Source organism: Bos mutus, chromosome X, assembly GCF_027580195.1.
Source record: "Bos mutus isolate GX-2022 chromosome X, NWIPB_WYAK_1.1, whole genome shotgun sequence".
NCBI classification, from domain to species: domain Eukaryota; kingdom Metazoa; phylum Chordata; class Mammalia; order Artiodactyla; family Bovidae; genus Bos; species Bos mutus.
The window spans coordinates 90,812,055-90,884,143 of record NC_091646.1 but is presented as its reverse complement, the minus strand read 5'-3'; the positions used below and the strand labels follow the sequence as shown (position 1 = coordinate 90,884,143).

Here is a 72,089-nt window from a genome sequence, read left to right as displayed (position 1 = left end):
GTGTGGTTGATTTACAACATTGTTAGTGTCAGGTATACAGCAAAGTGATTCAGATATATTTTTTTCAGGGATAGGTTATTACAAAATATTGAGTATACTACTTTCCTGTGCTATACAATAGGTCCTTGTGGTTTATCTATTTTATATATAGTCATGTGTATAAAGTTTGTCCCTTCCCTGCTTTCCCCTTTGGTAACCATAAATTTGTTTTCTATGTGTGTGCATCTATTTGTTTTATATATAAGTTCATTTGTTAGAACATTCTCTAGCACTATACACAAAAATAAACTCAAAATGGATTAAAGGCACAAGTGTAAGCCTGGATACTATATTCTTGCCAATAAAATCAAACCTGAATTTGATCAAGCCTCTAAACCTAATTGCCAAATTATAGGAAATACAGGGTTTAAAAGAACATATTAAATGACATTGGAGGCATGGATACAATCAGCCAAATACTGACTGTGGGGAATTTGCCAGTGCAGATGTGTCCATTTTTTTCTGCAAACTGATAGCAAGAATATAAGAGGGTAAGTGTGTGGCACGGCCAAGGGAACAAAGGGTAACCTATCAAAAAGACTTAAGATGGGCCTACCAGGCTCCTCTGTCTTTAGGATTTCCCAGGCAAGAATACTGGAGTGGGTTGCCATTTCCTTCTGCAGGGGATCTTCCCAACCCAGGAACTGAACCCAGGTCTCCTGCATTGTAGGCAGATTCTTTAACGACTGAGCTACAAGGGAATCCCAAGAAGTATGTTAACCACATGCAAGGAGGGACTTTGTCTGGTTCCTCGTTTGAAGAAACTATTAAAATAAATAACTATGAGATAATGTGGAAGATTTTTGACTGGATACAAATGATATTTTTAAATTGTTAATATTTTTTAGTTATGATAAGGGTTATGTTTGGGAATAACAAATTTTTATCTTTTAGAGATACATACTTCAATATTTACAGATGAGAAGACATAATGTCTGGGACTTGCTTTAAGATAATCTCATGGTGGGGTGAGAAAAGTAGTTGGGAATGTAGATGAAAGAAGACTGGTCATCTGTTCATAATCATTGAAACCGCGTGACAGGTACATGATGGTGCAAACACTGTCTGACTGGTAGATATGCTTGGAAATGTTCCAGAGTAAAAAGTGTCGTTGTTGTTGTTGTTAGTGTTCTTTAGAACATTGAGTTGAAGCTTGAGCATGTTTTTCCACATAAATCTGTATGTTTTTTGCCTAGTAAAGTTTATGGGAATTCCTTTTTGCCTAATCTGACTAAATCAGACCATGAGGAGGGCAGAGAGGCACACTTTGAAATCAGGTCTGGGTTTTTTGTTTTTTTTTAATTGAAGTACAGTTGATTTGCAATGTTGTGTTAGTTTCTGGTGTACAGCAAAGTGATTCAGATGTACAGATTCATGCTCTTTTCCTTTATGGTTTATGACAGGCCTGGGTTTGAGTGCTGGTGCCACTATTCACTAACTTTGTCAGATACTTAACCTTTCTGAAGCTCAATTCCTTCACTGGTCAAGCAGGCATCATAATAAGAGCTTCTATCTCCTGGGGTGGTTTGGGGGAATTAAACAAGATAGAGAATACAAAGCACTCGGCACAGTGCCTGGCAGTGCTCCATAAATATTAGGGGGCAGCTAATTCTTAATTGCTTCAATTGTCTATTGCGGGTTCACTTGGCTGGGCTGGGAGCTTCTACTCTGTCTGCTGTCATCTGGGACTACAGTCATCTGGTGGTTGAACTGAGCTGGAACAACCAAGACGGTTCACACAGATGGCAGGCAGTCGATGCCAACCGTTGGCTGAGAGCTCAGCTAGGGCTGTTGTGCATAGCATGTATGCGTGGCCTCTCCGTGACACTCGGGCTTCCCACTTCATGGTGGCTGGGTTCGGAGAGGAAGTGCCCAAGAACAAAGTGGAAGCTGCCAGTTCTCAGGACCTACAACTGGCCCAGGGTCACTTCTGCCACATTCTGTTGGTTAAAGAGTGACAAGCCCTGTTCAGACACAATGGGAGGGGAAATGGACTCTACCTCGTAATTTGGACGGGGTCAAAGAACTTGTAGCCCTCTCTAATCCACCACCAACAGCGTGCCTGTTTCCTCAGTACTTCGTCCATAGATAAAAATCTAGATTCCAAGAATCACATCAAAAAACATTCAGTCTATGTCTCTAGAAGGTAATAAGACCACACTGGCTGATGTTTTTCCTGCTGCTCAGTCGACTAAGACAGGGCCTGGGGAATTGGAGGGGTTAGGCCACTGCCCCTCACCCCTGAGAGGAGAAACTAGGCCAGGACCAAGTCTTCGCTGCAGAAACACCTTGGTATGAGTCAGTGGTTCTCAAAAATAATTCATGAGACCAAATTAGGTCATCTATTTTTAATTTTTGTGGTTATTAATTTGACAAATTGTAATTCAATACTGTTCTCACAGGCAATAATTCTTAAGACTTGAGAAACTATTAGTATTCCCTTCCGAGGTATTCTTTCCTTAATTCTTTAGTGCCAAGGCATAACAAGCTTTCCATATGTTTCTTCTCTTACCCTTTGACCAGCAATTGCTGGCTCTCACGTATTCTCTGATATTAATGAAAACACTGTCCAGGAGAGGTGTTTGTTTGATTTACTGTACATTATACAAACACAAAGTTTGGGTAAGAAATATTTCCTAGAGCTAAAAAATGCAAAGTTAGTGGCAAGTCTGGGCAATGTGAGTTTTACATAAAGACAGACCTTTGCTTCTAACTGGAACATTTACAGTAAATAAATGATTGATAAAGACACCCGGTTGCCTCTATAAACAAGGAAGTGGGGAATCCAGCCATGCTGAACACTGTGTTTATTTTCCATGGAAAGAGGATGTCAACTGCTAATCACGGGCATGCCACAGTTTAATTTCTACACAAGACCCCTTCCTGGCTTTCTATAAAGCAAAAAAAAAAAAAAGAAGAAGAAGAAGAAGAAATGATGGCTAACTAAATTTCTTTGTGCAGAATTAAGTGCTATTAATTTTAACATAGCTTGTCAAAAAAAACAACCAAACTAAAGCCCTGAGGTGCTTCTAAGCTTGGATTCATTTTGCTGTTGAAAAGATCCCAGCTGACAGCTGTGATATAAATGCATGGAGAAGGAAATAAACACTGGCTCTTTGACCATGATCTGGAAGTTATGTCAGAAGAGTCTGGCATTTTATCAATTGGCCATAAAGCAAATATGGGAGGGAGGGGATGGAGAGGAGGGAATGGCCACGTATTACTGGCCCATTCTGAAGTTCTGAGCACATCAGAGCACACAGCTAGAGGCTCAGAATCATGATGATGCACAAGGGGGTAAAGGCATTTCCTTAGAAATGTCCTCGTCTAAGCTAAGACCCTTGCTAACATATTTGAGGAGATTTCTGCCTTGTTGGGACTCTTTCTGACTTATTTAAGCCCTTCCTGACTTGTTTTGGCATTCCCTGGTGTCTCAGAGGGTAAAGAATCTGCCTGCAATGCAGGAGATCCAGGTTCAATCACTGGGTCAAGGAGATCCCCCAGAGAAGGGAATGGCAATCCACTCCAGTATTCTTGCCTGGAGAATTCCATGGACAGAGGAGCCTAGCAGGCTACAGTCCTTGGGATACAACTGAGCAACTACCACTGACTTGTTTTAGACTCAGTCTGATGGATTAGATACCCTTCCTGGTTTGTAGGGGACCCTTCCTAGCTCATTTGAGACTCTTCCTGACATGTTTGAGACCATCCTAACTTGTTTCAGACCTATCTTTTCATGTGAGGCAAGCTTCCTGACACATTTGAGCTAGTTCAGACTAGATTGAGATACTTCCTAATGGACTTGAGACCAGTCCTGAGGACTTTGCCATACTTCCTGACATGTTTGAGACAGTCCCCAACATATTTAAGACTCATCCTGCCTGAGGTTCTCTCTGACATATTTAAAACTCTGACAACTTGGAGATTCATTCTGATTTGTTTGAGACTCTTCCAAACTTGGGCTTCCCTGGTGGCTCAGACAGTATAGAATCTGCCTGCCAATGCAGGAGACACAGTTCGATGCCTGGGTCAGGAAGATCCCCTGAAGCAGGGAATGGCAACCCACTCCAATATTCTTGCCTGGAGAATTCCATTGACAGAGGTGGCATACACCCCATGGGTTCACAAAGAGTAGGGCATGACTGAGTGACTTAGCACGCATGCACTTCCAGACTTGTTCGAGAACTTTCCTGGTGTGTTTAAGACCATTCCTGATCTACTGAGACTATTCCTCTCTGTTTGAGCCTCACGTACATATTTAAAACTCTTCTGAACTATTGCAGATGCCTCCTAACTTGTTTGAGATGATGCCTGCCATGTTGGAGACCCCACTTGACATATTTCAGACGCTCCTGACATGTTTGAGACTCTTTGTGACTTGTTTGACAGCCTCTGGCACTATGTGAGAAACTCTGACATGATCGAGGCTCTTCCTCAGTTGTCTGAGACCCTTCCTGATCTATTTGAGAAACTTCCTCATGTATTTAAGCCTCTTCCAGACATGTTCCAGACACTTCGCTACTTGTTGGAGACTTCCTGACATTTTAGAGAACTAGGTTGATTATTTGAAACCCTCTCTTTCTGTCTGTGATCCTTCCAAAAATATTTGAGACCCTTCTTGACTTGTTGAGACTCTTCCTGACTGAGACCCTTCCTGAGGTAATGAAAGCATTTCCTGAGATCTTTCTGCCACGTTTGAGACAGTTCCTGGTTTGTTTGAGAACATTCATGACATGTTTGAGACACTTGCACATATCTGATCCTTTCCTGGCCTGCTTCAGGCCGTTCCTGATATATTTGAGACTCGTGCTGACACATTTTGAAACTTTTCTGACTTGTTTGAGAGTGTACCTGAAGTATTTGAGACCCTTCCTGACTTGTTTTGACCATCTTTGTGGCTCTGTGATACCATTCCCAAGTTGGTTTAGTTTCTTTCTGATAGAGTCTTGTCTGTTTGATACCTTTCCTGACTTATTGTCGATGCGTATTGAATATGAGATACTTCCTGATGTATTTGAGACTCTCTTTGACTTCTTTGAGACCATCTCTAGCTGACTTAATGAGACCATCCTAATAGATTCAAGAACTTTCCTATTTGAAACTCTTCCTGTCAATTTGAGATGCTTCCAGACTTATTTGGGATTATTCCTGAAATGTTTCCAACTTCTCTTGATGTGTTTGAGATTCTTCCTGGCTACTTTAAGACTGTTTCTGACTTGTTTTAAGCTACTTCCTAATGTATTTGAGCCCTTCCTAACGTATTTAAAGCTCTTCTTCACTGAGCCACTTCCTGTCATGCTTGAGACACTTGCTGATGTATTTGAACAACTTTGGCATGGTTGAGACCTTTTATGAAATACTTGAGATTTCCAGCTTCCACGTTTGAGACACTTGCTAACCTACTTGAGACTTTTCCTGATGCCTTGAAAGAGTCCTTGATTTATTCAAAGTCCTTCCTGATATATTTGAGACTCATCCTAACTTGTTTTGACATTCCTTTTGAGGTTTTTGAAACTCTTTCTATTGGAGACCCTTCTAGATGTATTTTGTGTTTTTGTCATTGTTGTTTTTTGCCCCACCTCAAGGCATGTAGGATCTTGGTCCCCAGACCAGGGGTTGAACCCACGCCCTGCAGTAGAAGCGTAGAGCCTTCAATACTGGACCACCAGAGAAACCCTCCTTCTGGATGTATTTTAAATTCTTCCTGAGGAATCTGAGACTCTGACAAGTTTGAGACCCTTCCCTATTGTTTGAGACCCTTCCCTATTGTTTGAGACTCTTTCTAATGTATTTGAAAACCTGACTTGTTTGATACGCTTCCTGAGCTGTTACAGACCATTCCCAAAGTATCTGAGACTCTTCCTGGTTCTGAGATAGTAACTGATGTACTTAAAACTCTTCCTGATTACATTCAAATACTAAATTTTGGGGAGACACTTCCTGATATATTTGAGAATCTGCTTGCCTGTTTTAGAAACTCCAAGTCTGAGGCCCTACTTGACATTTTTGAGATCCTGGGAAAGATTTAAGGCAGGAGGAGAAGGGGACAACAGAGGATGAGATAGTTGGCTGGCATCACCGACTCGATGGACATGAGTTTGAGCAAGCTCTGGGAATTGGTAATGGACAGGGAAGCCTGGCATGCTGCAGTCCATGGGGTCACAAAGATTCAGACACGAATGAGCGACTGAACTGACTTTGGACGTTGGAGACTCTTTCTGATGATTTTGGCATCCTTCTTCATTTGTTTCATGGCCTTTTTGACCCTTGGAAAGCCTCCCAGACATGTTTGAGACCCTTCCTGATGAGTTACAATCCTTGCTGAGGTATATGAGAATTTTCTGACATAGTGAAGACTATTACTCACTTGTTTGAGACTTCTCCTGACATATTTGAGATTTCTCAGTTTGAGATGCTTTCTGACTATTTGACACTGTCCTGACATTTTTTTTTTCTTTCTTTTTCTTGCCTGTGCCGTGCTGCTTGTGAGATCTTAGCTTCCCAACCAGAGATTGAACCTGGGCCCTGTCAGTGAGAGCACGGAGTCCTAACTACTGGACCACCAGGGGAATGCCCTTGCCTGACTATTTTTTAATTCTTAATTGTTTGAGACACTCCCCGATGTATTTGAAACCCATTTTGACAAGCTTGAGACTCTTCCCCTCTATTTACCACATTTCCTCATACGTTTGACACCGTTCCTGAAGTATCTGAGATTCTTCCTGTCTCTGAGACCCTTCCTGGTGAATGTAAAACTTCTTGACAACCCTCAGATAGACTCTTATCTGTTGAAGACACTCTTGCACAAGTTTGAGACTCCACCTTTCTACTGTGTGAGCCTTCTTAACCAGATGAGACCTTTCTTGACTTGTTTCACAACATTTCCAACTGATGGAGATACTTCTGACATATTTGAGATGTTCCTGAGAAAATTCTTCACATATTTAAGACTTTTCCAGATAATATGATCCTTTGTGACTTACTTGAGATGTTACCTGCCATGTTTGAGACCCTTCCTCACCTGTGTGAGACTCTTCCTGAGGTGTTAAGAGATTCTCCTTGTATTTGAGAGTCTGCTTCTCAGGGTGAGGCACTTCCTAATATATCCAAGACCCTTCCTGAGTTGAATCCGAGCTTCCTGATGTATTCTTCTCTGTTTGAGACCATTCCTGAAACATTTAAGGAACTTCCTGGCCTTAAAACTTTTGCTGAAATGTTTGAAACAATTTATGACTTACTTGCGAAATATACAGATATGTTTGAGACCCTTTATGGTTGTTTTTAAAACCCTTTATCTCTGTTGGAACCCTCCTTGATGTCTTTAAACCTCTTCCTAATGACTTTGAAATGCTTCCAGAATTGTTTAAGAGGATTCCTGATAAATCTGAGACCCTTTTTCCTGTTTGTGAGGCTTCCTGACATCTCTGAGTCCCTTCATAATGCTTTCTTCACCTCTGATATAGTTGGGATTCTTCCTGATGTATTTGAGGCCCTTCTTGACTTTTGAGACTGTACTTAACATGGTGACACTCTCTTGTATCTGAGACACTTCTTTTCTGTTTGAGATCTTTACTGGCTTATTAATAAGTCTCCTTAACTACTTTGAGAAACTTCTTGACTTGAGATATTTTGTCATGTATTTTCTCTCTGTTTCAAATACTTCCTGACAAGTTTAAGACTCCTCTGTATGCGTTTGAGACCATTCTTGCTGTATTTAAGGACCTTCCTTGTGTCGGACTTCCCTGGTGCTCCAGTAATCAAGAATCTGCCTGCCAATGCAGGAGGCATGGGTTCGATCTCTGATCCAGGAAGATTCCACGTGCTGCGGAGCAACTAAGCCCATGCACAACTACTGAGCCCGTGCTCTAGAACCTGGGAGCCACAACTGCTGAAGCCTGAGTGCCCTAGAGCCCACGCTCCACAAGAGAAGCCACCACAAAGAGAAGTCCACACACCACAACTGGAGAGGAGCTTCAACTCGCCGCAACTAGAGGAAATCTGCACGCAGCAATGAAGACCCAGCACAGCCAAAAATAAATAAATAAATAAATAAATATATATATATATTTAACTGTTAAAAATAAAGAACCTTCCTTGTGTATTGAAGACTCCTCCTGGAAAGTTGAGCATAACCATGGCTTCAGATTCTACATAACATATTTGAGACCTTCTCTGACATGCCTGAGACACTTCTTTTGAGACTCTTATTGAAATCTTTGCACCCCTTCTGGATGTGCTGGAGACCCTTCCTTTATGTCTGAGACCCTTCCTGACAAAATTAAAACTCTTCCTGACTATTTTGAATCTTGATGGTCCACTTTGAGAGAATTGATGATTTCAGACTTTTTCTCTTTCTTGGTAACAATTCCTGTCTTGAGACACATCCTAACATCCTTCAGACTCTTCCTGATGTATTTGATATCTCTACTGTATTTAGTTTTTCAGGGCTGCTGTTAAAAAAAAAATTTTTTAAAGTTCCACAAACTGGGTGTCTTAAAACAACAGAAAGTATCAATAATTCCCTCACAGTTCAGGAGCCCAGAAGTCTGAAATCAAGCTATCAGCAGGACTGATTCCTTCTGGAGGTTCTGAGGGGTATCTGTTCTATGTCTCTCCCAGCTTCTTTTGGTTGCTGGCACTTCTTGGCATTCCTTGACTTGTGGACATATCACTCCAATCTCTGCCTCCACCTTCAGAGGGCATTCACCTCCCTATGTGTCTTCACAAGGCCTTCCTATAAGGACAGCAATCATTGAATGTAGGGTCCACCTTAATCCAGTATGGCCTCATCTTTACTAATTACATCCACAAATGCTCTATTTCCAAATAAGGTCACATCCTGAGGTTCCAGGTGTATATGAATTTGGGTGGGAGGGAGGTATTATTCAACCCAGGTGCATGTACTAACATTTGAGATCCTTCCTAACTGTTTGGAAGATCCCTTAGAGAAGGAAATGGCAACCCACTCCAGTATTCTTGTCCAGGAAATCCCATGGACAGAAGCACCTGGTGAGTTACAATCCATGGGGTTGCAAAGAGTCAGACACAACTGAGCACATGTGCGGATGCTAAATGCTTGCGACCCTTCAAGACACATTGCTAATGGTCGGATGAATTTGAGACCCTTTCTTACTTGAGATGCTTCCTGATTTTTTTGAATATTTCCCTAATGTATTTGAAGCCCTATCTAACTTGCTTGTGACTCTTCCTGTTCGAGTCTTCCTGACATGTCTGAGATTGTTCCTGCTATATCTACTACTCTTGTTGACGTATTTGTGAATCTTCCCAATGTATTTGAGCTACTTGCTGAATGAGACTGTTCCTGGTATATTTGAGACTTCTGTCTCTTTTACAGCATTCCTGATAGATTTGAGCAGCTTCCTACCCATTTAACACTCTTTCTGACATGTTTGAGAAGACCTCATGAATTTTTTGAGACTCTTCCAGATGTATAAGAGAACTTTTCTGATGTTCTTGAATCCCTCCTCAACTTGGCTGAGATCTTTCCTGACAAGTTCAAAACATCTGAGATGTATTTGAGACACTTCCTGCTCTTTGAAACACCTTACTGACTTATTTCCAGCTTGTCCTTACTATTTTGAAAACTTCTGAATTATTTGAGATGATTCCTGATGTATGTGAGACACTTTCTTCTCTGTTCTGGCTTATTCCTGACAAGTTTGAGAGTCTTCCCGGAGACAGTTCTTGCTATATTCGAGAACCTACCTCATGTATTTAAGATTTCCTGACATACTTAAGAGCCTTCAAGACTTGTTCAAGATTCTCCATGACATATTAAACACCTTGTCAAACTTGCCTAAGACCCTTCTTAACTTATTTGAAACTTTACCTGACACGTTTGAGACCCTTCTGGAGGTGTTTGGGTCTCTTTCTCTCAGTTTGAGATGCTTACTGACTTATTTTACAAGTTCTTCTTGACTACTTTGAGAACCTTCCAGACTTCAGATGAATCCTGAGACTCTTTTCCTCTGTTTGCAACACTTACTGATATGATTGCTACTCTACCTGGTGTATTAGGTTCCTCCCAATATACCTGAAGCTTTTTACCCTCTCAGTTGTATCGAGACACTTCCTTTCTGTTTGAGACTCCTTATACCTTTGAGACATTTCTGACTTGCTTCCCAACTCAAAATGACTTAGTGAAATGTTTAAGACCCTTACAGAAGTATTCAAGACACTTACTGAACCTCATTGACAAATGTTCTTCACAACTACTTTGAGATCCTTCCAGTCTGATTGAGAGGATTCACGATGTATTTCAGATCCTTCCTCTCTCTTGACACTTCCTGTCATGTTCGAGACACATCTTGTCATGTCTGAGACTCTTCCTGATGATAATGAGCCCCTCCCTCTCCCATGTATTTGAAACACTCTGTGACATGCATGACCCTTCTTGATGTATTTGAGACCCTTCCTTCTGGACAGGTATGTGAAGTATTTGGGGCTACTCCTGAGACATGTCTGTGCTTGTTGGAGATGCTTCATGATATGTCTGCAACTTCCTGACTTGTGTGAGACACTTCCTCATGTGCTGGAGACTGTTCCCTACACACTTGCTATTCTTTCTGATAGTTTTGAAAATCTTCTGCTGTCTTTAAGACACTTCCTAACTGTTTGAGACCATTCATGACATGTTTGAGACTCTTCCTGTCTCTCTGTAATCATTCCTGACAGATTTGAGAACGTTCCTTTCCTATTTGTGATTCTTCCTGACGTATTTGAGAGTCTTCATAACATCTTTGAAACTCTTCCTGACATCGTGAAATCTTTTCTAACTTGCTTGAGACTCTTCCCAACTTGTTTGAGAATCTTCCTGACATGGTTAAGACTCACAAATGAACTTGAGCCACTTCCTTCAGTTCAGTAAACCTGACTGATTTATTTATGGTCCATCCTTACTACCTTGAGAACATTCCTCACTTATTTGAGATGCTTCCTTATGTATTTGAGACTTTCCGTCTCTGTTCTAGACTGTTCTGGAGAAGTTTAAGACGCTTCCAGTCATGTGTGAGATTTTTCCTCACATATCTGAGAACCTTCCTGACGTATTTAAATCCCTTCCTGACACGTTTTAGAGCATCCATGACTTCTTTGAGACTCTTCCTGATATACTAGGAACATTTATTTCTACTTGCTTGAAATCTTTCCTCCTTAACTTACTTGAAACCTTTCTTGACAAGTTTGAGACTCTTCTGGAGGTATTTAGATGTCTTTATCTCTCTCTGAGACCTTTATGTACTTGTTTGACTTGTTTGAGAATATTCCTGATGCATGCGAGACCCTTCCTCTCTACTTGTGACATTCCTAATAGGTTTGAGAAACTCCTTGACCTGTGTGCAACTCTTCCTGATATATTTGAAAGCCTTCCTAATTCATTTGAGTCCCTCCCTTCCTGAGATGTTGATTCTCTGGGTTGTATCAGAGACACTCCATTTTCTTTTGAGACTCTTACTGACTTATTCATAACTCTTCCTTATTACTTTGAGAAGCTTCCAGTCTGGTTTGAGAGGATATGTGATATATTTCAGATCCTTCTTCTCTCTTTGTGACACTTCTTGTCATGTTTGAAGCACATCTTGACATGATGAGTCTCTTCCTGTCCACTTGAGATGTACCTGCTATGTTTGAAGCACTTACAAAGTTGAGGCTCTTCCTGACTGACTTTCTCTGACTTGCCCAAGACCCTTCATGACATGTTTGAGACCAGTATTTATTTCTTTATTTGACACTCTTCCTGACGAGTTTGAGACTCCTTGACATATCGTGACCTTTCTCAACTATTGGAGACTGTTGCTCTCAGTCTGAGGCATTTACCTATTTGAAACACTTCCTAACTACTTTGAAAGTGTTCCTGGTTTGTTTGAGATGATTTGTGATGGTTGAGACACTTTCTCTAATTGTGACCCTTTGTGTTTGAAAGGGTGAAACACTTTTGAAACACATTTCAAAACACGTTTGAAAGGGTGAAACGTGTTTGAAACACTTTCTGACAGTTTGAGACCCTTCTTAATAGAAGACACTTTTCCTAAATTGCTGGACTGTTTAGGACCATTAGAATGGGCTTCTCTGGTGGCTCAGACAGTAAGAATCTGCCTGCTATGTGGGAGACCTGGGTTCAATTCCTGGGTCAGGAAAATCCCCTGGAGAAGGGAAGGCCAGTCCACTCTAGTATTCTTGCCTGGAAAATCCTATGGACAGAGGAGGCTGGCGGGCTACAGTCCATGGAGTCACAAAGAGTTGGACGCAACTAAGCAACTAACACTTTTACTTTCACTTTAGGACCATTAGAGACATATTTTACACTCTGCCTGACAAATTTGAGATACTTCCTTACCAGTGTCAGACTCTTCCTGGCTTGTTTGAGTTGACTCAGTTCAGTTCAATTCAGTCGCTCAGTCGTGTCTGACTCTTTGCAACCCCATGAACCGCAGTACGCCAGGCCTCCCTGTCCATCACCAACTCCCGGAGTCCACCCAAACCCATGTCCATTGAGTCGGTGATGCCATCCAACCATCTCATCCTCTGTCATCCCCTTATCCTCCTGCCTTCAATCTTTCCCAGCATCAGGGTCTTTTCAAATGAGTCAGCTCTTTGCATCAGGTAGCCAAAGTATTGGAGTTTCAGCTTCAACATCATCAGTCCTTCCAATGAACACCCATGACTTTAGGGTGTTCAGCCTTTAGGATGGACTGGTGGGATCTCCTTGCAGTCCAAGGGACTCTCAAGAGTCTTCTCCAATACCACAGTTCAAAAGCATCAATTCTTCAGCGCTCAGCTTTCTTTATAATCCAACTCTCACATCCATACATGACTACTGGAAAAACCAAAGCCTTGACTAGATGGACCTTTGTTGACAAAGTAATGTCTCTGCTTTTTAATATGCTGTCTAGGTTGGTCATAACTTTCCTTCCAAGGAGTAAGCATCTTTTAATTTCATGGCTGCAATCACCATCTGCGGTGATTTTGGAGCCCAGAAAAATAAAGTCAGCCACTGTTTCCACTGTTAAGTTGACTACTCTATTAGATATTCCTCTTGACTCTTTTAGTCTCTTCCTGCTGGTAACATGACTCCTGGTATATTTGAGATCCTCCCTAATGTATTGCCATCTTTCCTAACTATTTGACCCTTTCTCATAAAATTCTAAGATCTTTACTTTTTGAGATCCTTCTTAGAGATTTGATACTTTCTTGATTACATGACACCTTTCCTTTGAATTTGAGACCTTTTGTGATGTATTTAAGATGTTCATTTCAGTTTGGAGCCCTTACTAACACATTATGAAATCTTCCTGACTATGTTGAGATGATTTCTGTTGTATTTGAGACACCCCCTTTCTCTTTGAGAGCATTTGTGATACATTGTGACACTTCCTGATCTATTTAAACCTTTCCTATATGACTGAGACCCTTCTTGCTTTATCTATGACCCTTCCTGAGATAATTGAAACTCTTCCTTACTATATGGCTTCCCCAATAGTTCAGCTGGTAAAGAACGTGCCTGCCAATGCAGGATAAGAGACACAAGTTCAATCCCTGGATCGGTAAGATCCCCTGGAGAAGGAAATGGCAGCCCATTCCAGTATTCTTGTCTGGAAAATTCCATGGACAGTGGAGCCTGGTGGGCTACAGTCCATGGGGTCACAAAGAGTCAGACATGACTGAGTGTATTCACACACACATACACACACACTTTACCATATGGCTCAGCAATTTCACTTCTAGGTATATACTCCCTGAGAAATAAAAACTGATGTTCACACAAAACTTGTACTCAAATGTTCATAGTAGCATATATTATATTGTTTCTACTTTTTGGCTATTATTAATTTCTATTATTAATATAAAAATAGAAACAACCGAAATGTCTATCAACTGATGAATAAAAAAAATGTGATATATCCATACAATGGAATATTATTTAGCCATAAAAAGAAATGAAGTAACTCATATATACTACAGCATAGATGGATCTAGAAAATATTACACTAAGGGAAAGAAACCAGGGAAGAAAAGGTCACATATATGATTCCATTTATATGAAATGTCAAAATAGGCAAATTCATAGAGACAGAAAGTAGATTAGTCATTGTCACTAGCTTTGGGTAGAGAGGAATGGTGAGTGACTGCTAAAGGGCATGGGGTTTATTCTTAGAGTGATGAAAATATTCTGCAATTAGATAGTGGTGATGGTTGCAAGACCTTGTATACACACTAAAAGCCACTAAATTATATACTTTAAAGTGGTGAATTTTACTGGATGTGAATTATGTCAACAAGAAACTCTATTACAAAAACAACAAACTCTTCCTGATGACTTTCAATTTTGAGAGACTTCTTGATATACTTAAGATCTGTTCTGACTTTAAGACCTTTAAGAACATGTTTGAGACATGAAAACATACTCCTCCCGATGTGTTTTTATTTTAAGGTTACGCATGGCTTTATTTTTCTCCAGCTTTATTGAGATGTACTTGACATTTAACATTGTGTAAATTTAAGGTATACAATGTGATCATCTGATACACATGTATATTGTGAAATGATTACCACAATAAGGTTAGTTAACACCTCCATTACCTAATATAATTACCTTTTCTATGTGTGTGGTGAGAACATTAGGCAATGGCACCCCACTCCAGTACTGTTGCCTGGAAAATTCCATGGGCGGAGGAGCCTGGTAGGCTGCAGTCCATGGAGTCGCAGAGTCGGACACAACTGAGCGACTTCACTTTCACTTTCCACTTTCATGCATTGGAGAAGGAAATGGCAACCCACTCCAGTGTTCTTGCCTGGAGAATCCCATGGACAGAGAAGCCTGGTAGGCTGCAGTCCATGGGGTCGTACAGAGTCAGACACGACTGAAGCAACTTAGCAGCAGCAGCAGCTCAGCAACTTTCAAGTATATAATAAACTATTGTTAAATAGTTATATTATACTCACCATACTATACATTAGATCTCCAGAACCTGTTCACCTTATAAGTTTATACTCTGTGACCAACATATCCCGTTTCTCCCAACACCACCACCCCACACCAGCTGCTGGCAACTGCCATTATATTTTGTTTCTATGAGTTCAGCCTTGTTAGAGTCTATATATAAGTGAGATCATTCAGGATTTGTCTTTATCTGACTTATTTCATTTAACATAATGCCCTCAAGGTCCATCCAGGTTTTCACAAATGGATTTCTTGCCATTTTATGGCTGAATAATATTCCTGCATGTATATGTATATATCATATTTTCTTCATCCATTCATCAACTAATGGGCCTTTAGCTTATTTCCTGGTATTGACTGTTGTTAATAATACCACACTGAACATAGGAGTGCAGATATCTATTTCAGATCCTGATTTCATTTCCTTTGAATATATACCCAGAAATGGGATTGCTAAATCATATGGTAATTCTATTTTCAAGTTTTTAAGGAACCTCTATACTGTTTTCCAAATGGCTGTACTAATTTACATTCCCACCAACATCAGCAAATGTTTTTTTCTGCATCCTTGCCAACACTTGTTATCTCTTATCTTTTTGATGATGACCATTCTGACAAGTATGACGTGATAGCTCACTGTGATTTTGATCTGCACCTCCATGATGATTGATGATATTGAGCACCTTTTCATGACTTGTTGGTCATTTGTATGTATTGTTTGGGAAAATTTCTTTTCAGTTAAATTTTTTAATTTTTTTTTTTTTGCTATTGAGTTGTATGAGTGCCTTATCTATTCTGGATTTTAGCCTATCATCAGATACAAGGTCTGCAAATATTTTCTCCCATTCCATAGGTTGTCTTTTCATTTTGTTTATTTCTTCTTTCAGTGTGCAGAAGCTTTTTAGGTTGCTGTAGTCCCACTCATTTATTTTTGTTTTCATTGCTTGTGCTTTTGGGGTCATATAAAAAAATCACTGCCAAAAATCATTAATTAAGGAATTTTTCCCTTATGTTTTTTTCTGGGAGTTTTATGGGTTCAGGTCTTATATCTAAGTCTTTAATCAATTTTGAGTTAATTTTTGTGAGTGATGTAACATAGGGATCCATTTCATTATTCTACATGTGAATATCCAGTTTTCCCAATACCATTTATTGAAAACGCTATCCTTTCCCCAGAGTATTCTTGGCTCCCTTGTCAAATGTTGTTGACAGTATGTGCATAGTTTTGTTTCTGGGTTGTCAGTTCTGTTCCATTTGTCTACGTGTCTATTTTGATGCCAGTAGTATACTGTTTTTATAACTATAGCTTTGTAATATACTTTGAAATCAGGAAGTACAATGCCTCCAGCTTTGTTCTTCTTTCTCAAAAGTTCTTTGGCTATTTACAGTCTTTTGTACTTCCACATGAATTTTAGGATGGTTTTCCTATTTCTGTGGAAAATGTCATTGGAGGACTTTCCTGGTGATCTAGTGGTTAAGAATCTGCCTGTCAATGCAGGGGACATGGGTTTGATCCCTGGTTGGGGAGGACTCCACATGCTGCAGGGCAGCTGGGCCCATGCACCACAGCTACTGAAGCCCACTTGCCTAGGGCCCACGCTCCACAACAGGAGAGCCCACCGCAGAGAGAAGCCCATGTACCAGCACTAGAGTGTGGCTCCTGCTCACCACAACTAGAGGAAGCCCACAATGTGCAGCAATGAAGACCCAGCACAGTCAGAAAGAAAGAAAGAAAACCTTTTAAATGCCACTGGAATTTTGAGAGAGATGCACTGAGTATATTAATGGCTTTGGAAAGTATGGGCATTTTAATAATATTAATTCTTCTAATCCATGAAGACAGGCTATCTTCTCCTTTTTTTCTGTCTTCTCAACTTCTTTCATCAAAGTGTTATAATTTTCAATGTACACATCTTTTACCTACTTGGTTAAAATTTTCCCTAACTATTGTATTGTTTTTCATGCTATTATTAATGAGATTTTTTTCTTTTTTCATACATTTCATTGTTACATATAGAAATGCAACTGATTTTGTATCCTGCAACTTTTCTGAATCTACTGATTAGCTCTAGCAGTTTTTTTGTGAAGTCTTTAGGATTTTCTACATATGAGATTTTATTATCTGCAAACAAAAACAATTTTATTTTTTATTTATATATAAGTCACAGGTATAGAACATTATAATTTGACAGCCATACACACTATAATGTGATCCTCCCAAAGTCTAGTTACTATCCATCCCCATATAATTGACTCCCTTCATCCCTTTCACCCACCCCCAACCCCTTTCCTCTCTGGTAATCAAGCTGTTCTCTGTATCTATGAGTTTGCTTTTGTTTTGTTTTATTTAGATTCCACATATAATTGAAATCATACAGTATTGGTCTTTTTCCTTCTGACTTATTTCACTTAGCATAATACCCTCAAGGCCCATCCATGTTATCACAAATGACAACATTCTTTTTGGCTGAGTAGTATTCCATTGTATGTATATACCTCATCACCTTTATCCATCCCTCTGTCAATGGACACTTATGTTGTTTCCATCTCTTGGCTATTGTACATAATGCTGCAATGAATATCAGTTCAGTTCAGTCGCTCAGTCGTGTCCAACTCTTTGCAACCCCATGAATCGAAGGGGTGCCTATACTTTTTCAAATTAGTATTTTCATATTCTTGAGATAAATACCCAGAAGTAGAATAGTTGGGTCATATGGTAGTTCCCTTATAGCTCAGCTGGTAAAGAATACACCTGCAATGTGGGAGACCTGGGTTCAATCCCTAGGTTGGGAAGATTCCCTGGAGAAGGGAAAGGCTACCCACTCTAGTATTCTGGCCTTGAGAATTCCATGAACTGTATAGTCCATGGGGTCACAAAGAGTTGGATATGACTGAACAACTTTCACTATCCACTATGGTAGTTCTATGGCTTCCCTGGTGGCTCAGATGGTAAAGAATCTGCCTGCAATGCAGGAGGCCCAGGCTCAATCCCTTGGTGGGGAAGATGCCCTGGAGAAGGGAATGGCGACCCTCTCTAGTATTCTTGCTTGTAGAATTCCATGGACAGAGGAGCATGGAGAGCTACAGTCCATGGGGTCACAAAGAATCATACACAACTAAGTAACTAACACTTTCACTGTCACTTTTCATGGTAGCTGTATTCCTAATTTTTTTAGAAATCTGCATACAGTGGCTGCACCAATTTACAATCCCTCCCCACAGTGTACAAGGATTCCCTTTTCTCCATATCCTCTCCAATATTTGTTATTTCTTATCTTTTTGATAATAGCCACTCTAATAGGTGTGGGTAGGATGATATCTTACTTTGGTTTTGATGTGCATTTCCCTAATAATTAGTGATGTTGAACATCTTTTCATGTGCCTTTTCACCTTTTCATGTTGGTCATCTATATATCTTATATAGAAAAATGTCTATTCATATATCTGCCCATTTTTAATTAGACTATTTTTGTTGTTGTTGAGCTGTATGAGTTCTTTATATATTGATAGTAACACCTTATTGGATTTGCAAATATCTTCTCCCATTCAGTAGTTTGCTTTTTTGTTTTGATAATGGTTTTCTTAACTGTGCAAAAGCTTTGTAGTTTGATGTAGTCTCTTTTGTTTATTTTTACATTTGTTTCCTTTGCCTTTGGAGTCAAATCTACAAAAACATCACTAAGACCAATGTCAAGGAGGTTACTGCCTATGTTTTCTTCTGGGGATTTTATAGTTTCAGGTCTGGGGATTTTATAGTTTCAGGTCCTACATGCACATCTTTAATCCACTTTGAGTTCCTATTTGTTTGTGGCATAGGATAATGGTCTAGATTCATTCTTTGACATACGGCTGTTCAATTTTACCAGCACCATTTACTGAACAGACTTCCCTTTCTTCACTATATGTTCTTTCTCTTTTGTCATAAACTAATTGTCCATACATGTGTGGGTTTATTTCTGGGCTCTCATTTCTGTTTCATTGATCTGTGTGTCTGCTTTTGTGCTGGTACCATACTGTTTTGATTAAATAGCTTTGTAGTATAGTTTGAAATCAGGGACCATGATACCTCCAGCTTCATTCTCCTTTCTCAAGTCACTCTTTGTGATTTCATGGACTAGTCTGCCAGGCTCCTCTGTCCCTGGGATCCTCCAGGCAAGAATCCTGGAGCAGGTTGCCATTCCATTTTTTCCATTACTTCTAGGTCATACAATTTTTTACTGTATAATTCATAATAGTCCTTATTATCCTTTATATTTTCCACATAGCCCCCACTCCGTGGGTGGAAGATCTACTTCAGGTGCAGTACACTGAGAATACTGGGGCATCAATCACTCTTATCCCAACTTGTTCGTGAGGCAGAGGTTTCATGAAGGAAGAGGAAAACTGAAAAGACTAGAGGCTACCAAACCCTGCTCATTGCCCAGCTCCTAAAGCAGAAAGAAGCATGTGACTTTTCCTCTCCCCAGCTATGGAGCCATGGCTTAGAAATTTTGCCCAAAGGGAGAGGCAGACCATAAAACAGAGCCCTGGACTCTTTCCAAAGGAACTAACTCAAGTCTAAGGATATACTATCAAAAACAATGCAGGACCAGTGGAAAGTGATTAGGAGGAGACTGATAGTTTCATTAGAGGCACAAACTAAATCACAGGCCAGCTAGTTTACAGGGAGAACCAGTGAGAGTGACAGCTAGAATACCCCTTCTAGGGTCAGAAGAACCCTCAAAGATTGACCTCAAACACTATCCCTCTAAACTAATCTGGATTTAAAGGGTTCCTTCTGTGGGGTAATTTATGCCCCAGGGCATTGTTGAAAGCAATAGAGCAATCAGCCAGCAATTAGTGGGTTTAACAGCTGGGTGTGATCAGGGAAAGAGAGCCTCAAAAAGAGTCCTGCTAAAACTGTCATCCCAGACTGATTGCTCATGCCCAAGACTTTGCCCTCTGAGGAGCAATATCAGAGGTTTCACACTGAAGGGGAAATCAACTTCACTAAAATAATCCAGCCAGTCACTAAGCAAGTAAACAAACAACGATGACTAGCCTCAGGGGCAAGAGAATCAGTGTCCAGAGTTGCTATAATACTTTTTATAAAATGTCCATTTTTCAACAAAAAATTACAAGACATGAAATAAAATAGGAATGTATGATTCATACACAGGGGAAAAATCAGGTAACAGAACCCGTCTATGAGAGCAGTAAGATTTAATAGACCAAGACTTCAAAGTAGCCATTATAAATATATTCAAAGAACTAAAGGAAATCATGCTTAAAGGAGAGAAAGGTATGAACACTATGACTGACTGAATGTCTGTGTTCCCCTCAAAACTCACATGCTGAAGTCTAATCCCTAATGTTATGGTATTTGGAGGCAGTTCCTTTGGGAGATAATTAGATCATGAGGGTAGAGCCCTTAAGAATGGGATTACTGTCCTTATAAAGAGACCCCAGAGAGATCCCTTGCCCCTTTTGCCTTGTTAAGATACAATGAAAACTCAACCGTCTATGAACCAGGAAGCAGATCTTTACCAAATATGCCACCACGTTGATCTCGGACTTCCCAGCCTTCAGAACTGTGAGAAATGAATGTTTCTTGTTAAAGCTACTCGGTCTGTGGTATTTTGTTATAGCAGCCCTAACCAACTAAGAGAATAACTATGTCTTATCAAGTAGGAATAGCAATAAAGAGATTGTTGTTGTTCAGTCAGTATTCTCTGGAGATAAAACAAAGCGAGGTTATTAAAAAAAAAAAGAACAAAATGCAAATTCTGGAGTTGGAAATACAATAACTGAGACTTTCAGTATCTGATTCGGCATGTAAGAAGCTTTGGAAGTTGCCACTCAAAACCCAGTGAAAAGTTGAACAGACTGAAAAAGTAACAGCTCTTCTTGGATTTGTAAGAGGGGAGAACACAGGGCAAATTACTACCCCAAGATGGAAGAGATAGACAAGTAAACACAGGAAGTCACAGCTTACTTGAACAGAGAGACTCACCAGTAGAAATGACCATAGGAACCACTGCAAGGGTAGAAAAATCTGAACTGTAAGTGATGAATTGCTAGAGGCTCAGTATGCAACTCTGAAAGCTAAAAACTCCAGAGGGACTCAATTAAGGGGGTTTCCATAATATTGTGAGATTTACCTCCAGGATTCAACCAATTTCCTACAGTTAATATTGGAGTAAAATCCCCTCATAGAGATGGGGAGAGGAAAGGAAGTATTTTGACATACACTATCACACTCTATTCTTAACAATATCTGCCTTCATGGGAAATTAATTAAACAGAGTCTAACCTGTTGAGGTATTATCAAAACCTAACTGACCTAGGGAGAAGGGAAATACCCAACTACAGCCCATTATAGACATCCTGCCCCAACTATAGGAGAAGAAGAGACTAGAAACTCTTGTGAAGTTCACAGTCCAGAGGCATAGTGTCACTAAAAGACAGATCTAATCACAGGAATGTATAATCCTCTCCGTCCCCCAGCACTTCACCACCACATTACTAAGGCCTGTTTACAGCAGTTCCTTTTACGCAGTACATCATGTCTGGCTGTTAAGAAAAAGTTACAAGATACCACAAGGCAAAAAACACACTTTGAAGTGAGAGTAAGCCTCAGAAGCAGACATGGGAGGAATGTTGGAATTATCAGATCAGGAATTTAAAACAACTATGATTAAACTACTAAGGGCCCTAATAGATAAAGTATGCAGCATGTAAAAACAGATGGGCAATGTAAGCAGAGAGATAAGAATCCTAAGAAAGAGCCACAAAGAAATTTTAGAGATTAAAAACACTGTAACAGAAATGAAGAATGCCTTTGATGGGCTTATTAGTATACTGGACATGGCTGAGGAAAGAATCTCTGAGTTAGAGGATACTTCAATAAAATCCTCAAAAACTGAAAGCAAAGAGAACACAGTCTGAAAAAAAGAAAAACAGATAAAAATATCCAAGGTCTATGGAACAACTTAAAAAAAGTATAACATCAGCATAATGAGAACATCATAGGAGAAGAAGAAGGAACAGAAGAAATATTTGAAACAATAATGACTGAGAATTTCCCCCACATCAACCTCAAACACCAAACCACAGATGCAGGAAGCTCAGGGAATGCAAAGCAGGATAAATGACAATAAAACTACATCTCTGCATATGATTTTCAAACTACAGAAAATCAAAGATAAAGAAAAAGCCTAAAAGAAGTCAATGGTTTAAAAAACAAACAAAACAGCAAGATCTATAACAAAACCCCACAACATCTTACCTATAGAGGAACAAAGATAAGTACAAAGATAAGAACTACTCCTCAGAAGCCACACAAACAAGAGGATGAAGTGAAACATTTAAAATGTTGAGAGGAAAAAAAAAACCAACAACCTAGAATTCTTTACCCTGCAAAATTAACCTTCAAAGGTGAAGGAGAAATAAAGACTTTCTCAGCCAAACAGAAGTTGAGAGAATTTGTTGCCAGTAGACCTGTCATGCAAGAAGTGTTAAAAGGTGTTTTTTTAAGAGAAGGAAAATAATATAGGTCAGAAACTCAATCTGTATAAAGTAAGGAAAATATCAAAGAAGGAGTAAGTAAAGGTAAAATTAAAACTTTTCTCTTTCTTATTCTTGATTGATCTAACAGACAACAGTTTGTTCAAAATAACAATACCAACAATGTATTTGATTATGTATGCTTAATGTATATATCACATATATAGATATATACTTACGTATGCTTAGATACGGGCTTCCCTTGGGGCTCAGTGGTAAAGAATCCGCCTGCCAATGCAGGAGATGGGGGTTCAATCCCTGGGTCAGGAAGATCTCCTGGAAAAGGAAATGGCAACCCACTCTAGTATTCTTGCTTGGGAAATCCCATGGACAGAGGAGCCTGGAGGGCTACAGTCCATGGGGTCACAAAAGAGTCAGACATGACTTAGCCACTAAATAACAATAGCAATCAAAATTAAGTCAAAATCACTATATTAATTTTAGACAGAACAAACTTCAAAGCAAGGAACATTATCGAAGATAAAGAAGGGCATTACACAATGATAAAGGGGTCAGTTCCGCAAAAAGACATAACAATCATTAATGTGTATGTGCCTAACAACAGAGGGTTAAACTATGTGAGTCCAAAATTAATAAAATTGCAAAGAGATATAGATGAGTCCACTATCATAGTTGGAGACTTCAACTCTATCAGAAATGGAGAGTGCACAGAAACATTCTCCAAGACCATATGTTAGGCCATAATACAAATGTCAATCAATTTAGAAGGACTGAAATAATAGGAAGTATGTTCTCTAATCACAGCAGAATATTAGAAATTAATAAGTGAAAGAAATTTAGAAAACTCACAAATAAGAGGAAATTAAACAACGCTCCACTCTTGCTTGAGACCTTTTCTGAGGTGTTTGAGGTTCCTCCTTACTACTTAAGTCTTCCTATCAGACTGAGACACTTTTTGACATGTTTGAGATCCTTCTTTATCACAAATAAAACTTTTTATTTGTCACCATTAAAAGTCTGAATTTTTTTAACTGATTCTTGGACTGGACTCATATCCATCAGCCTATTCAACTTTAGTACCTGTCTCATCCTTGATAGCTTTCCAGAACTACTACCGTCACCTCATGAAGCCCCATGAGTTTTCCCAATTCAAACTTGGGATTCTTTAGTACCCTTACTTCTCTAACAATGACATCATGGAGTGGATAAGTACTTTGGCAAATCTCATCTGTGTGTTTTCCAGTATTGTCTGGAATCAATTTATTGACCACTTCTTTCAAGTTATTTGTCTATAACTCTAGGGTCATGATTTTCATCATCATCTTCTGGATTTGGCAGACCTGTTGCTGCTGAGTGTAAGAGATCTTCCAAATATGATTGTTGCATTTTTTAAATAAAATAGACAAACCAATTAACTTTCAGTAGTCTTGACACTGACATGAGCTTCAATCACAGGGTGCCATTTTTTGAACCATGGAGCACATTTTGTCATAGGTAAACTCCATGCCATAAAGTTAGGTAGCTTTGCCCCGAATAGCCTCAGTAATTAGCTTGAGTATTCTAAATGCAACTTCATCATCCTACAGATCAACAAGGCTCATTTCAAAAACATGATATAATTTGAATTCTTGAGTTCTCATGACTAGTGTTTTTCCAATATTTCTTGTATTGAACATAACTGTGCTTTCACATCATAACAGTCTTTCTAAGGAACTGGATCAACCACTTTCTTCTTGCTTTCCTTTTTGCCACCTTTCATTAGGTACCTGTTCCTGCCAACCGTCAAGGCACTGCTGCTCAGAGCACTTCATTCATTTTGAGACTCTGACTTCCCTATCCTGACATGTTTTTGATTTTCCCCTATCTATTTGAGATTCTCCCTGATTTGTTCTACCCTCTTCCTGATGTATTTGAGACCCATCCTTTTATATATATATATATATAGGAAAATATAGGGGAAAATTAATAGCCTACTCACAGCCTCTTGTTTTAAAACTTAGAAATTTTTAATTTGGCTTTAAAATTTTCCCCTCTCTGACAAGACAAAAAAAGTGGAATTTTCCTCCCTTTTCCTTAATTTGGTAGCTCCCACAGAATAGTTTTTAATTCTAAGCAGTGAAAACCAAGGGTGGAAAGGGTTGCTGAAAACTGGAGTATTTATTTATAATCAACAATTACTTGGATGATCACATGGGCTCCCCTGGTGGCTCAGTGGTAAAGAATTCACCTGCCAATCCAGGAGACATGGGTTTGACCCCTGGGTTGGGAAAGATCCCCTGGAGAGGGAAATAACAACCTACTCCAGTATTCTTGCCTGGGAAATTCCATGGACAGAGGAGCCTGGCGGGCTACAGTCCACAGGATTGCAAGAGAATCAGACATGACTTAGTGACTAAGCAGCAACACCACACCGGCACTGAAAGACCCACCTGAATTTTGTAATTGAGTGTCTGTGCATGCAGCAAAAGCCCAGAACATTTTGAGATGCAGAGTAGTATCAGATCACCATCTGGATCACAAATAATTTATACATTTTAAATACTTTGGAATCATATGGGTCAGGCAATAAATAATATACTAAATCTCAGTGAGAAAAAAATTCTCCAAATGTTGTATCTGTGAATCCAATTTAAATCCTAATAACAGTTCTGAGAACTTGATCAGAATGCAGGAAAGGCCCCTAGTGCTTATGTAAAACTAAATGAACATTATTCTTGATTTTTTTTTAATATACCAAAGAACAGCTGATCAAATTAAGGTTAAATCTCCACTGTCTAGTCATGGGAGCCAACTGGAATTGAATTCCACATCCAATACCCTGTCTTTGGATAAGACTTTGATGTAAGACTCCCTTATCAGATCCTGACCAAATGGTGACTTTACATGCTGGGTCCTGAGTTTGAGAAATACGGTCAATGCTTTAGGGATTTTTGAGAGAAGTTGCTGAGGTATCTGATTATTTTCCTTTTTTAGTTGCACTGGGGCTTTGTTGCTACATGCGGTCTTTCTCTAGTTGTGGCAGGCAGGGGCTACTCTAGCTGCAGTGTGCAGGCTTCTCGTTGCAGAGCACAGGCTCTAGGCACACAGGCTTCAGTAGCTTAGGTGCTTAGGTGCTTAGGCTTAGGTGCTCCAGAGCATGTGGAATCCTCCAAGACCAGGGATGGAACCTGTGTCCCCTGCATTGGCAGGCAGATTCTTATCCACTGTACCACCAGCAAAGTCCCTGAGGTATCTGATTCTTGAAGAAAGACAGAAAGAGAGTCGGGGGGCTGATCTTAGTTGGTGGTAAGATGGTAAGACAGAGCACTGGGCTGCCTCAGACTTTGGGAGTGGGGCACTGGCAGGGGGTAAGGTCAAGCTGGATGTTGTCATGAGGTCACAACAGAAGCTCTTCCAGGGTGGAAGCAGGGGCCTGAAGCCTAGAAACAAACTAGGTTAGGAGCTGGCAAGGTAACTTGACCACTGACCTTCACCAAGCACTTGTCAGTGACTTTGGTCAGTCTTTACAGGCCCAGCCATCCACCTGCTAGAACAAAAGCCCCACATCCGTTGACTGGGGAATATAAAGACCTGGCCCACTTGCCCCAATTCAGGGCATCACCACAGGTTAATTCCTGCTCCAGACCTCCCCATGGGATCCACTGAGACCTTTGTTACAACTGCTTCCAAACCCAACTTCTCCCTTTGCCCAATCAGACTTCACTCACTCCCCAAAAGTATTGATTTCTTGAGAACTTCCCAGTAAGTTTCCTGAATATGCTAAGCTAAGCTAAGTGAATCAGTCTCAAAAGTCTGTTTTCTAGAGTATCTTAACTGTGACTCTGAACTCACGGAAACAGAGAACAAGGCAGGATCAGGTACAGGGGAAGAGTCACGAGTCCAGATTTGGACACGTTATCTTTGAAGCAACTTTACCATATCTAAGAAATGTCAAGCAGGCAGTTGCATGTATGAGAAAAAGAACAGATTTTTTGCCCCTCAAGCTGCTCATGATATAATCAATAAGATAAGATGTGCTCTGCAAAAAAAACCCATAATATGTGGTGGTGGTTGTTGTTCAGTCGCTCAGTCACGTCCTACTCTTTGTGACCCCATGGACTGCAACACACAGGTAATATGAGCTAGTGTATTACACAAGATTATAGATGATGTGCTAGAGAGGTTCAGAGATGGTCAGGAAAGATCTCATGGCAAAGGTGACATTTTTTAATGTCATCAGTGAAGATGGGAGCAGAGGTGGAGCAATGTGAGCTAGGCCTGAAGATAAAACACCCAGAGCAACACACCGGGCAGGGGGCAGTTCAATTTAAATGGAGGGTCAAGTACGCAAAGGGGCTTAGTGGGACACAAGGTTAGTAAGTGTATTAACCATTAACCAGAGTTCTCCAGAGACAACCAATAGGATATGTGTATGTATTGAAAGAGATTTATTATCAGGAGTTGGCTCATATGATTATGGGTGAGTGCTCAGTTGCTAAGTCATGTCTGACTCTTTGTGATCCCAGGGACTGTAGCCCACCAGGCTCCTCTGTCCATGGGATTCTCCAGATAAGAATACTGGAGTGGGTTGCCATTCCCTTCTCCTAGAGATCTTCTCAACCCAGGGATCGAACACACCTCTCCTGTGTATCCTGCATTGGCAGGTGGATTCTTTACCACTGAGCCACCTGGGAAGCCCCACATGATTATGGAGGCTGGCAAGTCCAAAATCTACAGGATGGGCTGGAAAGTTGGAGACCCAGGAGAACTGATGCTACAGTTCAAGTCCAAAGGCGTGTAGGCTAGAGACTCGGGAGAGCTGGTAGTGCAGTTCTAGTCTGAAGACCAGCTACTGTAGAGCCAGGAAGACCAACGTTGCAGGTGAGGTCTGAAGGCAATCTACTAGATAATTCTCTCTTGCTTGGGGGAGGCTGGTCTTTTTGCTCTAGTCACACCTCCTAATGATTAGACGAGGCCCATCTACATTAGGGAGGGCAATCTGCTTTACTCAAAGTCCACCAATTTAAATGTTAACCTTATCCAAAAACACCCTTACAGAAACACTCAGAATAGTTTGACCAAATATCTTGGCACCCCTTGAGCCAGCCAAGTTGACATGTCCAGTAAACCATCACCAGAAGGTATGGGTCAACTGAGGAAAGACCTTGAATGCTAGCATTCGGGCTATGGGAACTTATAAAAGTTTAGAGGCCAGAGGATTGGAATGAGAGATCCTGGAGGCAGAGAGAGAACTTAGGAGACTACTGTAATCATCTCGGCAAGAAGCAAAACAGGATAATGACAGTGAGACTGGAGGTCAGTAAGACTTTGAATGCTAGAGATTAGGTTGTTTAGAGGCCAGAGGATTGGAATGAGAGCCTAGAGGCAGAGAGAGACCTTAGGAGACTACTGTGATAATCTAGGCAAGAGAGAAAGCAGGATAATGACAGGGAGCCTGAAGGGAGGAAACAGAGGCAAGCAATGTGAAACAGACAAGACTTGGCAAGTGACCAGTCCTGGGGGATGAGGGAAAATACGCAGAGAATGACTTTGTAGTTTCAAACCTAGGCAACTAAGAGAATGGTGAAGCCACTGAGAGCAATGGAGGCATCGGTGGAGAGAAGATGCCTGTCTCCCTGAGGGCTCCTCTTGTTGCAGAGTTTGGGGCATGTTCAGGGTATCAACTGATATGGGACTTCCCTGGTACTCCAGTGGTTAAGAATCCCTGGTGCTCCAGTGGTTAAGAATCCACCTGCCAATGCAGGGGACACAGGTTAGATCCCTGGTCTGGGCAAATCCCACATGCTGTAGGGCAACTAAACCCGTGTGCCACAACTACTGAGCCCACACACTCTAGAGCCCGTGCTTCGCGACAAGAGAAGCCACTACAAAGAGAAACCTGAGCACCTCAGCTAGAGAGTAGTCCCTGCTTGCCGCAACCGGAGAAAGCCTCCTCGCAGCAACAAAGACCCAGCACAGCCAAAAATAAATAAACAAAAATAGATATTTTAAAAATTATTGCATAACAAATCACCCAAAAATGGTGACCTAAAACCAATAAAACATTTTACTCACAAATCTGAGGGTGTCTGGGCTCACATAGCTGTTCTCACCCATTGTAATGATGAATTGTATTAATTTTGTGTTGGTAACAGGAAATTAATTCTTCACATAGGTATTATTAAATGGCTGATACAAGTAAACATTTCTGTGTATTACCTACTGAACTTTTTTTAAAATTGAACACCGCTTTTATCTACTGACACTGATTAATTCTAGATCTACTTCACTGCCCTAAAAGAAAATTATCTGCTGTGCTACCTCTTCTATGCCAAGAAAGCGTTCTGAGTTAGAGTATGAAATGTCTAACGTGCTTTAGAAGTAAAGATTGGTTGAATGAGGTATCTTAAATTAATTTTAGATCTCCCTTTAATTGTAGTTTTATTGCACTTAAATGTTAATCACCCAGTCGTGTCCGACTCTCTGTGATCCCATGGACCGTAGGCATACTTGATCTTAGCCAAAAGGCTGAGAAGCAATGATTGTAGTTTTCTAGGATTTTATTAAATACTCTAGATACAGTTGAAAATTTTAAAACAACTTTATTGTGGCATAACTTACTACCATAAAATTCACCCTATTTTTAAAAGTGCAATCCAATGATTTATAGCCATCTGATCAAGCTGTGCAGCCATCACCACAATACAGCTTTAGAACATTTGTATCATCCCAACCCCAGGCAACAACTGTCTCTACAAATTTCCCTCTTCTGGACTTTTCATATAAATGGAATTGTACAATATATGTTCTTTTGAGTCTGACTTCTTTCATTTACCATGATGTTGGCAAGGTTCATGCGTGTTATAGCATGCATCAATACTTCATTCTTTTTTATAGCAAAATAATATTATACACCACATTTTGTGAATATCTACATACAAGTCTTTGTATGAACATAAGCATTCATTTCTCTTGTTTAGATCCCTAAGAGTGGATTGGCTGAGTCATATGATAAATTTATATTAAACTTTTTAAGAAACTAACAAACTGTTCTCCAAAGTTATGGTCCCATTGTTTCTTACCTACCACCAGTAGGGTTCCTATTTATTCACATTGTTTCCAGCATTTGTTACTGTCTGCCATTTTTCTTATAGCCATCCTAGTGAGCATGAAATGGTACTCATTGTGGTTTTGATTCACATTTCCCTCAGAACAATGATATTAAGCATCTTTTCATGTGCTTATTAGCCATTTGTACATTGTCTTTGGCAAAAAGTCTATTAAGATCCTTCGCTCATTTTTAATTGAGTTTTTTGTCTTTTTAAGGCTGAGTTGTAAGAGTTCTGGAATAACAGGTTGAAATTGAGTATAATCAATACCATCTTTCTGGAGTACATATGGTATTATGATTCAAATGCCCTAGAACTGTATTTATTTTTGTTTATCCCTCTAAGTAGGCATTGTGGTGGATACTACAATGTACTACCCAGCTCTTCCTTCTTGATGTCCAACTTCAAGTGTATGGTCAGCAGACAGCTCTTAGATGTCAGTCCTCCAGGGTCTGCCTCAACTGCAGAGAACCACCAGGCAGCCCACATCCAATGATCCGTGCAGGTGTATAAAGTTCTGGTCATTTCCACCCACCTCTGGACAACTCTGCAGGACTACTCTAACTCCAGCTCCCCATAGGGTCAGCCAACTCTGTCGGCAGGCTTGCAGCCAAGCTTAACTTCTCCGTCTGCTCAGTCCTGCTTTCTTCCCCTCTATTCTACAGGTGTTGATTTCAAGAGCACTTTGTCCCCCATCTTTATTGAGATATAGCTGACAAATAACATTGTGTAATTTAAGGTGTACACTGTGTTTATTTTATATATTTGAAATTTTGCAAAATGATTACTACCATATAATCATTTCTTTATTGTGGTGAAAACATTTAAGATCTATTCTCTTAGCAACATTCAAATATATGATACAGTATTATTAGCTATTATTTCCCATTAGATCCCCAGAACTTGTTATTCTTATAACTGGACGTTTATACCCTTTGACTAGCATCTTCCCATTTCTCCAATCCCCAGCCCCTGGTAACTCTGTTTCTCTTAGTTCAGCTTTCTTAGATTCCACAGGTTAGTGACACCAGGTAGTCCTTGTTTTTCTCTGACTTGTTTCACATAGCATAATGCCCTCAAGGTTAAAACAAGTTTCACAAAGGACAAGATTTCCTTTTTTTTCTCATGACTGAATAACATGTATGTGTGTGTGTGTGTGTGTGTGTGTGTGTGTGTGTATCTCACATCTTTATGTTCATCCTTTAATGGATACTTCAGTTGTTTCCATATCTTGGCTACTGTGAATAAGGCTGCAACGAACAGAAGAGAGTAAATATCTTTTTGAGATATGGAAGTGGGACTGCTGGGAAGTTCTATTTTTAGTTTTGTGAAGACCCACTATAGTGTTTTTCAAAATGGCTGTACCAATTTACATTCCGATCAACAGTACATGAGGGTTCCTTTTGCTCCAATCCTCCAACTCTTATCTCTTGTTTTCTTGATAATAGCCATTCTAATGGGTGTGAGGTGATATCTCATTGTGATTTGTATTTACATTTCCCTGATAACTAATGATGTCAGGCACCTTTTCATATGTCTGGTGGGCATTTTTATACCTTCTTCCAAAAAAGTATCTATTCAGGTCCTTTGCCCATTTTTCAATTGGACTTTTTTTTTTTTTGCTACTGAGTTGTGAGTTCTTTATATATTTTAGATATTAACCCCTAACAGACCTATGATTTGCAAGTATTTTATTCCATTCTATAGGTTGCCTTTTCATTTTATGGTTCATTTCTTTGGCTGCACCAAAGATTTTTAGGTAGCTGTAGTCTCACCTGTTTGTTTTTACTTTGTTGCCTGTGCTTTTGGTATCATATCCAAGAAACTGCTGCCAAGACCAGTGTCAAGGATCTTTTCTCCCTGTGCTTTTCACCAGGAGTTTTATCATTTTCAGTTCAGTTCTGTTCAGTTGCTCAGTCGTGTCCATCTCTTTGCAACCCCATGGACTGCAGCACGCCAGGCTTCCCTGTCCATCACCAATTCCTGGAGCTTGCTCAAACTCTCTGTTCGTTTCCAAGGCAAACCATTCAATATACAGTAATCTAAGTCTATGCCCCAACCATTAATGCCAAAGAAGCTGAAGTTGACTGGTTCTACAAAGATCTACAACACCTTCTAGAACTAACACACACACACACACACACACAGATGTCTTTTTCATCATAGCGGATTGGAATGCAAAAGTAGGAAGTCAAGAGATAACCAGGCAAGTTTGGCCTTGGAGTACAAAATAAAGCAGGGCAAGAGCTAACATTGTTTTGTCAAGAGAACAAGTTGGTCACAGCAAACACCCTCTTCCAACAACACAAGAGATGACTCTACACATGGATATTACTAGATGGTCAATACTAAAATCAGATTGATTATATTCTTTGTAGCAAAAGATGGAGAAGCTCTATACAGTCAGCAAAAACATTACCTAGAGCTGACTGTGGCTCAGATCATGAACTCCTTATTGCAAAATTCAGACTTAAATTGAAGAAAGTAGGGAAAAACACCAGGCCATTCAGGTATGACCTAAATCAAATCCCTTACGATTATGCAGGGGAAGTGACAAACAGAGTCAAGGGATTAGATCTGATAGACAGAGTGCCCAAAGAACTGTGGACAGAGGTTTGTGACATTGTACAGGAGGAAGTGATCAGACCATCCCCAAGAAAAAGAAATGCAAAAAGGCAAAATGGTTGTCTGAGGAGGCCTTACAAATAGCTGAGAAAGGAAGAGAAGGTAAAGGCAAAGAAGAAAAGGAAAGATATACTCATTTGAATGCAGAGTTCCAAAAAATAGCAAGGAGAGATAAGAAAGCCTTCCTCAGTGATCAATGCAAGGAAGTAGGGGAAAACAATGAATGGGAAAGACTAGAGATCTCTTCAAGAAAGTTAGAGATATCAAGGGACTATTTCCTGTAAGAATGGGCACAATAAAGGACAGAAACGGAAAGACCTAACAGAAGCAGGAAAGATTAAGAAGAGGTGGAAAGAATACACAGAGAACTGCACAAAAAAGGTCTTAATGACCCAGATAACCACAATGGTGTGATCAGTCACCCAGAGCCAGACGTCCTGGAGTGTGAAGTCAAGTGGGCATTAGAAAACATCACTACTGGACTTCCTGGTGGTCCAGTGGCTAAGACTCCACATTCGCAATGCAGAGGATACAGGTTTGATCCCTGGTAGGGGAACTAGATCTTACATGCTGCAACCAAGACTCTACATTCAGCAGTGAAGAGCCAGTACAGCAAATAAATAAATTTTTAAAAAGAAGAAAAGAAAATATCACTATGAACAAAGCAAGTGGAGGCTATGGAATTCCAGCTGAGCTATTTAAAATCCTAAAAGATGATCCTAAAAGATCCTAAAAGTGCAGCACTCAATATGCCAGCAAATTTGGAAAACTCAGCAGTGGCCACAGGACTGAAAAAGGTCAGTTTTCATTCCAATCCCAAAGAAAGGCAATGCCAAAGAATGTTCAAACTACCATACAATTGCACTCATTTCACATGCTAGCAAGATTATGCTCAAAATCCTTCAAGCTAGGCTTCAGCAGTACATGAACCGAGAACTTCCAGATGTTCAGGCTGGGTTTAGAAAAGGCAGAGGAGCCAGAGATCGAATTGCCAATATTCACTGGATCCTGGAGAAAGCAAGGGAATTCCATAAAAACATGTACTTCCGCTTCATTGATTATGCTAAAGCCTTTGACTGTATGGATCACAAAAAACAAACTGTGGAAAATTCTTAAAGAGATGGGAGTACCAGACCATCTTACCTGCCTCCTGAGAAACCTGTATGCAGGTCAAGAAGCAACAGAACCAGACCTGGTACAAAATTGGGAAAGGAGTACATCGAAGCTGTATACTGTCATCCTGCTTTTCTATATATAAGATCATATCATCTACACAGAAAGACAATTTTACTTCTTTCTTTTCATTTTGGATACCGTTTTATTTCTTTTGCTTGCCTAATTGCCAAGAGCACTTCTTAATTATTCTACACATTAAACTCCATCTCAGAATCAGCTTCCTGGAAAACCCAACCTCCAACAGGCAGCTTTATTTTAATTCCTCAGAGACTGGCACATGGACACACACACATGCACACATACTATCACTTGACTGGCCCAGCAGTGGGCACCCAACCCAAGATGAATGGATCACAGCCTTTCCCTGGGAGTCGTGAACTTGGGAATCTGAGAGACTAAGTAGCTGCCCTTCTCTGGTGCAAACCTGGAAAATAGGAGGGTAGCAAAGAGTAATACCGCATGTTTGATTGCTCACTTACTCCAAGCAGGTCTCCAAGGGAACCTAGAGCCATGATCAACCGTTGCTCAGCACCTGGGAAAATAGCCCTGGGAAGGCTTTTTATGTTAATGATTGATGATTTTGTTGTGCACACCTGGAGCAATGAACCATGCTGTACCAGCTTGCCAGGATTGCTTTGCACAAACATCAAGATTGATGCTGCACACCTAAAGGGAACTAGATGTCTAGCTGGGCTCTGCAAGGAGATGAAGGGAGCAGGCACGTCCATCTCTGAAGCATGCTATCTAGCATCAGGATAACCACACAACTGCCTTCTCCACACTCCATAGTGAAGCCAGAAAGTCTCCTGCAGTCTTTTGGTCTTAGATCCAAACCAGAAAATAGTAAGCAGTAACCTGGAGACTAATCTCTCTGCCTTGGCAATCATTTTTTCTCCTAGAACAGATCTACCACAAGAGCTCAGAACATATCCAACTGTCTCCAGAGTCGTTTCAGTTACACACGCCTGTGTTATCCACTGGTGAATTTTGAACCTGGAAACTCTCTGAATCTCTTTGCAATTAACTAATACATAATCAAGAAGGGTAGAGACAGTGCTCATGAATAGCCAAGTCATACATCAGTGATTCTTCTTTAAACACTGGCTGCTTTCTCTAATCATAAAAGTGATATTCTCTGTAAAAAAAATTTTTTTTAGAAAATGCAGACAAGTACAAAGGAGAAAAAAAAAAGTCACCCATAATTCCACCACTCAGGTACCACCATTTCAAATACATTGGTTGTACCGTGTACTGTACTGTGCTTAGTCTCAGTCATGTCTGACTCTTTTGTAATCCCATAGACTTAGCCTCAGAGAAGGCAATGGCACCCCACTCCAGTACTCTTGCCTGGAAAATCCCATGGATGGAGGAGCCTGGTAGGCTTCAGTCCATGAGGTCACTAAGAGTCAGACACGACTGAGAGACTTCCCTTTCACTTTCCACTTTCATGCATTGGAGAAGGAAATAGCAACCCACTCCAGTGTTCTTGCCTGGAGAATCCCAGGGACGGGGGAGTCTGGTGGGCTTTCATCTACGGGGTCGCACAGAGTCGGACACGACTGAAGTGACTTAGCAGCAGCAGCAGCAGCAGCAGCAGCAGACTTAGCCTGCTAGGTTCCTCTGTCCATGGGATTCTGCAGGCAAGAATACTAGAGTGGGTTGCCATTTCCTCCTCCAAGGGTATTCCCTACCCAGGGATTGAACCCACATTACCTGCATCTCCTGCGTTGCAGGCAGATTCTTTACTGCTAAGCCACCAGGAAGCCATAAATACATTAGTTAATATGGTTTTAATGTTTCTCCTTGTACACATATAGATATGCACATATTACCTACATAAGGAAGATCCCATTAAGCATGCTGTTTTGAAACCTGCTTCTCTCATTCAACAAATATGTGCCCTTGTCATCATTTCTAATGTCTCCATTAAAAAGAAGCATTATTAACCTACTTAATCACTCTCTCGCTGTTAGACATCCAAGCTGTCTCCTAATCTTTATTAGTATTAAAAAAAAAATGCTTCTAAGGACCTGCCCATACATATGTCCTTACACACTTTTCAGTTTATATTTGCTACCCAGGTGACCCCAGGTCCTCCAGCATGCACAGTTCATCTTTCCCTTTAATATCTAAATAAAATGCGAATGACTCCATCCCACAAACCAAGAGAAGTCCAGTGGCTCTTCCAAGATCTCCAAAGGGCCTCAGAGGGTTCTGTTTCTCCTGGTCACCTCTCACGCTGTTTTTCCTGTTTATCCCATGTATTTCACCTTCTTGGGCAGCTGCAGCCTCTCAACATGACCGTCGCTCTTCCTACATCTGGTCAAAATGCCGCTACTGCATGCCACCCAAAGATAGCGGAGTTATGTGGAGGTTTGGAGTAAATGAAAGTCTATCACAACACAGCAGGAAATAACTTCAAATTCATACCAGGTATTACTGTCCCTAGGAAGTCACTGGCCATTCTCCACCACATGGGGACTTCTCATTGATGACATGCCTTTATGGACCGTGATGTCTTGCCACGTTCTTGAGACCTTCAGCTGTCTCCATTGACTTCATGTCTTCTCTTTCTCTGTACCTAAACTCCCCACCTCCTCACCCCAGTAAGCCCTGAAATTTCAAATGCTTCTTACTTTTTTATTTACCTCCTCCCACACCGCAAGCAACTACTTCCTCCTCATGATATTTCCTTCATTTGGCTTCCAGGACACGATATTCTCCTGGTCTTCTTCTTTCTTCACTGGCCACTCCTTCTCGGCCCCTTAACTGGTTCATTGACCTCTCCCTGACTTGTAAACTTTGACGTGTCCCAGGATCCAGACTTTAGACCTCTTTTTAAAATATCTGTTTATTTCACTGCATCAGGTCTTAGCTGTGGCACTTGGGCTCTTCACTGTCTCATACGAGACAGTGTCTCATTGTCTCATATGAGTCTGTTGTGGTCCACGAATTCTCTAGTCGTGGCACATGGACTTCAGCTGCTCCACAGCATGTAGGATCTTAGCTCCCCTACCAGGGATCGAATCTACATCCCCATCCCCTGCATTGCAAGGCAGATTCTTAACCACTGAACCACAAGGGAAGTCCCTAGACCTCTCCTCTATTTTTATTCACTCCTGGGTGATCTCATCCAGTCTAACGGCTTTAAATATCATCTCTACACTAATGACTCTTGAATTTACATCTTCTGCCCCGACCTCCAGACTCATATGTCCAATTGTCTACTTCACATCCTCACTTGGATGGTTAATATGCATCTCAAACTTAATCACTGACAAACTAAATTCTGCATTCCTCCCAAACTCGTTCCTTGCCTGGTAGTCCCCATCTCAGGAAGTGGCAGCTCCATGTATCCACTTGCTCAGGCCAAAACTTTGAAGTCATCCTTGACCCTTGTCTTTCTATCAGCACCTCACATTTGGCCTGGTAGCAAATCCTATCAGCTCTTTCTTCAGAGTATATACTGGCTCTGACTACCTCTCACCAACTCTACCACTAACCTCCCCTGGTCCCAGCCTCCTGATAGCCTCCTTCTTTTATGGACCACTGCAAGAGATCCTACAAGGCCTGTTTCCTTTTTTGCCCTTCTGTGATTTATTCTCCATGAATAGCCCTTTAATATTTAAGCCAGCAAATGTGACACTCCAGTTCAAAGCTTTCTAACTGCTTCCCATCTGACTTGTCTCAAATCAAAAGTGAATGTGGTCCATTACCTGTCTCCTTCTCCAACCTCACATACACCACTTTCCCCTCTTGCTCACTGCAGTACAGCCACACTGGTGTCCCTACTGTCCCTTGACTAAAGAAGCTCTTTCTCATTTGGGGGGCCTGTGCACGTGTTTGTCCCCCTCCTGAAATGTTCTGCTCCCAGAGATATCAGCATAGTTGCCTCCCTCCATTCAATCATGTCGCTGAGCCAATAGCACCACCTCAAAGAGGCCTTCCTTGGACTTCCCTGGGGTCCAGTGGTTGAGAATTCATCTGCCAATTCAGGGGACATGGTTCGATCCCTAGTCTGGGAAGATCCCACATGCCACAGAGCAACTAAGCCCAAGCACCACAACTTCTGAGCCTGTGCACTCTAGAGTCCAGGCCCTGCAACAAGAGAAGCCACTGAAATGAGAAGCCCACGCACTGCAACTGCAGAGTAGCCCCTGCTCACCGCAACTAGAGAAAGCTTGTGTGCAGCAATGGAGACACAATGCAGCCAAAAAATAAAAATAAATAAAAGAAGCCTTCCTTGACCACCATATCTAAAAATGGCACCCATATCATTCTGTAATCCTTGACGCTACAATGATCTCTGTTCATTTCCAAGGCAAACCATTCAATATCACAGTAATCCAAGTCTATGCCCCAACCAGTAACGCTGAAGAAGCTGAAGTTGAACGGTTCTATGAAGACCTACAAGACCTTTTAGAACTAACACCCAAAAAAGATGTCCTTTTCATTATAGGGGACTGGAATGCAAAAGTAGGAAGTCAAGAAACACCTGGAGTAACAGGCAAATTTGGCCTTGGAATACGGAATGAAGCAGGGCAAAGGCTAATAGAGTTTTGCCAAGAGAACGCACTGGTCATAGCAAACACCCTCTTCCAACAACACAAGAGAAGACTCTACACATGGACATCACCAGATGGTCAACACCAAAATCAGATTGATTATATTCTTTGCAGCCAAAGATGGAGAAGCTCTATACAGTCAGCAAAAACAAGACCAGGAGCTGACTGTGGCTCAGATCATGAGCCCCTTATTGCCAAATTCAGACTGAAATTGAAGAAAGTAGGGAAAACCACTAGATCATTCAGGTATGACCTAAATCAAATCCCTTATGATTATACAGTGAAAGTGAGAAATAGATTTAAGGGACTAGATCTGATAGATAGAGTGCCTGATGAACTATGGACTGAGGTTCATGACATTGTACAGGAGACAGGGATCAAGACCATCCCCATGGAAAAGAAATGCAAATATCTACACAAGACTAAAATTCAAAAAGAAACATGCACCCTTAGGTTCATAACATAACTATTCATAATACTTGAGACATGGAAGCAACCTAAATATCTGTCGACAGATGAATGGATAAGGAAGATATGGTATGTACAATGGAATACTACTCAGCCATAAAAAAGAAGGAAATAACGCCATTTGGAGCAACATGGATGCAACTAGAGATTATCATATTAATACTAAGTGAAGTAAATCATAAATAGACACTTATCACATAAATGATATCATTTATATGTGGAATCTAAGAGGATACAAATGAAACTATCCATGAAACCAAAATAGAATCACAGACTTTGAGAACAGAGTGGTGGTTGCCAAGGGGGAGGGGGTTGGAGGAGGGATGGAGTGAGAGATTGGGGTTAGCCGATGTAAGCTTTTATACATAGAATGGATGAACAACAAGGTCCTATTGCATATCACTTTCAATATCCTATAATAAGCCATAATGGAAAAGAACATTTTAGAAAGAGTATATATATAATACAAACATGTATAACTGAACCACTGCTGTACAGCAGAAATTAACACAGCAATGTACATCAACTATACTTCAAATTATTTTTAATCTATTGAGTTTTTTTAAGTGGCTTTTGTTTCGATGTCATTTCAGTTATCATGATAGTGGGGGCTGGGCTGAATTGTGCTATAGCAGCTTGATTAAGAGAAGAAGGCAATGGCACCCCACTCCAGGACTCCTGCCTGGAAAATCCCATGGGTGGAGGATCCAGGAAGGCTGCAGTCCATGGGGTCGCTAAGGGTCGGACACGACTGAGCAACTTCCCTTTCACTTTTCACTTTCATGCATTGGAGACGGAAATGGAAACCCACTCCAGTGTTCTTGCCTGGAGAATCCCAGGGATGGGGCATCCTGGTGGGCTGCCGTCTATGGGGTCGCACAGAGTCGGACACGACTGAAGTGACTCAGCAGCAGCAGCAGCTTGGTTAAGAGAGGAGACTCCATAGTTTCCTAGAGGCTCATTCTCTTGTATGATTCCGGGTTAGAGTTTGCCAAAAGTGGAACTTGTGTGAGAACTAACTGTAGGCAGAAGGCAAGAAGGAGTCACTACCATTGGCAGCCCCCACCCCAGCAGATGTAGAGATGGACAGAAACAGAGGTGCCCTGCAGAGGCTAGCTTATCCGACTCTCCCCTGTTCCACCTCAAGCTCGCGTTTCCTACCACTGGCCCCGCTAGCTAACGGCTGACTCAGGCCCTCCATCAGGGGCTTGTCTGTGGCCCCACACAGGCAGGAGTTACACAGAGGCCTCAGCCTCCCATAAACCTCTCCACCAACTCTCCCTTCACCGCCGCACTTGGACAGCTGGATGCGCTTGGCTTCTTGAACTTTCCCGAAACCTCTGATGTGTCCAGTTCTGCAAATGCTTCTGGTAGTGGCTAGTGACTCTCTGATCTTTTGACTCCTCGCTTCTAGACATTCACTCCCCCCGTGCCTCCCACATCAGCAAAAGGATTCATTCTTAGAATATCCACAGTGGCTCTGCTTCCCCGTCTAAATCTTGACAACACAATATGGATTTTGCCTTACTTTAAACAAAAACTAACATAAGAAAAGAAATATTCCAGATTATAAGGCAGAATTCCACCTCCTTCTATTTAGAATCTCTATGGCCCATAGGTATAGGGGGTAAAGGGACATTATTAAATGACTTGTGGAGTCACATAATATATAATGTAATATATATGATATATAATATAACATCTGACATATAATATATATGGGCTAACACGGAGGTACAGTGATAAAGAATCCATTTGCCAAAGCAGGAGACACAAGAGATGAGGGTTTGATCCCTGGGTCAGGAAGATCCCTTTGAGTAGGAAATGGCAACTCATTCCAGGAGTCTTGCTTGGAAAATCCCTTGGACAGAGGAGCCTGGTGGGCTACAGTCCATGGGGTCACAAAGAGTCGGACACGACTGAGCATGCATACACACACAAATAATAATAAGTGTCCCTTAAATACAGACTGAGGTGAGAAACATGATAAAAAGGAACAACTGAGAAAACACAACTTTATCTTGCTTTTATGAGATGAAACAGATGGAAGAGTGGGAGGGATTGGCAGAGAAGTTGTTTCTGTAGTCCAGAAATTTTCAGTCCAGTTTTACCATAATTCTTTAGGATATAGGGGGTTCAGGATGGGGAACACGTGTATACCCGTGGCAGATTCATGTTGATGTATGGCAAAACCAATACAATATTGTAATTAGCCTCCAACTAAAATAAATTAATTTATATTAAAAAAAAAAAGAAAAGAATCAGTCCAGTCTCCATTCTCTAAGTAACTATCATCTGTGAATTGAAAGAGAAGGGAGTGATTCTTACCTAGGAAACCCAGGTCTTTAAACACAAAGTATGAAATTACATGTGAATAAAAGCAAAGACAATACCCAAGGATTTTAAACATTGTAAAACCCAACAGCCTCCTGGTACTGCTAAGGCGTATAGTCAAGGCTTTAAATGTTAAATAGCTAAGTGTGTCAAAGATCCTCTCCTTTCTCCTCTCAATTCTACCTCCCTCTCTGCAACAATCAGAGAAAGGAAGTTTTAAAAGTTTTCAATAAGAATTTTGAAATTCAACATCCTTGTCTTAGGAGCACTGCATGTATGATGAATAAACACTTGGCTGCTTTGTTCTTTCAAAATCAAACTCTCTCCCTCCCTCCTTCCGTCTTCACAAGTGAACATTTATCACCCAGTGTCTTTAAAACATGTCCACTTCAGGTGGCTGGTCACTTGATCAAATAAAAGATGACAGACTTTGCCAATTTCCTCTCCCTACTCTGAATTAATAAACCAAGCTCACAGAGCAGTAAAATTTTATTTCCACGAAGCAAATATAGATTGCTTTCTCTTTGAGTGCTGTTTTAAAGTCTTCACACTCTTACTTGTGACCCAAGCACCTACCTATATTCTTGCAGCGTTAATGCTGACAGGTCAAAAAATACACAATGCTGTGAGCCAGCTAGCCCGTGAATGCCTCATTTGCTGTCGGCCACATGAGTGCACACGGAGGCCAATATACAAGCCAGGTGACCCTCAGCTCATCCTCACAGACACGAAGGGGATCTGGGGATCTTCTCCACTCCTGGGATTCCCAAGGATCCAAACTCTTGACCCTGTGTGTAGTTTTTTCTCCAACTTGTTGGGTTTACCACTGGAGGCCTGAATTAGTTTCCTGGGACTTCTGTAACGTATTACCACAAATTTGGTGGCTTCAAACAACAGAAATTTATGCTCTCACAGCCTGGAGGCCAGAAGGTCAAAATCAAAGTGTCCACAGGCAGGGCCAAACACTTTCAAGCCTCTGGTGGTTGCTGGCCTTCCTTGGCTTGTGGCCACGTCATTCCAATCTCTCCCTCCACTACTACACCTTCAACTCTGTGTCTGTCTTCTTTTCTTCTGTCTGTCTCAAATCTCTCTCTGCCTTTCTTTTCTAGGGACACATGTTATTGGAATTTAACTCCCCCCTCACCAGAAAATCCAGGGAGATCTCTGCATCTTAAGATTCTTAATTTCATGTGCAAAGGCCTTTTGCCAAATAAAGTCACATTCACAGATTCCAGGGATTAGAAAATGAACATATCTTTTGGGGACCACCATTCAAACCACTATAAGGCCTTGTCTCCCTGGATTCAGAAGTCTTTCTTTTAAGAGATTTCCAACCAATTAACACAACATTGTAAATTAACTATACTTCAGTTTAAAAAACAAAACAAAACACCATGTATACAATAAACAACAAAGATGTACTGTATAACACAGGGAATAATATTCACTATCTTGTAATAACCTATAATGGACAAAAACCTGAAAAAGAATATATATATGTAACTGACTCACTTTGCTGTACACACTATTGTAAACCAATTATAGCTCAATGAAAAAAAAGAAGTTAAAAAAAGCCTTCGAACCAGTTTCCATAGTGCTGTACTCATTAATGTTACCTATTGTATTCAGAGGGCTTCCTTGGTGGCTCGGTGGTAAAGAATCCACCTGCCAGTGCAGGAGATGTTAAGAGTCAGGGTTTGATCCCTGGGTCAGGAAAATCCCTTGAAGAAGGGCATGGCAACCCACTCCAGTATTCTTGCCTGGAGAATCCCAGGGACAGAGGAGCCTAGAGGGCTACAGTCTGTGAAGTCACAGAGTTGGACACGACTGAAGCGACTGAGCACCCACGCACGCTTTGTATTCAGAAACGCTCCCTAAACACCACAAAGGGCTGCATTTCTGTCGAGAAACCCTTTAAAGTGGTTCATCCCAGGTTTCTTTTCTCAGCATTGTCATCTCTATCTTTTTCTCCATCCTCGTCTACCTTCAATCAACTTTGCTGGCTCACATCTTCCAATTCCCATGGCTAGAAATCCTCCGCACTCAGAGTACTATAGCCTAGGCCACTTGCTCCAAATTTTTGCCTACATATCCATCACCTTTCTCAAATAAAGAATCCTACAGTCACCAGAATCCACTTTTTCTGGTGGTGAAGAAAATGTGTTCAGCAAATTTAGTCCCTCTGAGGATTTTTTAATATTTGCTTTATTGAGGTGAAATTCACATAAAAGAAAGTGAGGGACTTCCTTGGTGGTCCAGTGGCTAAGACTCTGCACTCTCAATACAAGGGGCCCAAGTTCAATCCCTGGTCAGGGAACTAGATCCCACATGCCACAACTAAAGATCCCATGTGCTGCAAAGAAGATTGAAGATCCTGTGTGCCACTAAGACTTGGCACAAATAAATATTTTTTAAAAAGAAAGAAAAAAATAAACTATCTTTAAGTATACAATTCGATAGCACTGAGTACACTCACAGTGTTATGCAGCCATCACCGTTATCTAGTTCCAAAACATTTTCATCACGTCCAGAGAAAACCCTTACCCACTAAACAGCCATTCCAATTTCCCCCTCCTCCAGTCCTAGGCAACCACTAATCTACTTCCTGTCTCTATAGACTTGCCTGTTTCGGACACTGCATATAAATGGAATCATACAGTACATGGGTTCTTCGTGTTTAGCTTCTTTCACTCAGCATCCTTGTTTCTAAGGTTTATCCATATTGTAGCAGGTATCCTTCATTCCTTTTTATGGCTGAATAATATTTCATTTTATGGTTAGACTACATTTTCTTTGTCCATTCATCTGCTGAAGGTTAGACTTATTTTTTAAGCATTTCTAGTCCATCATGTTCGGAGAAGGCGATGGCACCCCACTCCAGTACTCTTGCCTGGAAAATCCCATGGATGGAGAAGCCTGGTGGGCTGCAGTCCATGGGGTCGCTGAGGGTCGGACACGACTGAGTGACTTCACTTTCACTTTTCACTTTCCTGCATTGGAGAAGGAAATGGCAACCCACTCCAGTGTTCTTGCCTGGAGAATCCCAGGGACGGGGGAGCCTGGTGGGCTGCCGTCTATGGGGTCGCACTGAGTCGGACACGACTGAAGCGACTTAGCAGCAGCAGCATACCTCCTAGACACGTAGAACACTTCAGAATTCTAGCCAAAATTCTGTGGCCACAGACACAAGGTAACTTTACTTTCTCACAATGTGATGAAGGACTCTTCATTCACTGCATGAATTATTACTGATTTAAATCACCTCTTTAAAGTGCTCCTCATTAGAGAAGATGCCCATACCCTTTCTCCTTAGGTGGGCATTTCTGCCTTGCTTCTGTCTTAAATAAACTATTTCTCTGTGTGCTCTCCCACGTGTTATGCTGCTACTGCTGCTAAGTCGATTCAGTCGTGTCTGACTCTCAGCGACTCCACGTACGGCAGCCCACCAGGCTCCTCCATCCATGGGGTTTTCCAGGCAAGAGTACTGGAGTGGGGTGCCATTGCCTTCTCTGCCCACGTGTTATACTGAGTCTCTAATAATAAACTTTGTATACTTGTTTTTCCAGTTTTCACCTCCTTGAAACATTCTTGCTTTCAAAGGAGGGGAAAGAGTCAGGGCCATTTTGCTTCTTGCCTCGAGCCCCTGGTGGTCTAGCAGCTAGGATTCCTGTTTTTCATCCAGGCTACCCAGATTCAATCCCTGGGCAGGGAACTAAGCTCTCTCTCTTCAGGATGGCTCACTGCTGTATCTCTCATCATGACTGAGATGAGTCTGGGATGTAAAGGTAACGATGACATTTACTGACTGAGAGGCTGCTGGACGATGGGGTGGGAGCATGTCCTAGAGGATGAAATTTCAGAGAAGAAGGGGAGGGCATGGAGCTTAGAAAAGTCCTAACCAGAGGGGACACTGATTAATACAAATAGGGAGGAAGTTGGCCAAGGCAGTCAGGAAGAGGCGGGTGGGATTCAGTTAAGAGAGGAGACTGCAGAAACCCTTGATCTCGTTGCAAAGTGGAGAGAAATGTTTCTTGAGAGATATCTGCTAGCTCCAGGGACCGGGTTGTCAAAAAAGTTGAATTCTGGCCTGGGGCCAGTGTCAAAAAGGGTGAGATACCTAAGATGTCTCCCAGAGCCAGTCAGAAAGCCTGAGGGAAAAAGAAGTCAGAAATGGAAATGTCTGACGTACATATTAAATGGTAGCAAACTGTCTTCAGAGATGAGGCAAAGCCCCCTAGATTCACAGACCAAGAAGATCTAGCTCGTCGATCAAACTGCCTCACCTTTTGGAAAGAGAGATGTGTTGGTGACCAAAACAGAGCAGGTGGAGCCCTCAGTGAGATTGTGGGGCTGCAGGCTTTAGGCTTTAGAAGAGATAGGCCTTGAAATTCCTCACATCATGTGGCAGAAGAGATAAAAGGCCTCCATAGGGACCCATTACATAGAACAAAGATCCTCAGAACATTCCTTTCTCAGGTTCTCAGTGAGGGGAGGGAGGTACCATTTTGATATATTGAGTTTTGAAATTATAATCCCAATACCTAAATAGGGAAACATCAGCTTCCCAGGTGGCTCAGTGGGAAAGAATCCACCTGCCAATACAGGAGCCACAGGTTTGCTGCCTGGGTTGGGAAGATTCCCCGGAGAAGGAAATGGCAACCTGCTCCAGTATTCTTGCCTGGAGAATCCACATGGACAGAGGAGCCTGGTGGGCTACAGTCCATGGGGTCGCAAAAGAGTTGGACACGACTGATGCAACTGAGCACACACACACTCAAGGTAAACATCACAGATTCCCAGACATTTTTCCTACAGTCATTTTTTCACCTGCGAGGGTTTGGTCACCTCCTAGTAAAAATAAAGCCCTAAAGTAATCCCAGTGCTTTACAGTCAACAACATACTCTAGACAGTATCTCATTGGATCATCTCCTCAAGACCTTGTGAGGAGAGACACCCTAAAGGGCCAAGCCTTTGAGAAGTAAGGAGCCCACCAAGGAGGAGGTCATTCTGGAAGCTCCCAGTTACACCAGTTAGGGTCAATGCAGTGCCCTGAGACTGTGTTCACTCCTACCTCCAAAGATGGAGGAGATAGACTCGTCATTGGAACCCAAAAGGGAGAAGTCCCATAGAGAGGGCTGCCTTAAGAAGAACTGTGACCTCCTGACAAGGAACACAGGCAGAGTGAGGTGACTCTGCTGGAACAGAATCAGGGAAATAGATCTCTGACTTCACTCTGCCTCCATCCTTTGTGTTCTTGCTGGGGCTCACCAACAGCCAAACCCAAGAAGTCAGGCGGATGAGAACAGGGTGGGAAGTGTGGGTCTAAAGGGGCAGCAAGAGCAGTCTGGCACTACTTGAGTGACCAGAATTTTCTTCATTCATTGAACCCTCTTTCCATGACTTTCTTCACTAATTGAACTCTTCTTACGTGATGTTCTCCATTCATTAAACACCTTTTATATGCCATGTCATCTTAGTACTTTATCCTCATAAGCCCCAGAGGTAAGTGGTATTATCTCTACGGTGGAGGTGAAAAAATGGCAACAAAGAGTGACTTGGTCGAGGTCACTCAGTTAATAGGTAGGAGAGCCAGGATGGGACCCAAAGTTGCTGACACCAGAGCCTGCTCTGTCAGCCACCACCCTGTGCTGCCTCCACAACACCCTCCAAGCCTCCGTGCGATTAAAACAGTTGGAAGAGTCAAATGAGAGAGGGTAGGAGATGCTCTTGCATTACCGGGGGCCTTGCTCCTGTCATCCTTTGAAACCCCGGAAACAGAGACAGACAGATTGGCTCCAGGGCCTGAGGAATGTGGCCAGTTGCTTCGGTGGGGGAGCAGCTACAGGAGAAGAAAGGAAAGCTGAGCTGACAACAAGGGAAGAACCAGGTACCAGAGACTGACCTGCTTGGAGCAGCAGAGGAGGCAGGATGAGTCCCCCGGAGCAGCCTGGGATGCCATCGGGGGAAGGGGACTGAGGTGGGGAGACCAGCCACGGTGTGGCCTCCGCAAGCTGCCCACATGGCCACCAGGCCAACGGCTCTGACTTTGTCAGCAGCAGAACTGAACAAGCAAGAGAGAGAACTATACCTCAAAGACATGCTGTGGGTTTTCAGCAGAGTCAGGGGAATCAGGGTGTCAGCCCAACTCTGCTTGACCCTGGGGGTGCTTATTACTGGTGGTGGGGGGTGAGAGAGGCATTCAACGTAACTACTGGCTTTCCCCAGTCCTCTCCATACACACACAGACATAGGAAACAAACTTGCAGTTACTAAAGGGGACAGAGGGGGAAGGATAAACTAGGAGTTTGGGACTAAAACATACACACTACTATATATAATACAGTGGTAAAGAATCCTCCTGCCAATGCAGGAGACACAAGAGATGCTGGTTCAATCCATGGGTCAGGAAGATCCCCTGGAGAAGGAAATGGCAACCCACTCCAGTATACTTGCCTGGAGAATCATGGACAGAGGAGCCTGGCAGGCTACAGCCCAAAGGACCACAGAGAGTCAGACATACTTGAGTGACTAAGCACAGCACACAGCACATATATAAAATAGATAACTAGGCTTCCCTAGAGGGCCAGTGGTTGGGAATCCACCTGCCAATGCAGGAGACCCTGGTTCAATCCCTGATCCAGTAGGATTCCCCATGGTGTGGAGCAACTAAGCCCGTGCACCACTACAATTGAGCTTGTGGTCTAGGGCCTCAGCTACTGAAGCCTCCGGGCCTAGAGACCGCTCTGCAATAAGAAAAGCCACCGCAATGAGAAGCCTGTGCACTGCAGCTAGAGAGTAGCCGCTGCTCACCACAACTAAAGAAAAGCCCACGCTGCAACAAAGATCCAGCACAGCCAAAAATCAAAAAGAAATAAATTAAAAAAAAAACAGATAACCAACAAGGACCTACTGTATAGCACAGGGAACTATACTCAATATCTTGTAATAAACTATAATGGGAAAGAATCTAAAAAAGAATAGATACATACATATGTATAACTCAATCACTTTGCTGTACACTGGAAACTAACACAACATTGTAAATCAACTATACTTCAGGGAAAAAGTGTTTTTTAAAGAAAATAAAAATTAAATCCTACCTTGACCAGTTGAATGATGCAAAGAGGACGCCGTGCTCACCAAATTTGCGTCATTCTTCTACAACTTGAAAAGGACAGCAGTGCCAAGCTCCTGTTTAGTCACACAGGGCTGGGATATGTGTTTTACCCAGATCTTCTTTTTTATCACCAATCACCCAATGAGCAAATGTAAGTCCTCTTTTACATAGAAGAATTTGAGGCTCAGGGTTTTTGTTATTTCTCAGGGTCACCAGTGCCTGAGAAAGCTGTTTTCAAGTCAGGGCCCTTAAACCCCAGCACCCCAGCTCTTTGTTTCAAGGAATTTTAATATATTCTGTGAAATTCAGAAAATGAAATTCAGCAGAAGGTAGTCCCCTTGAAGAAGAAACAAAGTGGCCACCAAAGCCACATAGGGGAGGGAGGGAGGGGGCTGTGGCCATCTGAGAATACCTCAGAAACCTTAGAACAGACTGACCGTGAGCCATAAAATGTAGCAATGTGCCTTTCTAAAGGTCTGCCACAACAATCCTTCTTTGTTCTTCTTGCACAGTAGGCACACCAATATTTTGAGCTGCTTATTATGCAAACCTCCAAGCAAACAGAAAAATAAAGGGCACGACAACCCCCCAACGTGTCCCTCCTCCAGTTTCAATCACCTCTCATATCTGTTGGGGTTTCTACCACCTTTGAGAACCTGATGAAAACTATGGGCCCCCACCCCCGCCAAGACAATACTCAGACATACCATCCCTCATACCTTTTCAGAGGGGTGTGAACTCCCCAAGGTGCATTCAGGAATTCCCTGGGACACACGGATCCCAAGTTAGGAGCCCTGGCTGCAAGGATACAGGGGTACTGCAGTATGTGGGGACCCCATCAGAAAACGCTGCTGACCCTCCATATAGATTTCCAACAGCTCTGCGTCTCCTTCTTTGCTTCCACCATCATCTCCTGCCTGGATGCCTCTAAAGCCTCCTCGTGAAGCCGTGAGTAATCACGAGTCGAATCCATTTCACCTGCCTTCACTAATCAAGGTCGTTTGAAGACTTGCATATCGTCCAAGTGGCAAGTAAGCTAAACAACAAGGTGTTCACCAGAATTGTTTTCCAGGAACTTGGAATCAGTTGTCTAGGTTGAGCTGAGCTCATTAAGACTGAATAGGACCAGAGATACTTAGTTTTCCTGAGTCTCTCCCTTGTATAGATTATTAAATTTTTGCTTGATTTTTTCCTGTTTAAAAAAAAGAAAGAAAGAGGGGATGTATGTATACATAGAGCTGATTCACTTTGCTGTTCAGTAGAAAAGTGAAAGTGAAGTTGCTCAATCGTGTTCGACTCTTTGCGACCCCATGGACTGTAGTCTATCAGGCTCCTCCGTCCATAGGATTTTCCAGGCAAGAGTACTGGAGTGAGGCGCCATTGCCTTCTCCAGAGTATAGTAGAAATTAACACAATACCATAAAGCAACTATACTCCAATAAAAATTTTTTAAAAAATGATTGGATAGGACCACTGACCCCCTCCCCCCAAACTGGGCATGCGGACACCCGGAAGTGTTCGGCTCAGTGACCTTCTGACATCAGAGGGCCAAAATTTCCACCCCCAGTTCGTGCTAAGAGCAGAAGCCTGTAGCTTAGTAGCTCAGGCCTGCGCAGAACTAGATAACAGTACCTCTTTCCAGTCACCTTTCCCTGTGCCTCAGTGACGGCCTGCTTCTTTATTCTTTATCCCACACATATCTCGACCCCCTGGCTCCTCGTTCTACCAGCTCCTCGCTTGACTGCCTTGAGAATAAACTCTCTCTTTGCTTCAGACCTGGGCAAAACGATCCTGGTTCAATAACATTAACTAGTCTATGGAGACTTGACTCTTGCCCAGCCCACAGTCAGACCATGTCATTTACTGGCTTGAAGCCCTTGGAAGAGTTCCCATTGCTCTGTGAATGATCTCTCAAGCCCTTACCTCAGCGTGCAGGGCACTGAGAGCTTTGGCACCCCTTTGCTCTCATATCTCATTCTTCTCATCTGCTCTCACTACTCACAAGTCACTTAGTCTTTGTAGGGAAGGAAACATAATTTTCCATCTACCCTTCTAGGCTCTTGACTGAGATATTCCCTAACCCCATAGCAATAAAACAGATTAACAGGAGAAAAAACAAAACACACAGAAGTTGAATAACATGCATACCTCCTGTATACATGAGAGAGACCCAGGAAAACTGAGTAACTCCTGGAAATGGCACAAGCCACCACCTTAAATCCCATCTCCAGCTGAAGACAAAGGAAGATGTTGGGAAGTGGAGGGAGAAGCCAATTACGGCTTCAATCAAAGCTTAGGTAAGGGGGCTTCCCTGGTGGTTCAGTGGTAAAGAATCTGCCTGCCAATGCAGGAGAAATGGGTTCGATTCCTGGGTCAGGAAGATCCCACATGCCTTGTAACAACTAAGCCCTTGAGCCGTGGGAACCACAACTACTGAAGCCCTCAAGCCCTAGAGCCTGTGCTCTGCAAGAGAAGCCACTGCAATGAGAAGCCTGCGTGCTGCAACGAAGCGTAGCCCTCACTCACAACTAGAGAAAAGCCCACCCAACAATGAAGACCTAGCACAGCCCGGAATAAATAAATAAATTTGAAAAAAAAAAAAAAAAGCACAGGTAAGGTTCTAGGGCTGACACATGACTGCCATCTCCATTGCTGAGAGTTTCTAGAGGTTTTAGTCATCCTCCTTTTCCTGGTACTGGAGAGGGCGACACCCTTACAAATGGAGATTTCCCTTATAAATGTAAATGTTTCTTACAAAAGTAACTTCTAGTGGGTTTTCAGAGCTTTTCTTATGTCTAAAAATAACCAGCTCAAAAGAATTCTTACGCTAAAGAGGCATATTTTGAGGTGGTAAACGCTGCTCCCCTTCACCTACCAACAATTAAAATGTGCCAAGCTCTTCCCCTGCCTCAGGTCCTTTGCATTTACTGTCTCCCAAGCCTATAAATCAAATTTTCCCCCTATTTCACACACAGCTGGCTTGCTTGTATCTCATCTTAGATATCACTCCTTCCCTTACCACCCTAGTCAGAGTAATTTGCACTACTCCTCCACCGCCCCCACCAACGCACACCCTGATTCTACATCACAATGTTCTATTTTCTTCACAGCACTTACTATAGCTGCAGTTATTTTTATGGATTCACTTAATCACTGGCCATCTCCCAAGTAGGTTCTAAGCTCAAAATAGCAGGCCCTAGATTTCTTAACCCTACTACCATCCTACACCCAGAGCAGTGCCTGCCATAGATTAAGCACTCAGAAGCTATTTGCGCTTATTGTTAAACTTGCCTTCTGTTAAGATTAGTCATGATCAGCCCCTTAGGACATTGTGTCAAGTTTGGTTTCCTGGATAAAGGAAACTGGTGAAGAACCTGAAGATGTAGGAGGAACAAAGGTAGATGGATTAATCAGCTTGCCGCTACTGCTGCTAAGTCGCTTCAGTCGTGTCCAACTCTGTGTGACCCCATAGACGGCAGCCCACCAGGCTCCCCCGTCCCTGGGATTCTCCAGGCAAGAACACTGGGAGCGGGTTGCCATTTCCTTCTCCAATGCATGAAAGTGAAAAGTGAAAGGGAAGTCGCTCAGTCGTGTCCGACCCTCAGCGACCCCATGGACTGCAGGCCCACCAGGCTCCTCCGTCCATGGGATTTTCCAGGCAAGAGTACTGGAGTAGGGTGCCATTGCCTTCTCCGTAATCAGCTTGGGCTGCTATAATAAAATATCATAGACTGAGTAGCTTAAACAACAGACATTTATTTTCTCACAGTTCTGGAAACTGGAAGTCTGGGATCAAGGTTCCAGCATGGTCAGGTTCTGGTGGGAGCTCTCTTCTTGGCTTGTAGATGACTGCTTTCTCACTGAGTCCTCAGGTGGTAGAGACGGAGAGCAAGATTGGCAGAGAGAGAGAAAGGTTGCACCTCTCCTCTTATAAGGGCACCAGTCCCATCCTGTAGGCTCCACCCTCATGATCCCATCTAATCCTAATGATCTCCCAAAGTCCCCATCTCCAAATACCACCACATTGGTGGTTAAGGCTTCAACATATGAATTGGAAGGGTTACAATTCAGTCCATGACAGTAGTAGAACTCATTAGAAAAGGAATGAAGTGTAGATTCATGGACTTGAGCGTGGACCCAACCACCATCCCATTCATTCATTTAATAAACATCTGTTGACTGTTATGAACCAAAATTATAGTGCTGAGCCTTGGAAATATATATGCATAGAGAAGGTGGTGCTGGTACTCAAGGAGAGATGAAACTTGTAAGCAGACACTGTAATTAAGTATGGTGAGCAGTAAACTGGAGATTTGTACAAAATGCCTTTGGAGTACCAAAGAAGAAGTAATGGATTCTGTCTGGGGAAGGTAAGAAAGGCTTCACTGAGGAGGTAACTTTGACTTGAAAACTGAGTACACTGTGATCATTTCGAAATGTGTAGAAATACCAAATCACTATGCCATGTAATAAGAACTAATGTAGCACTGAAGGTCAGTTATCCTCCAGAAACAAACTCAGAGAAAATGAGATCAGATTTGTGGTTACCAGAGACAGGGGATGGGGGGAGAGGGGGATGGATGAAGATAGTCAAAACATACACACTTCCAATTACAAAATAAATAAGTACTAGAGATGTATATGGCAAACCACTCCAGTATTCTTGCCTAGAGAATCCCATGGACAAAGGAGCCTAGTGGGCTACAGTCCATGGGGTCACAAAGAGTTGGACACGACCGAGTGACTAACACACACACACACACACAGATATATTACACAACATGATAAATATAATTAACACTGCTATATGTTATATATGAAAGTTAAGAGGATAAATCCTGAGAGTTCCCATCACAAGGAAAAAAATGTCTATTTTCTTTGTTTCTTTAATGTTGTATCTGTTGGGTTGGCCAAAAAGTTCATACGAGTTTTTCTGCACAATGGGATGGAAAAACCGAACAAACTTTTGGGCCAACCCAATTTGGAGGGAATGATGCTGAAGCTGAAACTCCAGTACTTTGGCCACCTCATGCGAAGAGTTGACTCATTGGAAAAGACTCTGATGCTGGGAGGGATTGGGGGCAGGAGGAGAAGGGGACGACAGAGGATGAGATGGCTGGATGGCATCACTGACTCGATGGACGTGAGTCTGGGTGAACTCCGGGAGTTGGTGATGGACAGGGAGGCCTGGCGTGCTGCGATTCATGGGGTCGCAAAGAGTCGGACACGACTGAGCGACTGAACTGACTGAACTGAATATATGCACTGATGGATGTTCACTAAACTTACTGTAGTAATCATTTCATGATGTTGTATGTCAATTCTATCTCAATAAAACTGGAAGAAAAAAATTTTTTAAAGAAAGATAAATATGAGCTCACCAACTGGAAATGCAGGGTAAAGCATTCCACACACAGGAACAGGAGTCCATGGGTTGCTTCTCCCTTTCTTTTCCTTGCAATTTATTCATTGAAGAAATGGAGTCATGTCACCTATGGAAAGACCTGTTATGCTAGGTTTTGCTTTTTATATACCCAGTGTGTCCTTAACAGGCTCATCTTGCCCTTCTATTTTATATATAATAAATAAATTTTATATATAAATTTATATATTTTATATAAACTGGTAGTGGAATCTCAGAGAAGGCAATGGCACCCCACTCCAGTACTCTTGCCTGGAAAATCCCATGGAGGAGCCTGTTGGGCTGCAGTCCATGGGGTTGCTAAGAGTCAGACACAACTGAGCAACTTCCCTTTCACTTTTCACTTTCATGCATTGGAGAAGGAAATGGCAACCCACTCCAGTGTTCTTGCCTGGAGAATCCCAGGGACGGGGGAGCCTGGTGGGCTGCCGTCTATGGGGTCGCACAGAGTCGGACACGACTGAAGCAACTTAGCAGCAGCAGTGGAATCTAGAGTTTTATCAGAGACAGATTTTTTGAAAAGAATATTTCATAGGTGATGTTGTAAATATCTATCAGGAGGTACATAATATCTCCTTTTTTGTGATATGGTGGCCATCAATGATCAATTCCTAGATCCATTACTTCATTAACTATTATTATGTGGAAAATAATGATGTTCTAATTCAAAAGTTCTCAAATTTTATTTTATTTTATTTTTTTACAAAATAATTAAGTGATTAGATCTGCCTTTTTTTATAAAATTTTTTTAATTTTTATTTTATTTTTATTTTTATTTTATTTTATTTTTATTTATAAAATTTTTATTTTATTTTATTTTTTATTATCCAGCAAATAATAAATGCTGGAGAGGGTGTGGAGAAAAGGGAACCCTCTTACACTGTTGGTGGGAATGCAAACTAGTACAGCCACTATGGAGAACAGTGTGGAGATTCCTTAAAAAACTGGAAATAGAACTGCCTTATGATCCAGCAATCCCACTGCTGGGCATACACACTGAGAAACCAGAAGGGAAAGAGACACGTGTACCCCAATGTTCATGAAGCACTGTTTATAATAGCCAGGACATGGAAGCAACCTAGATGTCCATCAGCAGATGAATGGATAAGAAAGCAGTGGTACATATACACAATGGAGTATTACTCAGCCATTAAAAAGAATACATTTGAATCAGTTCTAATGAGGTGGATGAAACTGGAGCCTATTATACAGAGTGAAGTAAGCCAGAAGGAAAAACACCAATACAGTATACTAATGCATATATATGGAATTTAGAAAGATGGTAACAATAACCCTGTATACGAGACAGCAAAAGAGACACTGATGTATAGAACAGGCTTATGGACTCTGTGGGAGAGGGAGAGGGTGGGAAGATTTGGGAGAATGGCATTGAAACATGTGAAATGTCATGTATGAAACGAAAAAAAGAAAAAAAAGTTCTCAAATTTTAGACTCAGAATTCTTAATAGTTATTAAGGATCCCAAAGAGCTTTTGTTTATGTAGGTTATAGCTTCTGATATTTACCATGTGCAATATTAAAACTGAGAAATTTTAGAATGTTTGTATTAGTGCATTTAAAAATAAAAGTAGTAAGCATAATATAAATAGCATATTTTATGGAAAATAACCATTTTTTTCTTTTTCCAAAAGAAAGATAATTAGTGAAAAAAGTGGCACTGTATATTTGTATAAATTGCTTTAATGTCTGGCTTACTAGAAGAAAGTGAGATTCTCATATCTCCTATATTCAATCTGTTGTCATATGTTGGTTTGGTTGAAGTATATTTGATGGAAGAATACCCAGCCTCATACCAATCTGTAGTTTAGAAAAGGCTGGAGCATTTCAATAGCCTTTACAGATAATCGTGGGCATACTTTTTAGGAAGAAATGGTAATTTCTTCAAGGATACTTGCGATATGGAATCTGAAACCACATCAATGTACTTTTCATAACCTGTTTCATTAAAATCTATCTTGTACTTTGAGTGGGTCTTTCACCCATCCATGATTTTGTAACATCATGCATTAGTCATTTCAAAAATATTGGTTCACTGAGTTATGCAAATATTACAAATGTTGACACATCTCATTACACAATATCCCCCAAATCACATTTGTTAATATCACCAAGAGTCTCATCTGAAAAGTCTTTAAATATTGACAAGATATTAAACTCACAGGGGTGGATACAAGTTTCCAAAATTCCAATTTTCACTTGAAAGCTTGAATTTTATCATTGGCAATAAATACTGTCAAGTTGTTTTTCTTGAACTGACAAGGTTCACATCTTAATTTTCAGGAAAAAGTCTGCCAGGTACCTCTGTCTGAATACCCATAGTTTGCCTGTCAGTAAAAATAGCTTTCCACCAAAAAAAAAAAAAAAGTGGCTAGTTCAGCTCTCCACTCAAATAATTGCACAATCGCTTTTCCTGGAGACAGCCATCATAGTTCAGAGTGTAGCAGAAATGCCTGGTGCAGACTTTCCATTTCATCACACAGAATATAATAAAGACACATATTCAAGGGTTGATTTAATAAAATTAATACTTTTTACTACTTCAGCAAAGACATCCTTAAGTGAATCTTGTGATTTTTTTTTTTTTGAACATGGCAGTAAAAAATAAGTGACCACTAAGACAATGAATACAACTGCCTTAACTCATGCTTAAGCACTAGTGGTTTTAGCTTTTCCACCATTAGTGCAGTGTCAACCTAGTGAAAAAGGTAAATCAAATCTTAATAATATTATGAAAATAGTTTTGACTTCATGGATCCCTGAAATGATCTAAGGATCCATACTTTGAGAATCACTGTTCTATCATTCCTTCTTCATTTTTGTTTATATATTTCAATATATAAATATATATATTTTTAAGTCGCTGATCTCTTAAATTCAAACATATTTTAACAACCCTGCATTATTCCTTGCCCTCCCCCAACATTTATTGGTTTTGACATCACATTTTGCATTGTTTTTTTATACACCCCTTAACTACTTATTCGGAGAAGGCAATGGCACCCCACTCCAGTACTCTTGCCTGGAAAATCCCATGGACGGAGGAGCCTGATGGGCTGCAGTCCATGGGGTCGCTAAGAGTCGGACACGACTGAGCGACTTCACTTTCCATGTTCATGCATTGGAGAAGGAAATGGCAACCCACTCCAGTGTTCTTGCCTGGAGAATCCCAGGGACGGCAGAGCCTGGTGGGCTGCCGTCTATGGGATTGCACAGAGTCAGACACGACTGAAGCGACTTAGCAGCAGCAGCAGCAGTAACTACTTATTATGGATATAGATTTTACTTTTGTCTTTTAATCTTCCTACTGGTTTTCTGTGGTTAATTTACTACCTGTGCTGTATATTTGCTTTTACCAAGGAGATTTTTTCCCTTTCATAATTTCCTGTCTCTAGTTGCAGCCTTTCCTTTTTAGCTTTGAGAACTCCCCTTAACATTTCTTATAGAGCTGGTTTGGTGGTGCTGAACTCTTTTAACTTTTGCTTATCTGTAAAACTTTTGATCTCTTCATCAAACTGGAATAAAAGCCTCGCTGGTTAGAGAATTCTTAGTTGTAGGTTTTCTCCTTTCAGTATTTTAAATATATTGTGCTACTCTCTTGGCTTGAAGAGTTTCTGCTGAAAAATCAGCTGATAGCCTTATGGGGGTTCCCTTCTACATAACATGTTGCTTTGCCCTTGCTGCTTTTACTTTATTTATTTTGGGCAGCAATGCAAAAGCATGTGGGATCTTAGTTCCCTGAATAGGGATCAACCCACATTCCCTGCATTGGAAGCAGGAAGTCTTAACCATTGGCCCACCAGAGAAATCTCCCCCCCACTGACCCCCTGCTTCTTTTGGTGTTCTCTCTTTATCCTTAATTTTTACCATTTTAATGACAATCTGTCTTGGTGTTGTTCTCTTTGGGGTGATCCTATTTGGGATTCTGTGCTTCTTGGACCTGGATGCCTGTTTCTTTTCCCATGTTAGGGAGGTTTTCAGCTATTATATCTCCAAATATGTTCTCTGCCCCTTTCTTTCTTCTGAGACCCTAGTAACATTGCATTAATGGTAATGTTACTGTATTTGACGTTGTCTTAAAAGTCTCTTACACTGTCCTCATTTCTTTTTATTCTCTCTTCTTTTTTAATTTTCCACATCAGTGATTTCTGCATAGAAAATTCTAAAGACACCACCAAAAAATTTCTAGAGTTTGTCAATGAATTTGGTAAAGTTGCAGGTTGCAAAATTAATATATAGAAATCTATATCATTTCTATACACTAACAATGAACTATCAGAAAGAGAAGTTAGGAAAATAATCCCATGTACATTGCATCAAAAATACCTAAGAATAAATCTAAGTTGGTAAAAGATCTGTAATCAGAAAACCGTAAGACACTGATGAAAGAAAGTGAAGAAGACACAAACAGTTGGAAAGATATACTGTGTTCATGGATTAGAAGAACTAATATTGTTTAAATAACCCTACTACCCAAAGCTAGAGATTCATTGAAATCCTTATAAAATTACCAATGGCAGCTTTCACAGAACAAGAACAAATAATTCTAAAGAAATGGAAACCCAAAAGACCCCAAATAGTCAAAACAATCTTGTGAAAGAAGAACAAAGCTGGATGTATCACATTCCTTGACTTCTACAAAGCTACAGTAATCAAGACAGTATGGTACTGACACAAAAGCAGACAGACTAGTACAACAGAATAGAGAGCCTGGAAATAAACCCACACAGTCATGGCCAATGGACGACAAGGGAGGCAAGAATAAACAATGGAGAAAAGAGGGTCTCTTCAATAAGTGGTGCTTGGAAAACTGGTCAACTACAGGTAAAATAATGAAATTAGAACATTTTCTCACCATATGCAAAAATAAACTAAAAATGGATTAAAGACCTAAATGTAAGACTGGAAATAAAACTCCTAGAAGAAAACATAAGCAGAACACTCTTGGACACAAATAATAGCATTTTTTTTTTTGGATCTGTCTCCTAAGGCAAAGGTAACAAAAGCAAAAATAAACAAATGGAATCTAATTAAATGTAAAAGCTTTTGCACAGCAAAAGAAACTGTCAATAAAATGAAAAGACAGCTTACTGAGTGGGAGAAACATGTGCAAATGATATGACCAATAAAGGGCTAGTATCCAAAATACACAAACAATTCATGCAACTCAACATCAAAAGAACAAACAGCCCAATGAGTAAATGAGCAGAAGAACTGAATAGACATTTTTCCAAAGAACATACAAACTGCAAACAGATACATAAAAAGATGCTCAACATCACTAATAACCAGGGAAATGCAAGTCAAAACCAGAACGAGATATCACCTCACACCTGTGTGAATGGCTGTTATTAAAAATGGCAACAAATAAGTGTTGGTGAAGACGTGGAAAAAAGGGAACCCCTCGGTACTGTTGCTGGAAATGTAAATTGGTACAGCCACTATAGTAAACAATATGGCAATTTTTCAAAATATTAAAAATAGAACTACCATATGATCCAGCAATTCCACTCCTGGGTATTTACCCAAAGAAAACAAAAACACTAACTAGAAATGCCGCATCACTAGGTTCATTGCAGTACTGTTTACAACAGCCAAGATACAAAGCAACAGATGAATGGATAAAGAAGATGTGGTATAAAAAATAAAGAAAAAAAAAAGAAAGAAGATGTGGTTTATGTACACAGTTGAGTATTACTCCACCATAAAAAAGAACAAAATCTTGCTGTTTGTGACAGCGTGGACAGACCTAGAGAGTATCATGCTAAGTGAAATAAGTCGGACGGAGAAAGACAAACACTTGATGATTTCACTTGTAGGGAGAATCTAACAAACAAAACTAATGAACAAATATAGCAAAACAGAAGCAGAGTTATGGATACAGAGAAGAGGTGGTTGCCAGAGGTGGTGAGGAAAAAAAAGAAATAGGTGAGGGACACTGCTGCTGCTGCTGCTAAGCCACTTCAGTCGTGTCCGACTCTGTGCGACCCCATAGACGGCAGCCCACCAGGCTCCCCCGTCCCTGGGATTCCCCAGGCAAGAACACTGGAGTGGGTTGCCATTTCCTTCTCCAGTGCATGAAAGTGAAAAGTAAAAGTGAAGTCGCTCAGTCATGTCTGACTCTTCGCGACCCCATGGACTGAAGCCTACCAGGCTCCTCCATCCATGAGATTTTCCAGGCAAGAGTACTGGAGTGGGGTGCCATTGCCTTCTCCATGAGGGACACTAAGAGGTACAAATTTCCAGTTGCAAAATAAATGAGTCACACGTATAAATATACAGTGTGGGAAATATACTCAGTAACTATGTAATAGCTTTTTAAAAATAATTTAAAAAATAAAGACCTTGATTTTATTAAATATACTTTTTCTCTTCTATGCTGAAAATCTTGGTTCCTAATGATATTACAACAATTAATTATGTCTTATACTACTAAATATATTTAACACATATTTAAATTTAATAAATAGTTATGAGTGAATATAATAAAATTTTAAATTAAATATAATTTAATAACTATAATATATGTGGATCACATTAAACTGTGGAAAATTCTGAAAGAGATGGGAATACCAGACCACCTGACCTGCCTCTTGAGAAACCTATATGCAGGTCAGGAAGCCACAGTTAGAACTGGACATGGAACAGCAGACTGATTCCAAATAGGAAAAGGAGTACGTCAAGGCTGTATATTGTCACCCTGATTATTTAACTTATATGCAGAGTACATCATGAGAAATGCTGGGCTGGGAGAAGCACAAGCTGGAATCAAGATTGCCAGGAGAACTATCAGTAACCTCAGCTATGCAGATGACACCACCCTTATCGCAGAAAGTGAAGAGGAACTAAAAAGCCTCTTGATGAAGGTGAAAGAGGAGAGTGAAAAAGTTGGCTTAAAGCTCAACATTCAGAAAACAAGATCATGGCATCCGGTCCCATCACTTCATGGGAAATAGATGGGGAAACAGTGGAAACAGTGTCAGACTTTGTTTTCGGGGGGCTCCAAAACCACTGCAGATGGTGACTGCAGCCATGAAATTAAAAGACGCTTACTCCTTGGAAGGAAAGTTATGATCAACCTAGATAGCATATTTAAAAGCAGAGACATTACTTTGCCAACAAAGGTCCGTCTAGTCAAGGCTATGGTTTTTCCAGTGGTCACGTATGGATCTGAGAGTTGGACTGTGAAGAAAGCTGAGCGCCGAAGAATTGATGCTTTTGAACTGTGGTGTTGAAGACTCTTGAGAGTCCCTTGGACTGCAAGGAGATCCAACCAGTCCATCCTAAAGGAGATCAGTCCTGGGTGTTCATTGGAAGGACTGATGCTGAAGCTGAAACTCCAGTACTTTGGCCACCTCATGCGAAGAGTTGACTCATTGGAAAAGACCCTAATGCTGGGAGGGATTGGGGGAAGGAGGAGAAGGGGATGACAGAGGATGAGATGGTTGGATGGCATCACCGACCCAATGGACATGAGTTTGAGTGAACTCCAGGAGTTGGTGATGGACAGGGAGGCCTGGCATGCTGCTATTCATGGGGTCGCAAAGGGTCGGACACAACTGAGTGACTGAACTGAACAAATATATAGTATGATCAGCAAAAACATATTATTTTAAATATATATATTTACTATAAAATATATATAATATTCAGTTTAAGATTTTTTTAATGTATTTCCTTTTATTAGGTATAGCCCATTAGAAACTTAGAGTCAAATTTACCATCTTTTGAAGTTCATTTGAAATCATTTGTCTCCACGTGATTAAGCCATTAACTTAGTACATAGATCCATTTATTTTGTGTTGCTTTGGATTTTTAGATATCGCTTTAAAAATTTTTTTAATTTAATTTTGCTTTATAATTATGTAAAGTATTGACATGGTTCTAAAGTTACATCTCTAATTCAAAGTATCTTCAGAAAAAAATCTAGGTTCTATCTCTCCACTATTTCCTTCTTCCTTCCATAGGTAACAGTTTATTTATTTTATGATATATCCTTTACACTGTCTCCTAAAAATATAGGTCCTGTTCGGGGAGGAGGGTGGGGTGAAGGGAAAGAAAAATATAGGTACATACATATTTGCATTCTTCCCCCTTTCTATGATAAACTATGTTCTTTTATTTTTCCACTTTACTTTCTTTTTACTTAACATTAAATCCCGGAGAATACGTTATAGAAATGCATAAAGATATTCTTTGTTTTCTCTTATATTTAAATAGTATTCACAGTTGGGGACTTCCCCGGCGGTTTGGTGGTTAAGACCCCGAGCTTCCACTGCAGGGGGCATGGTTTCATCCCATCCTTGGTCATGGAACTAAGATCCTGCATGCCAGGAAGTGCAGCCCAAAAAAATTAGTATTCATTGTGTAGATGTATCAGAATTTATTCATCGAGGCTCCCAAAAGTCATTTGCATTGTTTCCAGTTTCTTGCTATTATAATTAATGTTGCAATAAATATTTGTGCTTTCAATTTTTATAGTGTACCCTTGGGACAGAGTCCTATAAGAGAGAATATCAAAAGAAAATGTCAAACTTTTGGATTTTTGCTAACCTGGTAGAGAAAAGATACCTCAATGTAGTTTTAATTTGCATTTCTATTATGAGCAAGACCAAGCTCTTTCCATATGGTAAAGAGATATTTGCACTTGTTTTTCTTAAATTGATCATTTTTATCTTTAGCCTGCTTTCTAGAATTATCTTTTTCTTCCCTATTTTTAAAAGTTTATCATACATTAAGAATAGTCCCCCTTTATCTGTGCTCCAAGTTGCAAATATTTTTTCCCATTTTGTCATTTACGTTTTTATTCTATCTAAGCTGTTTGGGGGTTGGTTGTTGGTTTTGCATGCAACAGTTATATTTTTATTGAAGTGTAGTTAACTTATAATGTGTTAGTTTTAAGTGTACAACAAAGTGATTCAATTATACACGTATATGCATATATATGCATTCTTTTTCATATTCTTTTCCATCGTAGGTTATTACAAGATACGGAGTAGAGTTCCCTGTGCTATACAGTAGATCCCTATTGCTAACCTACTTTATATATAGTAGTCGCTATCTGCCTGTGTGCTCAATCGTGTCGGACTCTTTGCGACCTCATGGGCTGTCACCCGCTGGGCTCCTCTGTCCATGGGTTTATCCCAGCAGGAATACTGAAGTGGATTGCCATTTCCTTCTCCAGGGAATCTTCCCGACCCAGGGATCGAACCCGTGTCTTCTGCGGCTCCTGCATCGGGAGGTGGGTTCTTCGGCTACCAGGGAAGCCCATATATAGTAATGTGTATGTGTTAATCCCAAACTCCTAATGTAGCTCCCCCCCAACCCGTCCCCTCCCCATCCCCTCTCCTCCCCCGTCCCCTCCTCCCTGCATCCCCCTCCCCCTCCCCGTCCCCTCCCCTCCCGCATCCCCTCTCCCTCCCCCCGTCCCCTCCGTCCCCTCCGTCCCCTTTGGTGACTATAAGTTTGTTTTCTATGTCAACAACAGTTATATTAATGTCGCCACGTTTATCTGTTTTTTTCCTCATGGCAATTGTATTTTGAGTCCTAGTTGTCAAAGACTTATAAGGCAGCAGTGCTACTTTTAAGTGTGATCCTCAGATCAGCAACAAAGTCTGCATTTCTAACAGATCTATTGAATCAAACTGCATTTTTAACAAGATCTCCCTAGGTAGTTAATTTGCACATTCAAATTTGAGAAGCCCGATTCTAGAGAATTTCACTCATTTCATCTTCTAGAACTAGTGAGGTGGATGACTAGTTCTTAATTGGAAATCATTGGTGAGCTCTTATCCACAGCTGCTGAGGAAAAACAATGAAGAAAGAGGCCAACACCAGCAAAGGGTATAAATGGAAGGCTGTCTTGATAATCAGTATTATAAATTCAGATAAGAGAATCTTCTATTAAAATGGTCTTTAAAAACATACGTTTTGTAGTGCTACGATTATTTGATTGACTTATCAATCTATCATTTTCTGAAATATCTGTGGACAATATACCAGTGAAAAGAGGGCTTTGGTTATTTTCCAAATGAATAGCACTGTCTCCCGCTGTTAAGCTTTTCACAGTTCTCATGACCATGGACTTCGCAGAGGATAAAATAAACCTCTTCAAGGCTTGCTGCAGTGCACAAGCAAATTCTGTCCCTCTCCCACAAGCTGCAAAGATGGTCATGTGACCTACGCTCACTATCTGGGTGGATAAAAGATTCCCTAGAAAGATTCTTGTCGTGCCTTTGTAACTAGCACCATGTAGCTGTTTGTCAGTAATTTTCATTTCTGCCAGAATGTATTATCCCATCTCCTTTGCCAATGGGTTATGTAGAATTTACTCAATAAAAATAAACACACTGGAGAATTAGATCTTGACTCAGCTGCTTATAACAGCTTTTTGCATTTTTCATTGTCTTGGAATGCAAAAAGGTTTTACAGGAATGATTAAAGCAGGAATCAGCCATGATAATATTGTGTTGTCATTCATTTTTAATACACGGGCTTGTACTCAAGAGCCACCCAGAGTTCCAAACACTGCTAGAGAGAAAACTAACCATTTTATTTAAAGTCCAGAACTGGGCCTGTGGACATGAGGAGCATGTATCAATTTGACAAGTGACTTCTTGCTCTAGTTCTCTTTTGACTTTTGTAGTATTTCTGAGGCAAAATTCTTAAAATTTAGTATATCACTTTAAATCTAGATTTTGGGTTCAGAGAACATTTTAAAAACTGTGGAAAAACACTTCATAAACTATAAAGCATCATCTTTATTTTGGTTATTGTAGTGGGATTATGTTTCACATTTCAGCTTTACAAAAGACAGGAAGCCTAACATTTCGAATAATGAACATTACTTCCTTAATGAATCTCCCTAAATAAAGTGGCAGCTTTCCACAGTTTCATGGAAGGAATAATCAGCTTGACTCTGCCATACCTGGGATCCTATGCTTGTAGGAACTATTTCCATGAAATATTTTTGTGTAGTCATAGCATCAACTTTTTCCACAGTGCAAATAACTGCTAGTTATTCTCTTAAATTGCTAATGGAAATGTAAACTGGTATAACCCTAGAGGTTAATTTTGTAAAATTTATCAAAATTACAAATGCATACATCTTTTGATCCATCAATTCTAGTTCTAGAGATTCATCCTACAGAAATATTTACACATGCAAAACAATGTATGTACAAGATTATTTCAAAGAGCAAGGCTTAAAAACAACCTAAATACCCATCAGTGGGAGGCTAAGTTACATAAATTACAGTACATCTATGGAATACCATGCATCTGTGAAAACAAATGAGGAAGCCTTCTTTGTAGTGATTTGGAAATATATTCAAGATATATTGTTAATGGAAAAAAGTAGGGAACAGAAGAATAGAGTATGCTACCACTTAGAGAAAAGGGGAACATTATATATACAAATTCAAACACCAAAGAGAAAATATGTAAACATAAATAAATATATATCTATATTATAAATAGAGATATATATACACACAAAAAGCAAAAAATATTGTTGTGGAGAGGAAAGCTAGATGTCTGGGGAGTGCAGAGATGTGAAAAAGACTTTTCATTAGGGATTCTTTTACACTTTAAATGCAGAACCATGTGAATCTACTACTTATTCAAAATGTTTAAATATTTGAAAAGACAATATATACATCTGTACTTGTCTATTTCCTTTTAAAGCACAGTTGCCTATAGATAGTGGAGTCTGACCATTTGGCCATGTTGCCACCCTTTTGCTTCTTGATGGCTGGAAAATTTCTTCACCAGAGTCACTTCTCTGTTATGTGTGACCCAGCTGATAGCCCACCTCTTCCCACAGCTCCATCCACTTTGACCCATACACAGGCTTAGACTGACTGCAGCCCTAGGACCAAACATCCTCCTTGGATAAGGAGGTGATTGAAGGATGCCCCTGGTGGTCTAAAAGGCTCGGGGCTCCACCACAAGGTACCACAGGTTGGATCCCTGATCAGGGAAGTTCCGCATGCCGCACAGCGTGGCAAAAAAAAAAAAAGTGGCAAAAGACCCCAGCACCAAGTTGACCCAACTGTTATTTGACTCTTACATGAGGACCAGTAAGGGAATGCACATGTTGTTCCCGACATGTGGTCACCTTCCTTATCCTGGATATCCAACCCTCACTGTTGATAATATGCTCTCCATAGGACTGCATCCTGCCAGGCTTTTGTCAGTACCAGTTCCAGGAACTGAAGCCTTTGCATCTGCTAGCAGATATCCCTTAAATAGACTCCCTGTTGGCCTGCCTGCCTCAGTCTCAGAACACTGCCTTCCTCTAGAGCCTTGGTCACCAAGTTCTGCCCTCTGGTTGAGAAACCTCATTCCTCTGTTCCCATGTTTGGTCCTCCCATGCTTACCATTTTATTTGTTTTTCCCTGTCAGACTCTAAGAATGGTAATAATACTAAAGAGACTGACAGGGACAACAAATAAAATGTACCATTATGACTTCCGTGCTGTGGTAGACCTGCTGGAACGAATTTTGTCTTTGCACCTGGAACTAGGATACAAGGGCCAAGGTTCAGCCTGTCCCCTCCCGGTCTGTCTCATCTCATTGCTCAACACCAGACAAGCTGGACACTGAAGCAACTACACTGTTAAAAAAGTGACCCTTACTGGAGGGTCTTCTGTGCTTCCTCTGAAATTTAGTCTGATTGAAGTTTTGTTTAAATATCTCTAATCCCTCAGTTTTTCATTGGCAATAGACACATTTAATGGAGGCTTAAGATTTCAACTTTTAAGGACAATGCCAAGAAACAGATTAACTATAATCACTCACCATCACAAGAGATTAGTAGAAACCACGGAAGGTATTACAGGGCTTAGAACACTGCTTCTCAAACTTTAGTGTTTATCAGAAGGGAGAGCTCATTAAAGCGGAGTGCCGGGCCCCACTTCCTGATGTTCTGATTTGGTATGCGGTATGCCTAGGCTGGGGCCAAGAATTTGCACTTTTTAAAAGTTCCCAAGTGATGGTTAACGCTGCTGGTGCAGGTATAGAGGTTAAGATGAGAAAACTGAAATATAGAGGGATTATGTGACTTGCTCAAGGTCCCATAGATAATACGTAGTGGAATCAGAATTTTGAACCCAGGTATTTTTACTCCAGAATCATCACTACATCACTGCAGTCTTTTTGGTGAAAACAAACAAAAAATACAACACAAACAAACTTCAAATCTAAAGCAAAACATCATAATTTCAGAAGGATCATTGTGATTTCATGCTATTAAATATACTGATTTTTTGGCAACATCTATTTTTTCAGCAGCCTGATATTCTCTAATGCTATTAACCATTAAACATGTTTCCTCAAGAGGTTTAATTATTTTCAACTTAGAAGAAAAGTATTTATTGAGCATCTGGTATAGTATCCAGGGATAGTAATCATCAACAATGCACTTCAGAGAAGCCTCTACTCCACTCAGCAAAATAGCAAGTAATTTAAATTGTTTCTAGTTGAATTTTTAACAGTTTAATGCAAAGCTATAATTTCATTAGCAATGATTCTGTTGAACCGAAAATGTTCCATGGGATCTTTTCTACATTCCTCACAGTGGAATCTATATGCATTTGTAAAATTTGAAGTAAGACATGCAAACAAGTCAGCAATTGTCCTTACACTTATAATCATGAGTCTAGCCAGGTACTTACTCTATCAATTACAAGACTAGAAATAGTCAACTACAATTCCTTCCCCTAAAAAAGTGCCAGAGGTATGGTATTATCATAATGCAGAGCAAAAGTCTTTAACGTATCACTAAATTTTACTGACATGTGACCAAAAGAGTCATCTACACAGATAATGTGAAAAAAATATAATTATCACTTGCTTTAAGATAATCTCTTACCTATTGATATACAATATATCTTATAATGTGTAATTTCAACTGACTTCCTCATCCTTGCCACTAAGAAATGGTTCTGCCTCTGCCACAGCGTTTTTTCTTTACTTTACAACAAAAGCATCATAATCATTTAGACTGAAAAGCTAGTTAGCTTAGAAGGCAAAGAGAAATGCTCGTGACACACCAGTGAACTATAGATAGGCAGGCTCTCTAGGTATTTGCAAACTTTGTTCCATTCCAACAAGGGGCATAAGTAACAAATTTAACAAGTGTCCTCATTGGTGAAATGGAGATTCTGAATTATTCAAGGTAGTTTTCCCAATAAAGTGATCTATTGTGATATCAATTACATGTGTGTGTTCATATTTTCATCATACTATGTAACTAGGTCTAGTAATACTTAGAATATTAGACTTCAATGAAACTGCAAAACAAACAGAATGCTTTATTACTGGATAAACCATTGGAATAGAGCTTAATAATTTAGAACATATATGCAATTTCATTCTCAATGTTGTTCAGGACACCAAGCTGCAAAATAAGATTTGTGGTTATGTACCATGATACAGTAGACAGAATTCTTCTAAGAGTTGCAGAAATCTGAATTGATATCCCAAGCATATAGAATGAAATGCTATTCAATATATGGCTGGGCAAAGAACAACTTCGGATGAAGGAACTTCCAAAAGTTGTATTCAGTCAATTTCCGGAGTTTACACAGGATCAAGGATCTTCAAGTTCTTACCAGTCTGAGTAGAGAAACTTTGATCCCAGAAATATCATACCTTAGGAGTATAGCTAATCTAGCCCTAAAGAAAAGGCTATTCTAGCCCAACCTTAAAAATTCTTAAAAGAAAGTCGTGAAGGGATCAAGCTGATCTACAAATAAAATAACTATCTGCCAAAACAAGTCCAATAGTATCTAAAGTAATATGGCAAATTCTAAGACTCAACGATGTAAAATTCATAATGCCTGAAATCCAATGAGAAATTACTTAGCATGCAAAGAAATAGAAAACATGACCCATAAGGAAAAAAATTAGTCAATAGAAACAGAAAGAGGAATTACAGAATGATAGGGCTAATGGACAACAGTGATAAAACAGCTATTGTAAGTATCCCCCATATAATAAAGTAAAAATAGGAAGTATAGTAAAAGAAAATATAAACAGAATGAAAATAGAAATGGAAGATAAATGGAAACTCTAGATATGAAAAACACAATACTTAAATTTACAATTCCACTAGATGAGATTAACAGCAGATTAGACAACACAGAAGACCGGAGGATTTAAAGACATAGCAATAGAAACTATCAAAATGCAGATAAAGAGGAAATGGCTAAGAAACAACCCACAGAGCCTCAATGATCTATAGGAAAATATTAAGCAGTTTAACACATACACAACTGAAATCCCAGGAGAAGAGAAAGAAAAAGAACATGAAAATATTTGAAGAAGTAAGGGCCAACCTTTTTCCAAAATTGATTTTTAAAATCTGATAAACTTTAGTAGGTGAATAAATAAATAAATTGTGGTACATCCAGACAAAGGACTACAGTATTATTCAATACTAAGAAGAAATGAGTTATCGACCCATGAGAAGATATGGAGGAATCTTAAGTGTGCATTACTAAGTTAAATCTGAGAATGCTACATATTGCCTGATTCTAACTATATGGCAGGGCTTCCCTGGTGGCCCAGTTGTAAAGAATCCGCATGCCAAGCAGGAGACACTGGTTCGATCCCTGGGTCAGGAAGATCCCCTGAAGAAGGAAATGGCAACCCACTCCAGTATTCTTGCCTGTGAAATCCCATGGACAGAGGAGACTGGCAGGCTACAGTCCATGGGGTTGCAAAAGAGACAGACACGACTTAGTGACTAAACAACAGCAACAACAACTATATGACATTCTGGAAAAGGTAATACCATGGAGATAGTGAAAAGATCAATGGTTGTCAGGCAGGGGCTGGGGTCGGAGTGGAGATGGGGATGAATAGCACAGAGCACAGAAGATTTTTAGGACAGTGAAAATATTTTGTATTTATTATAATGGTGGCTATATGTCATTATACATGTATCCAAAGCCACTGAATATACACCACCAGGAGTGAACTCTAATGTAAACTATGGACTTTGGATGATTGTAATAAATCAGTGTATGCTCATCTTCATTAAAAAAAAAAAAAGGTGTACCATTCCCATGAATGATGTTGATAATGGGAGAGGCTATGCATACATGGGAACAGAGGGCATATGGGAAATCTCTGTATCTTCTTCTCAATTTTAGTGTTAACCTAAAACTGCTCTTAAAAAGATCTTTTTAAAAGTAATATTCTTTTCTTAAAAAAATCCTATAAACAAACATATCTATATACTTAAGGAGCCCCAAACATGATAAACACAAAGAAAACTACATGAAGACACATTCAAATCAAACTTAGAAAACAAAGATCAAGAGAAAATCTTGGCAGCTGTCCACTTCAAGAACTTTTCTTTTGGCCGCATCAGGTCTTAGTGGTGGCACACGAAATCTTCCCTTGGGGCACACTAATTCTCTAGAAGGAGCATGCGGGCTCAGTTGCTCCTTGGCATGTGGGATCTTAGTTCCCCAGTCAGGGATTGAACTCACATCCCTTACATTGCAAGGCAGGTTCTTAACCACTGAACCACCAGGGAAATGTCATAAAGTGTTAAATCAAGTTGTTTCTATCATTCAAAATTAGACACAGAGAGAATCTTAAAAGCAGCCAGACACCAAAGTAATTAGCCTCCAATTAAAATAAATTTATATTAAAAAAAGCAGCCAGAGAAGAAAGGCACATTATGTACAGATGTACAAATGTAAAAATCACTGTAGACCTTTCTTTAGAAACTATGAAAGGCATAGAAGATCTTTACAGAGCTAAAAAATAAAAAAGATATGTTGACTTAGAATTCTCTACTCAGAAAATATATCTCCTTCAAAAATGAAAGTGAAAAAAAAACAAGAAAGTAAATGAAAGAGTTTTCAGACAAACAAAATCTGAGAGGATTTGGCACCAGCACACATGCATTACAAGAAATGTTAAAAGTTCTTCCAAGCATATAACACCAGAAAGAAACTTAGATCTACACAAAGGAATGAAGAGTGCTGAAATGGTATATATGGGGTTAAATATATTACAAGTTCTTTTCTTAATTTTCCAATTATCTTAATAACTATTTAAAGCAAAAATACAACATGAATGGGTCTAGAGATTGTCATACTGACTGAAGTAAGTCAGACAGAGAAGGAGAAATACTGTATGACATCTCTTACATGTGGAATCTAAAAAAGGAATGATACAAATGAACTTACTTACAAAACAGTAAGAGACTCACAGAGGACAAGCACAATTGCCAGGGGGAAGGAAAAGGGGAAGGGATAAAGAGGTGGGGATGGACATGTACACACCACTATATTTAAAATGGATGACCAGCCAGAACCTACTGTATAGCACATGGAACTCTACTCAATTTTATGTGGCAGCCTAGATGGGAAGGGGGTTTGTCGGAGAATGAATACATGTATATATATATATGTATGACTGAGTCCCTTCACTGTTCACCTGAAACTATCACAATATTATTAATTGGCTATACACCAAAAGAAAATAAAAAGTTTTTTAAAAAAATTAAACATTTCAGTTCAGTTCAGTCGCTCAGTCGTGTCCAACTCTTTGGGACCACTTGGACTGCAGCATGCCAGGCTTCCCTGTCCAACATGAACTCCCAGAGCTTACTAAAACTCATGCCCATCAAGTCGGTGATGCAATTCAACCATCTCATCCTCTGTCGTCCCCTTCTCCTCCTGCCTTCAATCTTTCCCAGCATCAGGGTCTTTTCTAATGAGTTGGCTCTTCACATCAGGTGGCCAAAGTATTGGAGTTTCAGCTTCAGCATCAGTCCTTCTAATGAATATTCAGGACTGATTTCCTTTAGGATGGACTGGTGGGATCTCCTTGCAGTAAAAGGGACTCTCAAGAGTCTTCTCCAACACCACACTTCAAAAGCATCAATTCATCAGCACTCAGCCTTCTTTAAGGTCCAATTTTCACATCCATACATGACTACAGGAAAAACCATAGCTTTGACTAGAGGGACCTTTGTTGGAAAAGTAACGTCTCTGCTTTTCAATATGGTGTCGAGGTTGGTCATAGCTTTTCTTCCAAGGAGCAAGCATCTTTTAATTTCATGGCTTCAGTCACCATCTGCAGTTATTTTGGAGCCCAAGAAAATAAAGTCTGTCAATGTTTCCACTGTTTCCCCATCTATTTGCCATGAAGTGATGCAACCAGGTGCCATGATCTTAGTTTTCTGAATGCTGAACTTTAAGCCAACTTTTTCACTCTCCTCTTTCACTTTCATCAAGAGGCTCTTTAGTTCCTCTTCACTTTCTACCATAAGGGTGCTGTCATCTGCATATCTGAGGTTACTGATATTTCTCCTGGCAATCTTAATTCTAGCTTGTGCTTCATCCAGTCCAGCATTTTGCACGATGTACTCTGCATATAAGTTATATAACCAGGGTAACAATATGTAGCCTTGACGTACTCCTTTCCTAATTTGGAACCAGTCTGTTGTTCCATGTCCAGTTCTAACTGTTGCTTCTTGACCTGCATACAGATTTCTCAGGAGGCGGGTCAGGTGGTCTGGTATTCCCATCTCTTGAAGAATTTTCCACAGTTTGTTGTGATCCACACAAAGGCTTTGGCATAATCAATAAAGCAGAAATAGATGTTTTTCTAGAACTCTCTTGCTTTTTAGATGATCCAACAGATGTTGGCAATTTGATCTCTGGTTCCTCTGCCTTTTCAAAATCCAGCTTGAAGATTTGAAAGTTCACGGTTCACGTATTGTTGAAGCCTGGCTTGGAGAATT

The 72,089-nt window shown here is 40.6% G+C and overlaps 1 pseudogene; it reads right to left on the bottom strand.

Moving 5' to 3' along the window:
• Positions 1-23,500: 23,500 nt before the first annotated feature.
• LOC102274254 (small ribosomal subunit protein eS1-like) lies at positions 23,501-47,915 on the bottom strand (annotated as a pseudogene).
• Between the last annotated feature and the right edge of the window lie 24,174 nt (positions 47,916-72,089).